General features: G+C 43.2%; 4 protein-coding genes across 7 annotated transcripts in view; all 4 read left to right on the top strand.

Annotated features, from left to right (window-relative positions):
- Positions 1–408: 408 nt before the first annotated feature.
- Positions 409–1302, top strand: LOC138208649 (myeloid-associated differentiation marker-like). Its single transcript, XM_069166712.1, has one exon. It carries the CDS (start codon positions 409–411, stop codon positions 1300–1302), a length of 894 nt encoding a protein of 297 aa, XP_069022813.1.
- On the top strand, positions 1298–37013 carry LOC138208785 (testis-expressed protein 2-like). 4 transcript variants are annotated; one of them, XM_069166901.1, is made up of 13 exons: positions 1298–3188; positions 3742–3832; positions 19753–21328; positions 23085–23285; positions 24089–24419; positions 24567–24805; positions 25006–25170; positions 26696–26795; positions 31419–31545; positions 33176–33289; positions 33404–33613; positions 34057–34177; positions 35086–37013. In XM_069166901.1, exons 3-13 carry the CDS (start codon positions 19778–19780, stop codon positions 35206–35208), a joined length of 3282 nt encoding a protein of 1093 aa, XP_069023002.1. In that variant the 5' UTR covers positions 1298–3188; positions 3742–3832; positions 19753–19777; the 3' UTR covers positions 35209–37013. The 4 variants fall into 4 exon arrangements, with proteins under 4 accessions (XP_069023002.1, XP_069023004.1, XP_069023001.1 ...); XM_069166903.1 differs by having other exon boundaries at positions 3739–3832; positions 33182–33289; XM_069166900.1 differs by having other exon boundaries at positions 3739–3832.
- An 843-nt stretch (positions 37014–37856) lies between these two features.
- ccdc40 (coiled-coil domain 40 molecular ruler complex subunit) lies at positions 37857–50150 on the top strand. Its single transcript, XM_069168306.1, has 18 exons — positions 37857–38126; positions 38251–38305; positions 39308–39405; positions 39717–39800; positions 40124–40343; positions 41059–41216; positions 41310–41432; positions 42177–42298; positions 43015–43258; positions 43374–43556; positions 45127–45372; positions 45469–45682; positions 45882–46051; positions 46139–46230; positions 46415–46535; positions 48031–48219; positions 48334–48492; positions 49727–50150. The coding sequence occupies exons 1-18, from the start codon at positions 38019–38021 to the stop codon at positions 49997–49999; spliced, it is 2859 nt and encodes a 952-aa protein (XP_069024407.1). The 5' UTR covers positions 37857–38018; the 3' UTR covers positions 50000–50150.
- A 2841-nt stretch (positions 50151–52991) lies between these two features.
- The window catches only part of card14 (caspase recruitment domain family, member 14), a 16889-nt gene continuing 8932 nt past the window's right edge, over positions 52992–60948 (top strand). Inside the window, exons 1-8 of the mRNA XM_069167418.1 lie at positions 52992–53310; positions 54048–54185; positions 54261–54586; positions 56472–56630; positions 57203–57322; positions 57875–58000; positions 60264–60407; positions 60501–60614. Coding sequence (XP_069023519.1) covers positions 53097–53310; positions 54048–54185; positions 54261–54586; positions 56472–56630; positions 57203–57322; positions 57875–58000; positions 60264–60407; positions 60501–60614 — 1341 coding nt within the window. The 5' untranslated portion in view covers positions 52992–53096. The remainder of the gene's footprint in view (positions 53311–54047; positions 54186–54260; positions 54587–56471; positions 56631–57202; positions 57323–57874; positions 58001–60263; positions 60408–60500; positions 60615–60948) is intronic.

Genomic DNA, 60948 nt, shown 5'->3' with positions numbered 1-60948 from the left:
CATTTTGCTTTTTTTTTTTTTTTTATTGTGGTCATTTGCACCTACCTAGCTCTGTGGAGACTGAAAGTGCACGGCTGCAACCTTTGAGAGGAAGTAGGCGAGGTCTGCAGCGCTTCACACATTCCAAGAGATGTTTTTTTTTTCACTTTGCATGTGAAATGATGAAGCGGTGCAGAGCGGACGGCAGAAAGAGGAGCTTATGTTTCAAGGAATTTAGGGGGATTTTCTTTTTTTAAGATTTGTTTTCTATGAACTCTGCTGGAGAAGACTCGGTGGATGTTTGGGGATTTCAACTTGTCGGTTGAGCTTTTAAAACCACAAGACTTTTAAAATAAATCTAGAGGAACTGAGACTGAGACATTGTTGGATACACCTATTTTGTCTCTTGGATCCCCTCAGACTGTGACGATGCCTGTGATTGTGCTAGAGGCCAGAGACTTCACCAGTCCCCTCTTTGTGTTGCGGACGTGGGAAGTCCTGTCGACCTGTACGGCTTTCAGTCTCGTGGCCTCTCTAGAAGACGAAGAGTTGAACCACTCTTCTGACCCCGGCACCTTCAAGATCTTCTGCATGTTCACCTGGTGCTTCTTCTTCGCCCTCACCCTCCTCATCCACATCCTCAGCATCATTCAGTTCCACAGCCTCATCCCGATATCCTGGAAGAACCTGACCGCGACTGCGGCGGTGCTGGGAGCTCTGATGAGCCTCAGCACCTCTGTGATTTTCCCCTGGATGGTTATGAATCAAGACAGTTTGTTCCCGCGCCCCGTGGCGGCCACGGTGGCCTCCTGTCTCACCGCCCTGGCCTACGCCTCCGAGTCCTACGTGCTCCGGACCCAGACCCACGAGCAGAGGGGCTACATGGGCAGCATGCCCGGCCTCCTCAAGACCCTCCAGCTGTGGGGAGGCTGTCAGATGGTCCCCCTGGTTGTGGAGGTGGTTCGTGAGCTGCCCAGTAGAGTACAGGGCTGGCAGCAATGGGTGTCCGGCGTGTCCTACGGTGTCTGTGTCCTCATGTCCCTAGTCACCCTGGTGGTGATTTTGGGAGACCTTTCTGGGCGATGCCTCATACCTTTTGACAGACTGTTGGCGGGCTTCAGTATGATCGGGGTGCTGCTCTTCATGGTGGCCACAGTGATCTGTTTTACTCAGATATTGCAGATGAAGGGCCAGCAGAGTGTCGTCAACAAAACTATGGAGCTAGTTATCATGGAAACTGTGATCGCCAGTATCACACTGTTAGCGTACACAGTGGACCTCGCCTTCTCCATCAAACTCTTGTGTGACAGGAGTCACATGTAAAGTTGTTTGAAAGTTTAGGATCTGAATGAAAGATTTTGTTGTGTAGTCAAATTCTCTTTCTAAAACAATGAGCTAAATTAAAAGACTTTTACAGATATCAAAAAATAATTACTACCACGATGACACTGTGGTGTTCTGTTGAGTTCTATGAATGTGTCTGGTTTTACTGACGTGAAAAAGTTGTGTGTCATTCATATAGCAGTTCACTGTGACACACAGAGGTGTAATGGTGGGGTGAAAAATGGTACCGCCAACACAGGGCCCAGCTACGGGGAAGGTGCTCTAAAAGCCTGAGATGGAGAGTGAAATGCCAAATCAAAGTGTGCAGAATTAAGCACATATAACAGGTTATCATTGCTTGTTTTAATGTGGTATGAACAGTTCCGCTGATACATATGACCCAGAATACGACTGTACAACCACTAAACCTGGGCGTGACAGGTGCAGTAAAGCACAACAGCATCTTTTATGGACATTATAACGTGTTGCATCATAGTTGCAGGCCAGTTGTCATTACTGATATATATCTTTAAAAGACTGTTGACTGTGTACGTAATTTAGAATATAGGAATTTAAAAAAAGAAAGAAAGAAAGAAAGAAAGAAAGAAAAACATTTACCCCAAAAGATTCAGACTGATAATAAAATCACTGGCTAAAAATTCATGAAAATTCCAAGTCTGATGTTTATTTATGTTTTTCAGATTATAAACTTGAATAGCTTCCATGTGACCCGTTGCCATTCACCAACACTAGATGGCAACACCACATTAACATGTGCCGCTGTTCAAATCACAGGGCTAAACTTTACCTTGAATGTTTTCCTCCAACCGAAATATATGTTTAAAGATAAGATAAGATCAGATCAGATAAGATGATACAGGTAGGAAAAAAAAAAGTAGCCTACAGAAAGAAATATAATACAAATACGCATGCAATTAAAAAAAAGAATAATCAAAACATTTTTTTAAGGAAAATGTAAAACAATAAATACCACAGTATAAAATAAATACACACACACACACACACACACACACACACAGAAAATACATTAAAAAAAAATACACCTTGACCTATACATTGAAACATAAAGAAAACAGATAATAATTGCATGTATATATAACAATATATTGTTAATTGTACATTTCCAGGATATATTGTATATTGCACAGTTATAGTTATATGCAGAGTTTAGTCTGAAGATTTTTAATCATATAAACCACACCAAGCTTTTGATGCAAATAGTTCGGAAAGACTGAAGAGTTGCTGTATTTATTCACACTGACAAGAATGACATTGATTAGCCTCATACGCTTTCTTTGTAAGAAAATGACTTGATAAAACCAGGTAATCACATTTTCTTTCTGGGTTTGTTTGGCCGGTTTTGTTGGGAAATGTTTAAATTGAAAATACACTCATGACGTTGTTTAATATTTAGGTCATTTAAACTTTGTAATATCACCTAACTCTTTTGTACTGTTCTTATTTCGTGGATCGATTAGTCCGAAACCCCCTGCGTAACATTAACAAAAACTTATTTACATTCTACACTGTTTACTTTCTCACATCTGCCTCATCTGCGTCAAGGCTTATAAAGCGGCTGTGTCGAAAAGTCGATCGGTTACCTCCGGCCGCATAGCGAGCCCGTTATCCAGCCGCTCGCGCTCGATTGCTCCGGCCTGGCGTGTTGTTTTTTTTTTTGTTCTTCAAGGAACTGAGCGCAGTTAGTCGATGTCAACAGGCTGCGCGAGGAAACCAGCCGTCGGAGGAGCTTGCTCGGCTCGAGGAGACGACAACAACAACACGTTGGAAACCTTCGTGCTCCTTTCTTTAAAGTTTAATTTTTGTTTCGGTGTTTTTCCGGAGAGAAATGACATCCCCCACACTCGGTAAGCTTATCTTTTGACTTCTCTTTTTTTTTTTTTTTTTTTTTTTTTTTTTCTGTCTGCGAGTTCGGGCCAGCAAAACGGACTTTAAAACAAATTCACTTCCTATCAGGCAAAGTTTTTCCCCTCTCTTGTTCGTCCTTCTGAATACGAAGCCATTTTTAAACGAATGGCCGCTTTTAAAAAATAATTTAAAAAAAAAAGAAAAAAAGAAAGAAAACAAAAGTGTGTCAGTTAACGTTGTTGTTGTTGTTGAGCTGGTTATCTCACCTGCATCAGTAGACGGGCTGGTTTCACTAGTCGCTGTTAAGGATTCCTGTTAAAGCTCCAGAAGTGTGTTTACACCGCGTTAGCACGGATATTAGCTCGTTTAATTCCTCCCAAATGCTAAATTGGTACGAGGAAGACATTGTGATTGTGCCATATCGTTTTGGTCACAGCCCTTAAACAAGTGTGTTCAAAGACCACACGCATATAAGTATTTGTATTTATGTTGTTTTTGTGCAATCGTGTTGATTTGGACCACTTCTCTTGCTGATGCTGTGTTTCCCAGAAGCCCCCCCGAGCACCACGGACATGTGAAACCTGACTCTGCAGCAGGCAGACGCAAGTCCCCAGGCTGGATTGAATGGCAATGAGGATACAAGGTAAGCACTTAGCCAGTAAATTTGAACTCGTTTATTGATCCGTTTCCTGAGCTGCAAATGACCTCAGCAAGGGGGCAAAGTCCAGAGAGATAGAGGAAGAAGAAGATAGGAAGGATAAACATAGCTCTGAATAGTGATCAGGAGTCTGAGGGGGAAAAAACCCCTCCTAAAGTAGGATATCGTAACTACAAAGAGGTTTAGCATCTTTGTCAGTCACCTGCGCTGATGCTGGTGCGTAAATGTGAAATTGTGATAGTGCCACGGACATCAAGTCCTTGGGCGAGAGGAGCGGCTTGTTTTTTTTTTATATACAAACACACAAATATTACAAATGCAGCTCGGGGCCTCTTTCTCTCAAGTGTGGGCGCACATTTTCACCTCAAGGATGAGGATGAGTTGCTTAAAGTCAACAGCGGCAAGGTGTTTTACAGGTTTCTTTGCACACAAGGTATATTTAAAATGGTAAGAAACTCACTTTGCATAAAGACTTTCTACCATTTAATCTCTCTTTACTCCTGACAGAGGTCTTTATAGTTTTGTATTTCATGTGGCTTCTTGCTACTCCCCCACCCCCCCAAAACAAATGCCTAGATTTTATATTTTGAGTCCTGAGTCATGTAATGATAACTAATTGATGGCGAAAGCTGTTGCTGTGTGAAAGGGATACACACAGTCGTAACCTGAGGCCATGCTAAAGGCAGCAAAACATTTTTTTTTTTTTTTTTTTTTTGTGCTATTTGGATAATAAATTTACTTTTGTCACTCTCCTTATTCTGTTTTATTCATCACATGATCTTTTTCAGTTCTCGAATATGATGCAACACCATTATGGTCCTGATCCTTGAACTTGTCTTTACAATCACAAAACCACAAAAATTGCTTTTCTGTGTCCTAAGATTGAACTTAAATGCTGTTTGTGAGTGTATAATTCACAATAAATGGAGTTTTGACCCTCAGATTTGCATAAACAGGAGTTAATCCATCTTGTGTAATGCGAGTAGATCACTACTTAGATTAATGTTTGTTTCTCAGTGGTTCCAACAAACTGTGATTATCAAGGTTCCTGACATTTAGGTCTCCAATCAATTGTTGATATTTGCATTTTTTTACGCATACACAACATACTGTATGCTTTAAATTCATGTTATGTATTGTAGTATGTTTTTGCATGTTTCTGTACAAATAATTGATCCTTTGCTTGGATATAAGAGTTGAATCAGATGTGAAAGTTATTGTTTTGCTCATATGAAGAGTTTGGCCTCATGCAGCGCGTAGAAATGAAAGAACGTGCCATATTTCGAATCACACAATTCAAACTCGTGATCTGAAATGTGTTTTTGGGAAAGTAAATCCATACAAATATTACAGAATATACATTATATATGTAGCTGACATGTGAAAGAAAACATCAAGAAATTGAATATGTGTGTGACAGAAACGGAAGTTTACATCCAGAAATTTGCCGCCTTTAATCTTTCGATGGTTCAAAACAGCACACAGGTCAGAAATTAATGTAATTTGTTTTAATAGTAAGTTTAAAGAAAAGACTGGAGTTTTTCACTGTAAATAAATCCCTTAAAAGAACCAAACCCAAGAATTACCGGCTGACTAATAAGGATTATGTTTACACCTAAAGTGTGATATTGCGTACACCCACAAACAAATCCAAAGCCATAAAGTACCACTAAAGCTGAGAAGCTCACGTTTTCTTGTCGAAAATAACGGATAGGATGAATATGAAAAGGATTGAGAGAGGAAGATGTCATTTTTCTAGTAAAGTAAAGGCAGAAACAGGATCCTGACACCTGTAAGAGACAGACGGAGGTTGAGTTGGGAGCAGCAGGTGCAGTGAAAGGAGAAGTCACACTTCTGCGTGTCTCGGCAGCCGAGCTGGCGGCGTACCTAAATGATTTGGAGAGGGTCGGTTCTTCATTTCCTGTTTCTGGAAGCGTGTTAAAAATAAATTGAGCGATAACCGTTCAGAATCAGAGTGCACATCACCTTTTGCTTCGGTTAAAACGCTCTTAAGCCCTCGGTTCGAACACCGAACAGGTTTGACTAGAGGTCGGCGGTAAAGCCGAACTTTTCTGCCTGCTCTTTCTGTAATGTGGTAAAACAGGTACTGTAGTAAAACAGGTAATGTAGTAAAACAGCGCTTTGTATCTTCTCACCACTGTTATTTATGTGGAGTGTCTTCGACTGAGACGAGGGACATGCTCCGTGTAGGAACTGGCCGACACCCCTGTTGACTGTACACCTGTTCACGGCTTTGACTCACTTTATGGCCGTCCAGGTTCTCAGCAGGTCTGACCTATTTTTACACAACTCTTTTTTTTTTTTTTATATTGGTTTGGTCAACATTCGGTCACAGCTCAGACCAGCTGAGAAGCAGCATCGTAATATTTTCTCTTCTACTAACAATTTAAAGGAAGCTAATAACGGTTTGCTTATTAATTTGAGCTGACTGCAATCACTTTGCAGAATCATTTGATTTGTTTACAATCGTCTTTATGAAAACAGCTGGGTGAAAACTAACACTTATATTTCCATCACTATATCCACATTTGGAGGTTTGACTAGCAATTTTAACGTCATCCTCTGTTGGTACTAAAGTGATTCTGATTGGAAACCTGAGGGCACAAAGCCCCGCCCACTTATAGTTTAAACTATAGGCCTGTCAATCAAACTGACCCACCCCACCTCCCAAAACACGGCTTTGTGAAGCTTATTTTCTAATTAATGACAGGATTATTTTTAGATGTACCGCCAGAAAACTAATAAGAAGGAGTTACTTTAGCTAACAACACCGAGATAACTTGTGGATACATTTTCTTGTGTTTGTATTTCATGAGAGAAGTTGAATGGGAGTTTATGGACCCGCAGGCTTTTTTGGAGCTGACTCCTAGTGGCACTCGGTGGTATTGCGATCTATTGCACTTCCACATCGGCCTCATTTTCAGACCCAGAAGCTACGTCCGCTTTTATAAACAGTCTGTAGTTGCACTTCCTTCTTCTGATATGTTTGAATGGCACAAGTTGGGAATTAGCAACTTCTAATATTCGACCGACTACATTTCGATGAGCATCTGTTGACATTAACGTCATGGATTTAGTTTCTGAGCCAAACATCACAACACCGCTGTGGGCAAATCTTTGTTTGAAGCCTGAAACTTTTGGAGGCGATTTGTTGAATTTACAGCAAAAACTTGTCGATCAATGGGACTATTTATATGTTCCAATGTTCAGTTCCAATAAATTGCTCTTATTCTGGCATTAAAAAGACGATTATGTCATTAATCGCATTTATTGATATGACAATTAATGGTCAACTAAAATGTAATGATCACAATGGCCCCACTTGTACTTGGTGACATTCAGCCCATTACCATACGTTATAAAGGCACATAAGATTTCAGTTTAATTGAAGTTCACCACAGGGGCCGCACTGTATGCATGATATGACAAAAGAAGGGTTGTAGATAATACTCCGAAAATATTTTTCTACTCTAATCTGTTTAAGATCGGAATCTTTATGGAAATTCCTCAGTTTGACTTTTGGTTCCTGAGGCTCCTGACTTAAAGTTTTATTGAAATTCAAAGTGATAAAAACCAAACCTCTTCTTACAGTATGTCTTTTTGATGTACTTAACAAGGGGAAGTTAGGTTAGGTTAGGTTAGGTAGTTACTTTATTAATCCCCAAGGGGAAATGTTTTCGCTACAGCAGTTAGTGCTTTGCTTCGACCGTCTCGTCACGGCCCCTAAAATGAGTTTATTACTCTTCATGTCTGCAGAACTTTTTACTAAAGTGATGAAAAAGTTAGACATATAAACATCTTTTATTGTTAACAGCAGCACCCTCTTGACACAGTTGGCAGTCTGGTAGCGCAGAGTCATTAAGCCCAGCATAGTGTCACATGAGTGTGCTCGTGGAGGCAACTTAATGTAGTTTTAATTGGAGCAATGTCCTCGGCTTTGTTGAACATGTGATCCTACTATAATTCCTGTGTCTGTGCTGGTTTCTATACAACTCTTTGTAGACCTTTATTGTGACGTTGGTGGTAGTAGTAATGCACAGGAGTGCACAGGGCAGTGCAAACGTATACAAATTTATTCTTGGATATTTTTACTTGTAAACAACTCTGGAACCAAATCTATTGGTGCGTTCATGAGCAACTGGAAAGCGGGAAAGTATCCTACCTTCCGAGAAATCACCTGAACGCCTGACGAACTGGGAATTTCACACTCGGAAAATCAGAGTTGGTTTTTTTTGAGAGAGAGATCGGAGAAGTCGGTCTGACGTCACTCGACATGGAAATGTTTGTGGTGAAAAGTCCTTTTATGGTTGATTTAGGTCCTACTAATTAGAGCAGGGTGTCGGTCCATTAAACAATACTAATTACTATGTTGACAGGCAACGACAAGTGGTAACAGCCTTTGTGCTAAAAGCAACACGTAGAACTGTAATGTACAAAAAAAAAAAAATAATGACCCCAATTTGTCCCTGTGATGGTCTTACATGGGTGATGACGAGGTTGTTTGTCACTCTTCTGTATTCTGGCAGCAAATAGAGCAGATTTTCTGGATGGCTGCCATGTTTGCCTTTTTGTTGTTGCCACGTGAACGCTCTCAACTGGGAAGTCGGCGGTTTCCAAGTCTGAACTTTTCCCCACTTCCCGGCATGCCTCAACGCACCATATGCTTACATTGAGTTTAACAGTCTGCCAGTAAGAAGGGACTGTTATTCAGAGTTTTATCACGCTGACGTTATGAAGCCGCCTCATCGTTCACGCAGGTGTGCCGGCGAGCATCGCCGCTCTCGCGCACAGGTGCGAGAGATATAATGACCATCACCGAGACATCGGGGGGAGAGGGGGAGTGTCAGTCTGACAGCGAGCGGTGACTTCAGGCCCGTCTCCTCCGCGCCCCACGCCGCTGTCAAAATAATCACTTGTTACAGGAGGGAAGAGACGGGGAGGAAAGGTAGCAGGAAGTGTGTAAATATAGCCCGGCTATAAATACTGCTTCAGAGTTTCTCACTTGAAACTGAGGCACAATTCACAAAGCGGCAGCGCGTGCGTTCACCGGCAGGCAGACTATTGCACGAGAGCCGGACACGAGGTGGACGTGTCTTTCATTTGCAGTTTTTAACTTTAGCCCCGGGCAATCAGCGCAGCTGTCCATCACGAAGATTAAAGCCCCTCTTTTAGAGTTTCAGTCAGTCGTTCACCATCTCGGGGCTGCTCCCGCCCCTGATAACAATGTTGTCTTTTGTCGTTACAGTTTTGGCCGAGAAATACTTCGCCTAATTCCTTTCACAGTGTCCCGCCCTGATAACAATAAACGCACGATTACAGCATTCCAGGCTTTTCGTTTCCGTTCGAGTTCTCGTTGGCAGGCCGTTGAACAACTAAATGAAAATGAGAGATAGATTTGAGAAATGCCTGATCGGACTGAAACTATTTCTTTTCGTTTACACTTTTAATATTTTTTTTTTTATGCAACATTTTACAATTTCATTAAATTACATCAGATATTGGAAATTAAATCTTTCATTCCTGTAAATCATTCACTGATTAAATGTGCAGCTCGGTAATCCGCAGATTTTGGTTTTGATCTTTTGTTCACTTGTTCACTTGTGAAGGAGCTCCTCGGTGTTTGATGTCGTGGAACTGCATTGAGTCGCACGAAATTTAATTACAGCGGACAGAAGAGGTTTTTTTTGTTTTTTTTTTACAGGTGTGGTGAACGTAATGAGGAAAAATCTACATCCCCAATCTACCAGAGAAGAACTCCTTTAATGTAATCCTGCTCTCAGACACTCATCAAACTGCTGTGGTTGATGTAATTGTCTGTTTTTCACTCTGTGTTTTGGGGTAAACTTAATGGTTGTAGCATGTTGACAGTCGCCGACGGGGCCAGGAAACTATTTGGGAGAAACAGGAGAGTCTTTGTGGAAGTAAAGCAGGAAGTTGTTCATCCTGAGTTCAACCAGATGTGGCTAGAAGTTTCCAGACTGCGGCCTGATGTTCTGCAGCGTTCCCATGTTCTCTAGTTAACGAGAAGGCGTCATTCGACTGTGGCTTGTTTTTGGATAAATCACTGTAGTCCTGAGGAGATTTACTTCTTCATTTCTCCTGTCAGGTTTCCCAGAAATATGATCCAAACGGTATGTGGAGGTCTTATGAAACGGGCGCCGCTCGGCCTTGACACCGTGTGCAAAACATGATTACATGGTTGACCTTTGGAATTTAATAATAGTCATCTTAACTCATCTTTCTGTGTTTAACCAGTGTCTTTTTTTTTTTTCTTTTTTTAATCTGAAGAAATGTTCATGTGACTTCCTGCTTTGGGGTTATTGATCTGAAGCAAGAGTTCAAATCATAGAGAAAGGAAGTTTAAATAAAAACTAAAACTCACAAAGTGAGCTTAAATCTCTGCTTTATAAAAATCAGTTTAAAGTACTGCCATCGGGTTTAAAGTTCTATAGAATGAAACGGAGCTGGCGTTCGGGCTGACTGAGTCCGTCTCTGTAACCGGAGCACGGAGGCTCATCTCTGATCTGTATCTCACTTCTGTCACCGTTGCAGCCAAGGAGGTCATTCAAAAGTAATGAGGGCTTGTTGATAAGCTTTAAGCAGTTAGGCATGAGTGCATTATTTAACACGAACAACGTCCGGGTCACTGAACTGTCCCGGTTCGAAAGAGGGCCGTAATCAAACGGTATTAAATCACATCCGGAGTGCTCGACTTTCAATGTTTGGTTTGTGTTGCTGTGGTTGTGTGAAAACCTATTGTCACAGTCTCTGTTTCTGAAAACCGGATTTTTTTTTTTTTTTTTTTTTACTTCCTAGTCTCGGTGGAGGCTCTGTCACATGCTCTTCATGAGGCAGCGTGTTCTCACTGTTGCGATCCATAATTGAGCAATCCAGCCATCTGGATGACCATTTTAAAAACAAAAGTTAACTCTTCAAAATCTGTCAAAATAGCTTGTTCACAAGAATGTGTGAATATTAGCAAGAAAAAAGAAACTTTAAGAGGTTACTTGAATTCAGTACTTCCGTTTACTAAATCATTGCATGTATCTGTAGTTTTAGCTTTTAGTTAGCTTGAAAGTTATCTAAAGCATCTTTAGTTTTCTCCACTTGAATAACTCGCAGACGTTTTGGATGCACCAATCAGCAATTTCCGTGTTGTTAAATACACAAATAGTGCAAGCGTACGAAGAAAGATATTAATACACTAGTATAATTTAGCCATCAGACATATGCCATTTCTGTCTCCTTATTCCAACATTAGAAATGAGCACACGCCACACTTTCAAATCATTTGCACGTCTCAGTAATGCTTAGAAACCTGAAGTATAAAGTAAAGCCTGACCGATAATGGATTTTTTTGGGATATTAGGAAGTAAAAATATTCAAAAATTGTGATACTGACTGAACTGCAGTTGTCAAATACTTTGGACAATGATATTTAAGAGGATAAAACGATAAACTTTAAATTGTCCAAAATAACATCAGTCCATTCAAACAGTAAATTACTAAAAACACAACTAAAACAATGGTTGAATTACCCCAAGCATCTTTTTCTGCATTATATTGTCTAAAACAAAAAAAGTTCAGTCAAGCTCTAGTATAAAAAAATGTCAAATATACAGTTGAGCTAAACTGTGATTTTGGCTGCTATTCTTTACGAATTTGAAATTTACAGGAAATACAATTAATTCAGTTCAATTTTATGTCTGTCCCACCAAAAATCACAGCGGGGCATTTTACACCGTAATGTCCTGACAACATTTATAAACAAATCAACGATTTCCACATCAGGAAAAACTCCGCTTTAACAGGTAGAAACCGCCGACAGAACCGGGCTCAGAGGAGGAGAACAATCTACCTCCGCTGGTTGGGGTGGAGGGAGAGCGGAGAAAGAAAAGAGCAGCATAGGACAGAAACGGTGTATTTAGAGTACGTATTTAAACAAAACCGTTCTGCTGTGACAACACGACCATGACCATCTCTGCAGCCACCATATCTGATTCATGCATGTCTTTCGGACCGTATCTCCTGCGTTCGAACAGCGTTGCCTTGTTAAATCCTCCCTCCTGTGTGTGGCCCCTCAGAGTTTATTATGTGGCATTGTTTGTTTTCCTGTCCATTGTCCCAGCACGAGACAGCGGATGCTCACTGATGAAGTCCTGCGACGGCACCGAAGCCTCGCACTTATTGTTTACGGAGGTCGTATTATTCAAAAGATACACTTGCACCTCGCCGGTTTCTCAGTTTTGACGAGTCCAAATGTCACGAGACTCATTTGTACATTTGCAACTGTAAAATTTCATTTCACGGAAGCGGCAGCACCAGAGGAGCCGTGAGTTGTTGTGTTTTTTTTGTAGCAGTGATAATGAGCAAGCGCCATAACAGCAATAATACAATTATATTTTGTTAGGACAATATGCCGTTTATGTTGTTGCAGTCGGCTGAGGAATGCTGGGAGACGGTCGACACCCGTAATGACCTCACCGCCTGCCTCTTCGATCCCCGCCTATCTCACCAGTTTGTCTGCATTCTTAGGAACAGTTTCGGTTCTGTCGGGCTGTTGTTGTTTATGTCGCTCCAGAACAAGAAAACGGCCGTTCACAAACCCGACGGGCGACGTCACTGCCGGTCGCCGCTTGACCTTGACAACGTTGACATAATCAGAGAGACGGATACATGGAGCCATTCTTTTTAAAAAAAATGTGTCGAGTCATTTTAATGGTGCATATAACTCCTGTGCAGCTATTACAGAGCTGGAAGTGTTTGCTACCATTCCTGCAATGTTGGATAATGTGAGCTCTGGGCTCTGAGAGGCTTTCGCTTGCATCTCTGCCCGTGTACACACAGGTAAAGCCATTACTGCTGAAAATAAACAGCAGGATTTAAAGTGGGACTTCCTCTAATCCGTTCCTCGGCAACAGGAGCGGTGTTCCGGGACTTCATTATGTCTTCTCTCCTCTCGGGGTGTTTTTCTCTCGGTAGTTTAAATCTCCCATCGCGCAGCGAGCATCCTCTCAACGCCACTGATATCATCTGAAACGGTGGCGTTTGACATTTGAGATCCTCCGACGGGGGGGCTGCCATGCGGTGTTGTATTGGCAGAGAGCCGCGCGCACGGTGACTTGCATAAAACGCTCTCACTGTGAGGTTACTGGGCTGCAAACACTGGAAACGCTGTCGGACGCTTCCACTCTTATTCAGCCTCACGCACACATTTAGGAGTTCAGGGCTCTAATCTGGGGAATTTTACTTGTTAATCCACACTTATATTTGTCTATGCAAATCTTTACACAGTGAAAAATCTTTATTTAGCGCCACTTTTGAGCTTCTGGAAAACAGACACAATATGCACCATCATTGTGTATTGTAATATGAAGGCAGTGTTTCTTTTCCCAAAGCCACGTAGCAGCAGTTTCCGTAACTGTTCTGCTTATTTTTGATTAAGGCCATCTCCTAAGTGACCTACAAAGAGCTGTTGGGTGATATTTGCTGCACGGCTCTTAAACAAACATGCTCACCAATCAGATTAGATTTAGCTGGAGAGGTGAGGAAAATTGGCCAATGGATTTTTTTGGGGGGGCAAAAGCAACTCCCGTCCCACTGGATTGTCGGATGTTGTGTCCTTCGCCAACAGCTGTAAGGAAGCTACAGCAAGTCATCCAACCACACTCATGGGTAGGTGGGAAAAACAGGGAGAGGTCAAGGGTATTTCCACAAAAGCATTCTGGTTGTTGGTCTCAGTGTACGTAGAAAAGTGAAGGATTAAGATTGATCTTAAGCCTTCACTGGGGCCCCGACAGCGTACGTGACCATTTGCAGCATGTTGCAATTGTTGTTGCACAACGATTGTTGACCCCCATGCAGTTCCCTCATGGGGAAGAAGTTTCATAAACTGTTGGAGGACCCAACAAGTCCTTTGTTTGGAGCACACTGACCCTTACTCCACTGACTGTCACATAACTCCTACTGTCAAAGACTTGAGGACATTTATCAGCCTGTTTTAGATACACGGTAATACTTGACTTTTTGTACACTTTTTAAAATGAGGCCAATGCGAAGTGCCATAAACTGCAATACCACCGGGGGCCACTAGTTCACTCCTTTAAGTGCTTACATGTACTGTAGCTGTGGCTGATGAGCGCCTTAAACTAGAGACCAACAGAGGTAATCCTCACCAACCTCCATGCAGGTTGTGTACTTGGCGTTGCCTCTGTGGCTGAGGTTTCTCCTGTATAATACTCTCCGTGGGACAGGTGATCTCCTGAATAAACCTTTCGACAATGCAGCACTTTGAATTTTCATATGTCAGACACAAAATAAATGCTGAGAAGTAATATAACCACAATGATCCCAGTAGCATGACTGAGTATCGCAACAGTCATGTGTTGCGGAAAAAGAGATGATGAAGTGCTTGGATGACACATGGCATGGTGGGAGTTTCCTTCCCTACAGTCACATTGGTGGCTCCAGACCGGCTGATGAAGTGTGATTTGGAGCTTCTGATGAGGTCATGGAGGAAGAGGCCTCGCAGTGAGACGCTGAGTCATGCCGCTCCGAGGACTGGGTTCATTAAGGAACCCAAAGTTTCTGAAATATTAACATTGATTTCAACAGCATATTTGATGTTGAAAGAAGTATTGAATTTCCAGTGAACATCAGTGACTGATGGTTGAAGTGTTTTTAATTCAACCAAGTAAAAGTCATCAATTCTTGTTTCCTCTTTTTGTTGATACACTTTTCCTCATCTGACTACATTTAGATACTTCTGCTTTAGTGAGGGAATTCCTGTATTTCATGTGATATTTTTGAATCCCTTTGAGAGCAGTTGTGAACTTTGAACTCAGTGGTTACTAGTAGAGAGAACAGCTGAGATACAGCTGCAAGCGTGACTTTCAGGGGAAAACTGTTTTTTTTGCATGGATGGCATATTCTTCATTATTGGGGTTTTTCTTATCACTTCATTTATATTTGCATATTTGTACCATGTGATTTAGATTTTTTTACAGCTCAGTTCGCTTGGAGCTTTGACGGAGGTGAAACCAAAACTACTACCGAGTACCAGGTACTATCCACAAGCTGTGCCAAATGGTGCACGAAGGAACTGGCCGTGGAAAAGGAGCTTAAAAGTTACTTGTTCAGCTGTCTTGATTTATCCAATCAACAGTCCAGAATCCAACACAATTCAATTTATTACCACAGAAGACAAAAAAAACCAGCGACTATTTCATTTTGAAAGGCTGGAATCAGTTTTTACAGCAATAATGGTTAAAAAAATAAAATAAAATATTTAATAGTTAATTGATTGTATTTTTCTGCTGATCGGCAATTATTGCAGTTTTAAACTCTAATACAAAATATGATGGCCTGTTTATATTTCCTTCCTGTATTTGTTTCTGTCATTTATTGTAGCATCGCATTCAAGAAGCCAAGTAGGACTACTGGTTACAGATCCTGACTTTAACTAAACTCCTAAACTACAGTCTATAATCTAACTGTACATTGATTGTCTGCATTAATGTTGGCTTTATTTGTTCCTACGTTTGCCAATATTCCTCTGGTAATATTAAAAATGTGTCTGGTATAAAAGCTGTGTAAAGTTGGCGAGCTAAACTCTTTTATATCTTAGGTGACAAATAAGACCTGAAGACACTTAAAAAGTTCACAACTATGTTGAATTAGTTTCCTACTGAGCTAAAATGCAGCACTGATTTGACTCCTGATTGCTGGAAATATTAAGTTTATAAATGTACCATGGCCCTTAAGACAGGATAAATCCATTTTAAATTTAGGCCACTACACATGTTGGTAAAAAGACACCGCTGTGAAAAATAAACATTTTATATCAAAGGTTTTTAATTACAACGACATCTTTCTCACATCCCCGGCTTATTATCATTTTTCTCAACAATACTCGGAATAAACAGGCCCAATCATGTTCAGCCTCTGAGTCCATGTAATCGCTCTCTGTGAGTCGCTTTTTTATTCCCTCTGCCTGCTGCTCTATAAAGAAGAAGTGAAGTGTGAACGGGTCCCTAATGAGAGCAAAACACGAGGGTTAATGAGGCCGGCTTGCTTCTTGTAATTAGCTTCATCAGCATCAATGGCAAAGATTGCGTTCTGCACTGTTGTCTAAGTCTGTTCATTGGCTCGGAGAGAGGCTCTGGGGACACGAGAAAAACAGGAGTCTTCATTGTTAGTGTGTGAAGATACACACTTGGATGGACGGCCAAATGCATAAATACGTATTTGTACATGCCCACTTTTTGATGTGTTTGTTTGTTCCACTTCCATAGTGCTTCTTTTGGAGATAGAACCAGCTCTCCAACCATACACGCCAATCATGTACCTACTCACCCATCTTACCACTAATCCTAAAGCGCTGCTGGCAAACACCGCCTGTTCCTCGGAGTCCTGTATGCTAAAGTGAAATCCACGTCCAACTGGCCGTCCACCAGAATGGCCTCATTGTGTTGCCGCGGGCCCGAAGGGCTGGATCGCCGGGGACAGAGGTGGCTGGCAGACTGCCTGGCTGAGTAACAAGCTCACTCGTGACCCATGTGACAATGAGTGGCGAAGTTTTGTCTGCAAGTGAGCGAGCCAGCGTGACCTCTTGTCACCTCCGCTGTCCGGACAAAACACGAGCCAAATGTCAACAAGGCACCGCCATTATTTCTGTTTTCACATCCCGAGGACGTCACGCAGAGACACACAAGAACCAACAGATCGATCGCGTTGTGTTGCCAGAAGAGTCTGGCGACGTCTTCGCAATGAAAATGGATGATAGCAGTTCTCATCATGAATTACTCTTAATCGTGAATGTGAAAGAGCTGTGTTGTGTCAAGTCTAATTTATTTGTATAGTACAAGCACAACGACCGAGGTTGACCGAGGCGCTGTGGTGTCAGAGGTGTCTGTGAGCTACATCAGACCCGAGGGTGTGCTTTAACTTCATTTATCGGCACGACAGTGATGCGGCCTGTAAGCATCGCTGAAGTCAGTAGCCTCTTATGTGATGTATGCAATGTTTGCTACTCCAGGAAGTAGTCCGACCCTTAGCAACGACCTAACAACCCAGACGATTTCTAGCCCGTTTTATTGCTTTCTTAAACTGAATAAATACAGCACACAGGACCACCAAACTTCTTGGCTCGCTCAGTCTGGTTGTAACCAAGATATCTGCTGAAAAAAAATATATCGATGGACTCGTGTATTTTTCAGATTTTAGCACCGCGTCACGTGTTAAAACCAAACCGGTCCAGCTAGCCGCCGCTAGGATTTTAAGTACGTGACTGTCCGTGGTGTTACGGTACGGGTGCTGAGAGCGACAAAAAAGGAGCAGGTGAGAACCGATTTCACCAAACGGGTCACAATTAACAGACCTATAACAAGTAAAAACAGCATTATATTGTATATTATATGAAAATCTATTCCGATTAAGGAGGTGGAGGGATGTTTCTAGTGATGAACAGGGTGTGATGTCATGCTGATTTTGCAAATGTACAGTTGACCAATCGGATCTCTGGGTCAGAAACTACTTGTTGTATAATTTGGCTTTTTCAACAAGCCACATACCAAGTATGAAGTGAAGGAAAAGTGCAGCTTAACAATGAATTCTTCCCTCATAAGCACATTGTTCTGCATTACACCGGGAAGTTTAGTACCACCCTAAAATCATAGTTACACGAGTCACATGCAGATGTGGAAGTCTGAACACCGATGTACAATCTCACATGTAAACTATCAAGTTTGGTTACTTGCAGTCGAACCATCACTCGCAGCTTCAGTCTTCACTGCGATGTTAGGAGGCGAGTTTCGGCGGTATTAGATGGTCAACGCTGATTGGTTGAGAGCTGCTCCAACAGTTTCAAAATCAAGCTGACCTCTGCACCGCTAAGATGCAACAACTGGAAACAGTCCTCAGTGGAGCTCGGCCAGATCAATGTATTAATGTTTGGTGGTACCAGCACACAATAATCGCCATCATTATTAAGTGTTACATCATTCAAGTTCGTTATCTGGACTGTGGCTGTAGTCTGTTGTCTCTGGAGTTGTGCCCTCCAGGTCTGTGTTGCAATATGTGTGTTTAACGGGTGCCTCACAGTGTAATTACGTAATAAAGACCTTTCAGGATGTTGGGAGTTTTACAGACGTTGTTAAGCAAGAAAGTCAAAGTCCAAAAGTCTGGTTTTTGTTTATGTTTGCAACCTAAAATGAAAAAAAACATTCATTATTCTCGAAACCGTTGTAAAGTTTCGTCCAATTGTCAAATATAGAGTTTTGCTGCAGCGTTCACGCGCTTTGTCGGTCTTCCTTCTCATTGTTGCCTTCTTTGGTCTCGATTGCACCTGATGAGGCTCTTTGATTGTGCTGAATATTTAAACGGGGTTTGTGGCAGGTATTTGTGAGAGTGTCAGCAGGTGGTGAGTGGGATTTGGCGCTCTAATCACCGAGCGTTTCGCTGATGAACCGAAGTCTGACACAATCAAACACTACCTTTGTGAGCACCCACACAGTCGCACATGCAAATACACATAATTTCCTTGAAACGGGAAGCTAAATTAACATGATATACACCAGTTGTAGTTCCTTAATAGATGGCTGGGGATTCAGTAATGTATTGACATTAGCATCCTGTCCAATGAGAATATGATGTTTCATATCTCCCCCAGACAGTAATGGGAAATTCTCTGTAGAGAAGTCTTTTTGAGGGATGGTGTACACATTTGCTTCTTCTAATATACGTTGTTTTTAAACGCCCTTTTTTTTTTTTTTTTTTTTGTAACCTGTTGGCTAGAAGCTTCACCAGGACTGTCTGTTTTGCACTATGAAGGATTGAGAGATGGTCTTTTTTTTATTTTTTTATATAAAGAACGCGAGTCTATCATCATAAATAATCGACCAGAGCGGCCCAATTTGGGGTTTGGCCCTCACCTTCTTTGTCTTGGCCCACCGTGGGACGTCTTTTTCGCCTGATTCTCAAGTGCTCTAAAATCCAAACTGTAGGTTTTGTGCAGCTAATAAACATGATTTAAGCGTCTTTATTAAATTCAATCAGCCTCCGTCTTGCATACGAAGAGTGATGGTGTTCTCTCTATCTCTCCTGTTACTGTGTCCTACGTCACTGACTCGAGATTAAAGAGTAGTTTGTACGATTTTTCTGACATTTTATTTTTGATTTAGAAGGTTATTTTTCTGTAAAATATTTTAATTTTAAGTGAAATGTATTTTCACACAATATAAACATTTATTTTTGACCCGCAGCCTCCCATCCAGATTAATGTGTTACTCTTCATAGGAAAGAACTATTGACTGTATATAGAAGCGTCGTAGCTTCCGGCTCTGAAAAATGAGGCCTATGGAGAAGTGCCTAAAGCTGCAATACCACTGAGAGCCACTAGAGGTCGGCTCCAAAAAGCCTCCAGCTCCACAGACTCCCATTCAACTTCTCTCATTAAATTCCAAGTCAATCAAATTTCTCCACCAGTTATCTCGGTGTTGTTAGCTAAAGTCACTCCTTCTTATTAGTTTTCTGGAGGTCCATCTGATAATAATCCCGTCATTAATTAGGAAATAAGCTTAAAAAAAAACGTGTTTTTGGGGGCATGTCTGTTTGATTGACAGGCCTGTGGTGCAGTCAGGTTACAGCTATCGGGGGGCAGGACGTAGTATGGACAGGTTTCCAATCAGATCAGTCAAATCCACCGCTCGCTCCTCCCCATCTCGCCCAAATATGGTCACTTCCTGCTCCAAACTGCTCCGAACTAGCAAAGATGTAATAAAAAAAATTAAGAAATGAAATAATGAAAACATTTTCAGTTATCAAAATACCTGATTATATTTCTGTTATTTTATTAATGTGGCGTGATCTCTGTTCTGTCCTTGCAGACTGCGTCTCAGTGGGAGTACTGAAATGACCAGCCGGTATCCTCGCCATGCAAAGAGTACTCACTCCACAGATAAACAGCCACAAGCTGTGGTCCCCAAGCTCCATGTCCAGCGATCGCTGTCAAAGGACTCCATCACCATCCACTTCTCAGCTCTTGGGAAGGAGGAAGAGGAGGAGGAAGAAGATCTTTACAGAGCAACTGTCTCCGCTACCTCAGCCGCTCCGGATGACTCACAAGTTCTGACAGCCTTAGAAGCTAGTGAGGAGTTGTTTGAAGACGTGCCGTCGGACTCCGCAGCCGGTGTCGCTCCCGAATCATCCAGACTTTCACCTGTTTCGAGACATCACACTAACAGTTCCCCCACGCAACCTCGGTCTTCAGTCATGTCTGAGCAAAAAGCCGCGGCGTCCAACTCCTCTCCGACGAAGTCTCTGAGCTTCCCCTCCAGTGACAAACCTTTCCTGAGCCTGGTGAAGTCTCTCTCCTCCGACGCCGAGTCTCGTGATGGAGCCTCCTCTGTTCCCGCTCCGTCAGTGAGGCACCGGCATCTCATGAAGGCTCTCGTCAAATCTCTATCCTCGGATACATCCCAGGACTCCTCCTCCTCTTCCTCCTCCACCACACCGTACCGTCCTCCAGAATCCCGCCTCAACCTGCAACTCTTCAAGCAGTTCACGCAGTCCCGGTCTGCCGCCATGTCATCGTCGGCGGCGGCGAGCGATTCGAAAACCGCCCCCACCTCACCGCTGACCTCGCAGGACACCCGCAGCTTCTTCAATGTCTCGGAGGTGGAGGCGCGGATCGAGGACACCAAGCGCCGTCTCTCCGAGGTGATGTCCGAACCGCTCCAACTGCTGAGTAAGATCATGGACGAAAAGAGCAGCAGCTTGGTCGGCAGCAGCATCTACCGGCCCAAGGCGCTCTCCGCCAGCGCCTCCGAACTCTCCACCATCACCTCTTTCAACGGGCAGCTGGAGAGCAACAACAACAACTACTGCATCAAGGAGGAGGAAGGAGGTGACTGGGAGGTCGAAAGCCCCAACAGCGAGGCCTCTGGTCCGGATGAATCGCCCGTCAACCTTTCTGTTGACACGAAGAGCCCCAACAAATCATCTCTGCTTTCCATGTCGTTGGACAAGTGCTCCATGTCTGCTCTCGCCAAACAGGAGGACGAGGACTACTGCATCCTGTACAGCGAGGACTTTGAGACAGGTACCGACACGGAGGGCGACGCCGTCGATCGATCTGATAATACTGGAAGCCACACTAAAGTGCCACAGAGTGGAAGTACTGAATCCTGCAGCGAAGATGAATCTGAGAGCATCGAACCGCCGAGCGTGCCGCACTATACTCTCCTCATCCTCACTTTACTGCTCTACGGGTGTTTTGTATTACCTCTGCCGAGCTACGTCGGAGCCGTGCTGCTTGGGATCGGACTGGGATTTCTTTTAGCCATCGGTGTTGTGTGGCTGACGGGACCAAAACCTTCTGGAAGAGACTTCAGACATTCCAGACACCACGGGAAGTCGTGGAATCTCACCAAGTTGGACATCAAGGAGCCAGAAATCTACAAGGTCGGTTCATATTCGCCTCTCTTCTTTTTTTAGTCAATTAATAAACTTTTGGATTTCATTCTGTCGGGGCTGCAAAAAATGTCATGACAGTGAAGGTTTTCCCTCAGACGCCTCAGAAGGTCATAATATAACTGTGTTGACAGTCTGACAACCAGCTAACATTGCTAAAAAACAGCTCAATTCAAGTTAACATAATGCTAACAACCTGCTAACCGCTAATTTTGCTTAAAACCATCTTAACTCAAGTTAGCAAACAGCTAACGATGCTAACAAACACCTATCGACGCTAACAAACAGCTAACAACCCTCAGACGCCTCAGAAGGTTCCAGTAGAACTTGTCGACAGTCTGACTCTGGGGGACGAATTCACGGTGACACAACCACCGCCAACGTCAAAGAAAACCCACCTGGTGTCTCCTGACCTGAAGCGTCTTCTTCGGTCTCGGACAGTGAAGCTCCGCCCCCTCTCGAAACGTGAACGTCACTCAAGTCTACTTCGTCGCCGTAGACTTTCTGAAGCATTTCCAGGGTCTCTGTTGACCGTTTCCAGAGTTTGACCCAAAATCTGATGTTTCTCTGCTCCAGTTTCAGCTCCGCAGTGAAATCACAAATGTTCACGTACCAGTTGTCCCAAAAACGTGTTGAACTCGGGTGCTGATGTTGATCACGCGCCGAATACTTGCTCATGAAGGTTATTGGCTCCCTCTGCTCCGTGCACGTTATGCTGCTGCGCTCCGTTCGTTTGCAACACCGATCCGTCTCTGAACTTATTTGACCACTCTCGTATTCAACAAATTTCCGTTTTGTTTTGTTGTTACTTGCATTTGAACAAATGGATTAGGACATTCCTGACATTAACAAAAGGGGACGCGTCTGCCTGCACTTCAATATGCAACAGTTTGGCTGAAATATGATTCGACACAAATTCAGGATGAGTACATTGGTACGGAGTTCATTTGGTTACACGGCATCTTCTGTGGATTATAGTTGTGACAGATATTATACCTATGAAAAGATGTGCCTATCAAATGACGTCGCCAATGATCATCGAGCGTAGTAATGCAGCTGATCAGAATTTTCTCCTTTGGTTTGTTTCATGGATAAGATGGACGCTCCGGTCAGAGTTAATACTGTTCATTACATCCAAAGAAACATTCAGAAAGATATTTATAGACCTAAAGCAAAAATCATTCAGAGTCATTCATGTAATATTGACGAATCATTTTTTTAACATTCATTTTTCTATTCCGAAAACAATATGAGATACTTTATCATGACACTCCGTTCGGCTGCGTCCGTGAATAAAGTCAAACCTGCCTCTTTTTAAGAGGCATTTTTCCACGGCGGTTTTCACACCGAAGTGACAAAGCAGCAACTGAACTGCTGACAGATGCCGGCTGAATATAGCCGGATGAATTTCAAAGGCTTCCTCGCCGAGCAAGTGACAACAAACTCGTTTGTGGCTGCGCTTGAAAAGACGGTAGTTCTGAGACGCCGTGTGTGAACTTCAGCTCACCTTTTCTATCACCGTGGAAATATGTTACGCAGGCGACAACGCGGATATTTACAGTGTCCTCATTTCCCCGGCAACGCGTCAGATCGCTGTCTTCTGTGTGTCTCGGAAAGGAAATGCAATACGGAGTGTATTTAAAAAAAAAAAAGGGAAAAATTGATCCGAATGGCAATACTCGTCTACTTTTCTAGTTCGACGTGATTTTTGCAGCTCGGTCCTCGAATCTGTGCGTCTTTCTCGCAGGGCTGGATGAACGAGATCCTGAACTACGACCCGGAGACGTACCACGCCACCCTGACGCACTCGGTGTACGTCCGCCTGGAGGGCTCCATCATCCGTCTGTCCAAACCCAACCACAACGTCGCCCGCCGCACCTCACACAACGAACCCAAACCAGACGTCAGCTACGTCAGTCAGAAGATCTACGACCTCACCAACAGCAGAGTACGTGGTTACACTGCTGTCGTCACACACACACACGTGCAAATTAGAAATGTATATATCTGTACAGTTTTTATCATAACCTGCATATTCCACCGAAATCATGTTTTCGGGTCTTTTATTGGATGTAAACGTCGTTAAATGGCTTCTTCTTTTTTTTTTCTTCCCGTTTTGTGGTCATTGTTGTCATTTCCTTCTCTGTGCTGCAGCCTACTGACAAACTTAATACAGCCTGCTGAGTTTGAGTCATTAAAAACACGAATCCTCCTATTTATTGTGTAACTATTTCACGTACCGTGTGTGTGTGTGTATGTGGCAGTAGGAGAATGCAGTAGATGGTGATATAGTGATGTGTTTTTACGATCTGGAGTTTGCACGTTTTGGTTTATTTTTTTATTTACCGGATTTTCTCCCAACACACTTCCTGCTCGCTCGCGGTGGTCTCCGAGCGGCTTCCATCAAAAAAATAAACTCACCGCCTACCTTCAGGCGAGCAGCGCAGCGATTCGCTTCTGGGACGCTACTGATGTGAAGCATTAACTTTAATGACGGGGATTCACTCCAGCAGCCGTGTCGGAGACGGAAACAGTGGAAAATAGCCTTAAATCGTTCCTTATCTTTGATCAGTGGAAAATGTCACCTTAAGCTGATAAATCTTTGAACAACAACACATTTTTCTGGTATTTAAGTCCATTAAGTAGATGGTAGAAAGTTGGCCGTCATGTCTTGGAATTATTGAAAAAAGGTTTGGAAATTTAGAAGATCAAACTTTACGAGACATTGATTTCTCCTGAATCCTCCCTCAGGTCTATCTGGTGCCTCAGAGCCTGGCCAGGAAGCGAATCTGGAACAAAAAATACCCCATCTGCATCGAACTGGCCAAACAAGACGACTTCATGTCGAAGGCAGAAGGTGACAGGTGGGAGGCCAGCGAGGGCGTGAGCGCCAGAGACCGAGGAGAGGGGTCGGGAGGAGCACAGGAGCGAGGACCGCCGTCCTCCTCCGGCAGAGACCTGTCCCTCTACCTGTTCGGGAGGACTGGGCGGGAGAAGGAGGAATGGTTCCAGAGATTTCTGTCTGCCTCTAAACTCAAGGCGGAGATGAAGAAAGGCTCCGGTGTTGTCGGGAGTAAGAAAGGCGAGTAGAAAATTTGTGTTGAGATTTTTTTTTTTTTTTTTTTTTTTCCAGGGTTTACACCACCTCGATCCATTCGTAAACAACAGAAAGAGCACAAACTGTAACATGAGTGTCTTTAATTTCTGATGTTTGCCGTGGTCCCCTCAGCTCTGAGCCCTCACAGTCGCAGCAGCAGCCGCGGCAGTCTGGACGAGGTGCTGGCCTCTCAGCCCAGGTCCAAGGACTCGCCCGTCTCCTCGACGACGGCGGGAAGTGCCAAAGCCAAGCCTCTGCTGGACTACGGTGTCTACATGGGCTCTTTACTGCCAAAGCAGATGGCAGTCAGCCCTGCAGCTGCCAGCCCCGATCTCCAGAGTCCACACAGCAGCCCCGGGGCTGATAAGAAGGTAGCACGGTTTACACTATTGACACATCTTCCTCTCCCCGGTGACAAACTCAGCATCTCACTTGCAGTTACAAACAAGCTAATTACGAGGACGTAGAATCGAAGTGGTATCAGTCAGGGATTAAATGTTTTATAATTCTGTACGGAGATTTGGGATTGATGTCCGCCTCTCCTGGTGTTTATCATCTGCTCTGTGTGCAGCTCCAGGGCGCCTCTGCAGCTCAGATGCAGCCCCGAGGAGACGAGGAGGATACCGTCGCCTGGGTGAACGCCGTTCTCGGCCGGGTCTTCTGGGACTTCCTGTGCGAGCCCTACTGGGCCGATCTGGTCTCCAAGAAGATTCAGATGAAGCTCAGCAAGATACGGGTGAGTGGAATTACACCCGTAGCAACCTTTACCTCTGGAGTGGAAACGAACAGGCCGACAAGTGGAAAAGTGTAAAAAAAAAAAAAGAAAAAAAGATTGTGCGCGACTTCCTGCCGGCAGCATGAGTCCGATTCCCGCGTACGGATAAGCTCTCCAACTGTCAGCGGGCTTTTTTGGTACAGCTCTGGAAATGCCTGAGCAGCTCCATACCGGGGTTACAAGCAGAGAGACGGTCGCTCTGTATCAATCACCTCCTTCTCTTCATCCTGCAGCTTCTCTCTGATCCCGCGTCCCGCCTGACTACCTCGTCGTATAAAGAGTTTCAGTCTGCGTTACTGTCCACGACATCCAGTAAAAAAATAATGAAGTCAAACACTTGTGTGACTGACACAGAAACGGCTGATTCTAGAGTTTACTTTATTCGATTTATTTACAACAGGGACCATGTACAAAATACATTATGCTACACATTATAAGAGAGAGATGATTTTTTTTTTTTTACCTTGTTTGAAAATAACCGTGTGTGTCTGCCCATTCGTCTATTTTATTTTATGCATTTTGCAAGTTTTTTATTCTTTACAACCGAATCATTCCCTCCAAATTAAGGCTGGACAATATATCGATTTTGTGATGTGAGCTGAGATATCGTTTTAGATTTCATGACTTGGCATTAATTCAGACTTTTCATGCTTTTAAAAGACTTTATTTCAGTAAAGGGAAGATATTTTCTGAACCGAGCAGACTAATCTATTATTTGCCTTTCTGCACTTAGTCTTTATATCCACTTTACTGATGATTATTTATTAACAATCTCATTGAGGAAATACGTTGTGAAAGCACTGATAGTCGTCTCTACAATACTGTGATAATATTGATATCGAGGTATTTGGTGAAATGTATTGTGTTATTTGATTTTTGCTGCGTTCAAATGACACTCGTGAGCTCGTGGCTACAACAGGGGAAGTCGTGTACAGCGCATGTTAAATCATAAAAACATGGAGGGCGTCTAGAAGCCACAGCGGCTAACAGTTTATCAAGCTAACAGGGGAGGTAACGTCATGCAGGAAACACAGACACGGAAAAGATGAGGCCGTCGGGAAAATCAACATTATCCTCAGACTTAGGCTATTATCTAAGTTATGAGGACAAACTCTACGTGACTAAAATTACAATTTATTAGCTGAACATCCAACCAAACATGAACTTCCACGACCTCTGACCTTTCTGTAAACGTCAGCGAACACGTCACAACTCCTGAACTAAAGGCTTGTAAAAAAAGAAATCTAAATTCTCACGTCGTGAATGCCACAAGAGGGCGCCGTTCATACGGACTCTTCTTATGTACACTGTAAACATGACAACATTTGAACTCAGAATTTGTCCACATCACACAGCCCGACTCAAAATTACACCGAATGATAGTTTTAATATTAAGCTGACCTCTAAATCTGCTTTAATTAAAGAAGGGTTTATTTTTTGTTGTTGTTGTTGTTTATGTTTATTCGTGTGCTCGTGTCTCTTTCAGTTGCCTTACTTCATGAACGAGCTGACGCTGACAGAACTGGACATGGGCTCGGCCACGCCCAGAATCCTCAGGGCATCCAAACCCTGCGTCGACTATCGAGGCAAGACAGAAATAAATGACAAACCATCACACACACACACACACACACACACACACACACACACACACACACACACACACACACACACACACACAGAGGATGTCATTGTTTTCTTCATTGTGCAGGATTTACTAAATGTTTCTCATTGTTGACATGAAGCGATAACAAAGATAAAAGTGCAGCAATGTAAACCAATAATCTATCAGGAAACATTCTGTGGGATTTCTCGTGATCCCGTCAGTTTCAGGTTTTCGGTTTCTAGGGAGTTACTCTCTGCACGGCTTTAATGTGCTGGTTAGAAATCTGATATTCCTCCTCTTCTTAACATTCTTTCATCCCACTGACTTCATGGATTTTATATTTTGTGTAGAAATGCCTCAGTAATCCAAACTACCACTCAAACTGTCCTTTTTAAGCCCTCTCGGACAAGAAGTGTCAAATCTGACACACTTTTTTTTTCTTTTTTTTTTTAATAAATCCGCTTCATGTAAACACACATGGAGGAAAGTGACACTATGTCTCATGACTATCTGCTGCCCCCATTCTTTCTCTGGTCGTCTCACTGTGACTAATAAGATCACAATACTGAGGCTGTGCTCTGCACCCAAACAACAGCAGCAGCAGCGGCGGCGGCGCTGGTGTGATAGCTGTCCCCAACCCTTCAGTGAAAGCAACTCTGTCCACACTGAGACGCCCACCACAGCCGCTCCGAACGAGCATTTAAAGCCGTGGCGGAAACGACAAATGCTGAATAACGCAAAAAATCCGAATCAAAACAACGGCAACATCTCCGTTTATTCATTCTGTACTTGCAGTAAGAAATGCTGACACTAAATCTGATTTTTTTTTTTTTTTTTTTTTTTTTTTTTTTGAATGCAACAATGTTGACACGTTTTGTGTTTTTCACTTTTAATAAACGAGGTTATAGTTGAAACCGCTGACAGCTGCTCTGCTCGGCAGGAAGAGATCGACTGTGGGCTACGGTCCGCAACGTGCACTTCTACCCACTCAAGCAGGTCAGGCAGCGGCAGGATGTTGATGTTTTCAGTTCAATGCTCTGAATGTGAAGAAATTGCCTTCACCAGAGGTGTTGCAAGGAGGCTGTTTCCACCTCGCGTCAGCAAGCGTCCCTGGCGTCATCGGATCACGGGCGTCCAGATTTAAACCGTCCCGTGTGACCGCTTGGGATCGGGTCTCACTTCCTGTATGTAAATGAGCGCTCTCTACACCACGGAAAGCACACAAGTAAATAAGCGCGAGAACAAACACGGAAACATGAGGAGTTTATGCAACAAAAAATGGACATCTTCGCTCACTTGAACCTCATTGAAATGCTCCACCGTTCAGAAATATGTCAGAATTTCAGAAATTAAATGTCCGAACGCTCGAGTTTGTAAACCTGATTCACAGCCTGAAACGAGACGGCCTGATCGGCTCGTTGGATGAATTCCTTTTTCCGGAGCGTCTCCGCTAACTGCGGCTCAATAAACCGTGCGAATGGGCGGGGCTCTCTCACAGCTGAGGTTCTGATGCCTGTCGCAAATAACACGATATACACTCGAATAAAAAAAATAAAAAAAAAAATTCAAAAAAACGATAAACACAGAGGAGGCTTTGGTGAAACGAGCGTAACGTACAGCCTCTAAACAGTCATTGTCTAGCTATTAGTTAGCAGTAAATGTTGTTTATTGTTGTTTGATATTCGGATGACGTCAGCGGAGTAGGCGGTCCTTCACTGTGGCCCAGAATGCATTGCGTGTCTGCGTGCGTCCCACCACCACCTCTGATTGCGGCCCGAGCAAATCAGATCTCGGGCGCGTCTCTTTTACCGACCACTTGTGATCCGATCACACCGGGACATTTTGATGAAGTGGAAACGGGGTAATAGTGTAAAATCCTGACCTCACGAAAGCCTTGTTTACAGCGGTTCTGATGGAATCTGATTGGTCGGTGGACTCTTAGCCGAGCACAATGCAGGCCGGCCCTAAGCACTTTAGCAGGTCTTATGGTTATCTTGGATGAATTGAAGCTTAGCTATGCCAGGTCTTAGCTCCGCACGAGCATGCGGGCTGCAGTGCTGCTCAAATATCAGCTAACTGTGCTCCAGTTTTGGATCACACGCAGCTCTTCGTGCCATTTTTATTTGAGAGGAATTCTCCTGTGATCATTGAGACGTGCATCAGCATGGAGCTTTCCATCGCTCCGTTCCTTTTGTCTTCCCTCCTTACAGTCTCCGACAGATCTGTGCTTTCATTTGTCTCCCGTTCTCTTCCTCGTCTTCTCTTCCCCTCGCGTTCCCTTTCATTTCGTCTTCCTCTTTCTTCTCAGTATCTCTCTTCCTCCTTCCTGTGCTCCGATTCGCTGCCTCATTTTTTTTCTTTTTTTTTTTTTTTTTATCACCGCAGCTCTCGCATAACCCCCGTAATGAGAGCAAGAATTGATTTCATCTCCAGCTGGATCGGTTCCAGGCAAAGCACACCTCAAAAGCCATTTCAAACCCGATCGGCGTGCGCGGATCCGCATTCCAGTGATGGCGCTGGAAGTTTGTCGGCTTTAATTGCATTTTTTAAAAACAGCGATATGTTGCCAAATTTTTTGATTTCTTTGAATAGACCCATCAGCCGCAGTCAGTCTTAAACACTAAAGTGATTCATTTTTAGAGATGTTTCTCGGAGGTGAGAGGAAGCAGGAAGGAGACGCATGCTTCAAACAGAAGACTTTATTATATTTAGCTTTACTCAGCGCTGTGCATCTTTTTGTTCAGAGGCTCTCCAGCTGCACAGAAACATGTTTAATTCCATTTTTCCACTGTGTATTTCCATGATCACTGAAGCGAGTGTTGGAAAACATTGGTGGAAGCGGTCAGTTTCTCTTTTGAAATGTCCAGTGGTCTTACAGTGTTCTTAGTGGCCTTACAGTGGTCTTACAGTAGTGTTACGGTAGTGTTACAGTGGTCTCACATGGCTCTTACATTGGTCTTACAGTGGTGTTACAATGGTCTTACAGTGGCCTTACAGTGGCCTTACAGTGGTCTTACAGTGGTGTTACAGTAGCGTTACAGTGGTATTACAGTGGTCTTACAGTGGTGTTACAGTGGTGTTACAGTGGCATTACAGTTGTCTTACAGTAGCGTTACAGTGGTCTTACAGTGGTGTTACATTGGCGTTACAGTGGTGTTACAGTGCCCGTATCCTCCAGCCTTCTCCCGTTCTGCCTCACCCCGCTCCTTCCTGGAACAAGCATGCTGAGTGCACCGGATCGATGAACCTCTCCAGCTGTGTGCGCACGCATGTCTTCGAAAGCAGCAGCTTTCTCAGCAGGCCGATACATTTGTATTTATTTTACATATAATCTGCCAACATGCTCATGACTTTCTCTAGTGTCCATTTCTGGAAGCATGCACCCTTCATATGCGAAGGCATTTCTTTCTGTGACACACACGACTCACTCCTCACCATGTGGCTTCACCCCAATTAAGGAAGCTCTGCCCTGCTCCGGAGGCTCCTCTCTCTGCAGACTAACAAAGCCCAGTGCCCTGCATGAACCCCCCGACTCAGACTCGCCTCTCAACACCGGCGGGTCAAACAGGACCCAGGGAGCTCAGCAGATCCAGCGTGTCCACTCTGCCTCGCTCCCCAGCTGACTGTTTTTTCTGTCTCAAAACTTCCTCACCTTCTTTTCTTTCTTTAGTTTCCTCTCAACTTTCTGTTTCTTTTCCACAGGCTCTTACACTCATATCGATTTTCTCTCGAGCACAGCAGACTCATTGCATTATCTCATTTAGAGCGAGGCAGCCGGTAACAGAGCAGTGAAGAGAGGTGCTGCTTGTCTCTGCATTCCCACATTACATCTCCTGGTCATATCTTTGCTTTTATCACTTTTTACATTCGTATAATGATAATAACGACAATGCAATGCATTTTAAAATGCTTTAAAAAAAAAAAAAAAGGCAAAGAAAGTGACAAAATAAAATCAGATGGTAAGAACAAGTAATCAAAGCTGAAATACCAACACGTTCGTGCACACTTCTGCCAGATTAAAAGCCTCTCTAGGTGCTTGAAAGCTCTTCAAATCCTATTTATATGAATTTCTTTCAACTGTCCAGCCAGTGTCACAATCTGTACAAGATTGTTTTGGCGTTTTGCACTGCATACGTGCACCTGTGTGTTTCGGTCTTTCCTTCTCACTTCAGCTCTTCTTTCCTGCGTCATCCGTCGACCTCTGCTGCCCTCGGGTGGTGTAAAGAGAAACCATTGTACACAAGAAACATGTGATCCTGTGTTGTGAACTAGAAGGGTGGGAGAATTTTTTTTTTTTTTTTTTTAAAAGAGCACACACACAGCCAGCCCCATGCAAGACAGACTTTTGATGAAGGCTTTAATCCAGATTACAGCAGATTTTGTAGTGCAGAGGTAAAAGGAATAGAGGGAGATAGAGGGAGAGTTTCTACAGCCCCCCTCTCTCCCCCCCTCCCCTCCTGCTGATATCAAACAGGGATGGGGAAGAGTGGGGGGGGGGGGTTGCTCTGACTGTTTCTCCTCCGTTTAAAGGACCTTGTGATCTCTCCCTCTTTCTTTCCCCATCTTCTGTAACATCTATAATAATCATCAAGCATGTCCTCAGGTCTGTGGTTCGACCTGGAGGTCTCCTACAGCAGCTCTTTCCTGATGACCCTGGAAACCAAGATGAACCTCATCCGTCTGGGGAAGGAGGGAGAAGGCCCCCGCGTGGGGGAGTTGGGGAAGGACGGGTGAGAACACTTTTAGAAGAGCCTTGGTTGGATGTGAAGCCAATCCCCCGCCCTCGCCCACCTCTGGTTAATAAAACAGTGCTTGTCTCTGGTGTCTGCCATGTTGCCTGACACCTCCCCTGTTTCACTCAGTGTTCTGTATCTTTTATACCCCCCCTCCCCCTATCTCTCTCTCTCTCCCTCCCCCCACCACCTCTCTTTTCCCGGCCTTTGCCCCTTTGGATTCTACCTTTTATGCGGCTGTTAATCGGATGTCTTTCTGGTGAGTTCCTGCTTGACTTTCAACAGTGATCTCTACTGTTTTGCTTTCCAGTTCCGATATCTTTAGTTTAAAGGGGTCGTCTCATTCCCTAACACCGTCCATTTTCTTCATCTCATTAACTATTAATCTCTCGGCATGTTCGGTGCTTTCATCAGTTTATTTTCATTTCCCTAAAGTCTCAGCAACAAATAAGTGCATAATATGTTCACATGTTTGCATGAATACAGCACAGATACGATGCTGCGGCACTGAAACTAAGTGAACGATCTGTTGTGACTGATACGGAAACGCTGTGTTGAATGTTAAAAAAAAACCAGAATGTGATGATTCGCAATTAATGTAAACCCATATTTATTTTAAAATAGAACAAACACAACGTGTCAAATGTTGAAACTGAGAAATATTTTTGTTTTATGAAAAATATATGCTTATTTTGAATTTTATAGCAGCAACATGTTTTAAATAAGTTGGGACAGAGGCATTCGTTTTAGAAGTTTAACCTTCATTTGTGGATGCAGCGATGAACTGTGTTGACAGACGATCGTTTTTCAGAAGTGTTCCTGAGCCCATGCAGTGATTTCCACTCCAGAGCTTTGTCTGTTTTTAATGTAGTGCCGCCTGAGGGCCCAGTCAATATTGGTTTTCGGCCTTGTCCCTTGTTTTATACGCAATCATGTTACTGATCTGTTGCCAGGTATCCTAATTAGTTGCCAGATGTTCCACCAAGTGTTGTTTTTTTGGCGTTACACAACTTCTCCAGTCTTTTGTTGACCCTGTCACAACCTTTTTGAAACGAGTTACTGCCATCAAATTTAAAATGAGCTAATGTTTTTCCTTAAAACAATACAAATTTCTCAGTTTTAACATTTGATGTGTTCTCTTTGGTCTATTTTCAATTAAATGAGTCAAACTTCTCATTCTGTTTTTATTGTCATTTTACAGTGTGTTTATTTGTAAAGGGTTTGAATGAATAAACTGTATTAATTGGTATCAGTGGTACCAAACATGCATTCTGAATTGGTGCACCTTTGAAACAGTGTGTTACAGTATCTACCTCTAGTCAGTGGATTTTTGCCAAACGAGTTTAGATTGAGTTTCACATGAAAATTCCATCTGAAAGGATGAAACTCTGTGAACACCTTCTGATCTACAGATTTTTTTTTTTTAATACTAACTCCCATAATTCTTTGTTTCCAGAAGTTTATCATTTGTGCATGTGAGTAGTCTCACTTAATGAGCACAATGAAACGCCATCTGCATGTGTTAGTGCATGCGTACAGTGTGTGTGTGTGTGAGTGTGAGAGAGAGTAAGTAAGTGTGTGCTCATCCTAATACATTTTACATTGGGGTTTTTTCATGCGTTTTCAGATACAGGCCTCGAACGTATTGCCTGGCCGATAGCGATGAAGAGTCGTCGAGCGCCGGTTCATCAGACGAGGAAGATTCCTCAGAGCTGGCGAATGATTCTGCAGGAGCAGAGGGGTGAGAGCTTTTCAAAATGTATAGACTATTTACATATATCGGATACCTGAAGAGGTTTTATTGAAGTTTTGAATTGGGTTTAAATCCTAATTCTCCTTTTTTGTTTGAATCCAGTTTTGTCGGAGGACATAAAGCGAGCAAGATCATGCGCTTTGTGGACAAGATAACGAAGTCCAAGTACTTCCAGAAGGCCACAGAGACGGAGTTCATCAAAAAGAAGATGGAGGAAGTGTCCAACACGCCGCTCCTGCTCACGGTGGAGGTGCAGCAGCTCCAGGGAACGCTGGCTGTCAACATCCCTCCTCCTCCCACCGACAGGATCTGGTACGTAATGTGCTGTTCTCTCTTGCTGCAGTAACGTGAGGAATGCTGTGCAGAGTGAGTGACAAATAATCACATTTCCCTCTTGCCACTTTACCACAGACAGGAAAACACAGTCCGGTCTGTTGCAAACAAAGCTCTTTAAGATGACCCATGATTAGTTTAATTTCCTCTTTTCTATCAGCAGATACTCGTGTACGAGTCACGTATCTTTATTTCTAAATGATGGCTCTTTCACTACAAACTTACACAGTTAAAAATATCTCAACTCAGCACAAGTAAAAATCTATTCTAATGTGCAACTGTAGCTTTGAAAACAAATAAATGTAGCTTTTAATGTCTTTTTACAGTCCATCGCTGCCCTCTGCTGGTGGTCACTGCACCTGTTCGTTGTGTCAGCTGCTGGCAGTGTGAGTTGTGGTTGAGGGTGTTACTTCCTGTTGCAGGTATGGCTTCAGGACTCCGCCTCACCTGGAGCTGAAGGCCCGACCTAAACTGGGAGAAAGAGAAGTCACTCTGGCTCACGTCACAGACTGGATCGAGAAGAAACTGGAGCAGGAGTTCCAGGTAAACACTACATTTGGGTCTCTTGTTTCTGTAATTCAGCCCAGCAGAGTTTATTTTTCAGGTGATTGCAAAATAAGTGGAGCTGCGAGTGAACTGCAGAGGCTGCGAGTGGTTTGTTCCCAAATGGATCCTGTAATGGAAATCAACATTGCAATTTTATACCTTTTTGTTTTTACTGTTACTGCACAGTCAGAGTTTACTAAAACCAAAGAAAATCTAGTCCAGTCCTTACGGGCCATTTTGTTTGTAGCTTATTGAAACAGAATGTAGTTGTATGAAAAGAAGATAAACTGTATATAAAATGTTCGTAGTTTCCGGGTCTGAATAATGAGGCTGATGCGGAAGTACCTGAAGCTGCAATACCACCAGGTGCCACTAGAGGTTGGCTCCATAAGGCATCCGGCTCCATAGACTCCCATTCAACTTCTCTCATTAAATTCTAAGTCAATAAAATGTTTTCCAGGAGTTATCTTGGTGTTTTTAGCTAAAGTCGCTCCTTCTTATTAGTTTTCTGACGGTCCATCTGAAAATAATCCCGTCATTAATTAGAAAATAAGCTTCAAAAAGATGTGTTTTTGGGGGCGTGTCCGTTTGATTGACAGGCCTGTAGTGCAGTCAGGTTACAGCTATCGGTGGGCGGGATGTAGTATCGTCAAGTTTCCAATCAAATGGGTCAGATCCACCCCTCGCTCCTCCCCCAGCTCGTCCAAATGTGGTCACTTCACTTATTCCTTTATTGGCAAACTGCACAAGACGTCCAACATCTTATAGGAAACAGTTTCACACTCACTGTTATGTGCTCGCTACTTTTGGTTCATTAAAGACAGGACGTGTTCAAAAATGTGTCAAGAATACCAGAAAGTGACGGACCACTCACCGTCTATCCGTTACTCCTTCTCCTCTTCCAGAAAATCCTTGTGATGCCAAACATGGATGACATATGGCTGACCATCATGCACTCTGCCATGGACCCCCGCACAGCCACCGGACCCTCCGTCGACCCGGAGAGGGACGGCACCAGCCCGCCATGAAGATTGTTTACAGTATTTTCCTAAAAGCTTCTAATAAGCCTCGTAACGGGAGGCGGAGCCAAAGTCGCCAGGTCCTACGCTACTGTAGTACAAACACATTCCCACCTGGAGGCGCTCTCTCTCACTCGCAGTAGAGGAGACAACAGGAACGACGTCGAGTCGACCAAGTAAACACTAAACACAAAGTGCTGCTCCGTCAGGTAGTATTTGTCAGGAAGGGTTTAGACTGAGATGTTGAAGGTGAGCCACTTTAGGCTCCTAACTTGGAGGTGGGTTGAGTTAATAAGCAGGAATATGTTGTTATATATGAGATGGAAGCATTCACCAGAAACCTTACACGCTGCGCATGAAGAGAGTCACATGGGGCGATGCAGCAGGGTGGACTCACCGTGTGACCATATGTTGAAGTTAGAAGCGTTTTATAGCGAATGATTCGCATGTGAAGGAGAGTTTCTGTTGTCGAGCAGGTAAAAAATAAAAAACCAGTACGTTGGGGATACCTGATGTTATTTTTATTCACCATTTAAAAATAATTAAAAAAAAAAAAAAAAAAAAACCTTAAAGTGGCTTTACGTCAGCGATTGTTGGATCAGGTGTTAACCGACAGTATTCACCTTGAACACCTCGTTCGATCGTGAAACCCCTCGTTTTTTTGTTTGTTTTTTACGCCACCGATGCCGTTATCCACATCTGCATGGAAATAAAGCTCAACAGCAAACATGCGTTATGTAGGAAAAGTGTCATTCGCCATATATATCCCTTATTAATGACAAACCCACAACGAGTGCAATGTTAGAAACGCTGCACAGGCTTTATTCTGACCGTGTACGGAGAAGGATTCTCGGCGTACGTCTGACGAGGCCTCCAACACGTCTGTTTGAATGTATGTTGTTGTTCTTGTTGGTTTTTTTTGCTTCCAGTTGTTATTGAATGAGAGCAGTTTCCACCCGGTCACCTTTGGACTGGGGTGTATGCAAATTATTGCACAAATGCAAGTGAAAGTTTCCTTCTCGGTTTTTTTTTTTTTCCTTTCTTACGACAGATAAACACTATCTCATCTCAGAGAACAGATCTTTCTCGATCACTACGGAGGCCCGGGGGTGGTGTGTTTATCCGCGCATCGCTTCGTACTTTATGGTGTTTAATATGGATGATGACGTCGGAGGTGAAATTTAAAACTCTTGATATGTGACGGCTCTTTAAGAAGACTCTACTCCGCCAATACTGTCTGCAGGAAGGTACGCACTGAATCGGAACGCGTCTGTTGCCAAGAATGTAAAACACACAGTTTCTGAAAACACTTTTACAACCATGTTTCTGATCTCCAACCAAAGTTCCTTCCGATCAGGCCCGTAGTACCGGATCGCTCCCTCCGCTTCGAGGTACACATCTCGTATTGATAAAAGCATTATGAGGCAATGTGAAAGAAAAAAAAAAAATGTTACGACAATACTTGTTGTTTACAGGAGTTCTTGCCTTGTTTTCATCGCTCGCTCTCTCTCTGCATACTTAAAGCACTGTAGCACCGAACGGACCTGTGTTCTGTGTGATCGCCTTTTCCTTTCTGCCTCGGCTCCTCTTTTTTTTTCGGAGAAGTATTTTTGAATGAGTACATGAAGTGTGGTCTGCTTTCAGTTTTTGTCTACTTCTTTTGGTGTAAACTGAATGACTTTTTTGAGGCTAAATGAAGACTATGATTTGTATCTGTGAATTAATGACTTTATTGACATGTAATTTTAAGGCCAAATTAAGTGATTGTGTATCTGCCTTATTTATAGAGCTAAATAAATCTGTCCGTGACAGCCGCTTTGGGTTTGTGCTTCATTTTGTGTTTTGAATTGCTGATGGAAATCTTCTTTGCCTTGTATTTATTTGCTCAAAGTGAAATGTTGTTTTTTTTAAGGCCTTTTAAAGATAAAAAGTACATTTATTTTAAGTTAAAGTACAGAAGTACTAGCAGTAACATGAAAAGTGTAGTGTTGTATCGGTGTTACGTCATGTATTACCGGATAATATTTCTAATTCTTGTTAGTTTAATCTAACTCATTATAGGATTTTCTGCAAAGTAACTACTACTACTACTACTACCCTCCAGCTCTGTTTAAAAAGCTTTATTAGGACTTTTACACACTAAATAAATCCAAAACTAATTGGTCCAGCTGACTTGGCAGGAAATAAGATGTGACCAAAGCATTAGGCAATTAGTTAGATATATGTCTCATATCAATAACTACCAGTAATGATTTTATTATTGACTTAAAGGTCGAAGATAAGCACCTCCAGTCGTATCAACGCACATAAACTTCGACAAGATCACCTTTATTGACCCTGAGATGATGAGCACTGCGCATGCTCCGCCCAAGGAAGTTTGCGGTTGCCTAGTAACGCCAGTAGGAGAAACGGTGGTAAGTACAACTTAAACGTTGAATTGTGTCAAAATTACGGTATTATTAAGATGTTCCTCAAAAATATGCCGTGTTTCTTTTCATTTTTTTTTTTTTTTTTAACAGTTCAAGATAATGTCCGCTACTGTAACTGTAGAGGTCATGTTTTTTTTTCCTCAACCTCTCCCTGAGCTCCATTCAACCGTTGTTACCGGGCTAACGTGCTACTAAGCTGGCGAGAGGAGAGCCAGTCGTTAAGTGAAGGTTTCTGTCTTTTGCACCAGCCAGACAAAAACAAAACAACAACAAAAAAAAACATACAACGAGACAAATAGAAGGGCGGCGAGTTTATAAAGTTGTTACGCAAACTCCCGTGTGGAAGTGTGACAATATAACCCAGTTTAACGGCACTTCCTGTCAGGTTCAATGCAGAGCTCAGTGGACGAGGAGGGAGGAGACGAAACCTCCAGCCGCGACGGAAGAGACACCAACCCGCAGGAGGACAGCGGAGGAACCGAGCCAGCTGTTCCGGAGGTGTGATAGTCTGAGGGGGGTCACTTTGTTCCTCCTTTTATCATTTTGATCCTGGAGACACGTTGGGTGTTTAACGATGTGTAAAACGCACTTGCCTTCGTCTGTTTGTGTCCTCGTCACCCAGCCTCAGCCTGACCTCGGTGTGATGGATGAATACCACCCTGCATCCACGGATTCGGGTACGTCCTGCTACAGCACAGCGGTGTTCAGTACATCATAATTTATTATCCTCAGGGAAATTAACCTGGGCAAAATGTAACGCAGAAATAAGTGCATATTAAGTAGGTAAAGTGGCTTAATTAGGTCGGTTGGCTGGAATATCCCGGAATTATAAAAAAAAAAGTCATCACGGAGTTCAGTTTAAATTTGATCAAACTAATATTTTCCCTGCAGTATTTTTCTATCTTTTATTGAAGTAAAGTTTGTAAAACTACTATGGATGTATTATAAATGCTGGAGAGGGAGCCCTTCGTTACCATGCCAAGAGTAAGAAGCATGCTGCTCTGCTGTAGCCCACTGGAGGAGAAGCTTTAGGACGTTCCCTCATTGCGGTCCATTTTAAGAAGAAATATTTTTGATCTGAAAAAAAAAAAAGAAGTTTGGTCCTGAAAACCTGTGAACTAATAAATAAAGCTCACAAACTGCTGGGAGTGAAATCACGTGACTGGATTTAGTCTGATCAGCACAAAGGAGACTGTTTTACTTCATTGGAGGTCATTCACATCACATTTTTATGATTGAAAGTGAGAGAATTTAACATTTGACTTGGAGTGTGTGTTGTTATATGGAGGAAAAAAAAAAACATACTGATGTTGAAGACATTCAGAGAGACAAGAAATACTTCTCAATCAATCAATCAAATACTATTAACTGTCCAAATTCACCATGGAACCTACCAATACATTTTACAGTTAATACATTGATGGACAACAACATTAAAATATGAATGTTGGTGAAATGTTAATACAACATGCAGTAGTAGCATAGAAATGCATGGAGAACAAAGAGAAAGCATTACTGAGTTTTATTAGAAATGAAAAGTTTTAAGATCATTTTAAAAGTCAAGAGACTCTGAGTCCATATCTGCAGGTTCCCCTTCACGCGGCAGTTTTCACATTTGTTTATATCTTACTTTGTATCCCTGGAGCCCTTGATACCTCATCTTTTAAATCTGACTACAGTGGAGGACGCGGAGGACATGGAGGACCAGCAGGACCAGGGCCCGCTGCCGGCCGACCAGGAGGAAGAGGAGGAGTTCATTTTTCTGGATCCTGAACATGTCTGTAGCTTCTCCTTCAATAATACCTTCAATATATTCATCGTAGGCACTCAGTACTTTGTTCCATGCATAGATTTGGTCTCACTGGTCTTCAAACAGGTCAAAAAAATTTAAGTTTATCAACGTTTTCATCTGTGTGTTTAGTATCAGAAACATCAGTAGCACTGAAACATTAAGCTTGTGCAAAAGCCCTCCGAAAAACGATGTTTATCCAGATGAATGTGCTCCCACTCGCAGACATTTGTTTTACAGTGAGTTTATCATCTTCACACCACGTATCTTGAACTCTCCTCTCCTCTCGTTGATGGCAGCCGCTGGTCCAAAGACAACAAGCTGCTCTGAGTAAACAGCTGAGCAGGCAGCTGGAGAGGATCAACCAGGAGCTGAAGGAAAAGGTCGGCTAAGTCTCTCTCAATAACAAAACATATTTTTCTTCCCTTCTTTTTTTTTTTTTTTGTACATTTTAGCTCAAAGACACACACAGGAAACATGTGCTGATATATGTCCACTAGATGGTGCTGTTGACCTGTTTTGGATTGAACCTGGACTTCTTTTTAATTTTTTTATTTTAACCTTTTATCTTAAATCTAGTAAATACATTTTAATACCGCGCATGGAATGATGAAACACACGAGCGAAACCAGAGTCAAACAAAGCGTGTCTGACAGAATGACGGACTCCGTGCTTTGTTCCCTGACGTCTCTCCTGCTGCCCTCAGCTGGCCACAGAGAAGGCTGAGTCCAAACTCGATCAGGAAATCGGTGTGGAGATGTTCAGGGTTCAGGAGCAGCTGGCCAGGCTGCAGAACCAGCTGGACGACCGTCATCAGACCAAGGGCCAGGCCGAGGCCGAGCATCGGCAGGCTCAGGACCAGCTGGAGGTGACCAAGAGCCGCCACTCCAGTACGAACAGCCAGGACAACGAGGCCAAGGTCAAAGGTGAGACTCACCATGTGTCTGACCTGATCCAGGATTATATTTCAATAAAAACTGTGTTTCTCCTTAACTATAATTAACAGATGTATTACATGATGGTTTTCATGTCTGACTAGAAAGAAATATGTGAAAAATATGGGTCAGAAAAGTAAAAATCATCATATTTAGAATTAGATTTAGAGTTTATTAATCCCACAGTGGGGAAATTTAGTCGTCACAGCAGCATAGACACACAAAAAGCTGCAGACAATAAGAAAAAAAATATTTTCAAATATTCAGAAAGTTACAGTAAATTTTCGACCAAGTTTGGAGTTGAATTGTTTTTTTTACTTTGAAGTTTCGATCCTCTAAAAAGCCACAGCTGCATATATTCACTGTTTCTGCTGAAGTAATGTGGATTGAAACACATTTCAGTGCGTTGTAGTTTAAATTGATCTGAACTGTAATGTACAGTAAAACACAATAACGTTGAATCACATCTTAGATTAAATGGAATCAGATTAAGATTTTAGGTTTAAAGGTTTATGAAAAAAAATTCAGTTGTTAAAACTAAATTCGAAACTGGTTTAAACTCCTTGTTACTGCTCAGTGGGCTTTTTTATTTAAAGTCGTTCGGTCCATTATGTATTCAGTACAATACCGCAGCAGCATCGGTTCATTTTTAAACGACATATTTGGTGCGTTGCGTTCATTCTGCAACTCTCATATCTTCTCTTAGTGTCTAAGCTGCAGGCGGAGTTGGACGGTCTGATGCTGCACCTCATCTTCACTCAGGGAGTCAGTGAAGATCTGAGATCTCAAGTCAAAACCTTGAACAATACCAGAAGCAAAGCGGGAGCCGAGAAGACTCAGGCAGAGGAGCAGAAACTGAAGCAGGTGGAGACGGACACGTTAAAAAAAACAAAAAAACATCCCATGATCATCACAGTCGATTACTGTTATTGATCACGTGTACTCTGACGTCCTCAGGATTTGTACGTGCAGCGTCTGATGGAGGAAGTGGACCGGCTGACGCAGCAGGTGGAGATGTACGACGCCCAGACCAGCGCTCAAACGGAGGAGACGCAGACCGCCAGAGAGGCTCTCTCTGAGGTACCGGTCGTACGACATCGAGACGAAGTGTCTTCAATCAGTAAACAGTTACTTTAAATCAGTGCAACGATTAATACCACAAACATTTGTTATTAATTGACAGGAATTTGTAAAGATCGAAGCGGCGGTGATATATGCATTGGCCACTTGGGGGCACCAGTGGTCGTCGTAAAGAAAATAAAGTTGCTATGGCTAACGTGTTAGCAGTAGAGTTTTATTTCTGGCCACATGATAAATGTGTCCAAAACTCACCGCACCTTTTAGCTCTGCTTTTAACTTCATAAATATCTGACTACTTTTAATCCTTCACTTTTTCACTAGCTCGTCACTCGTTTTGCTGTTTGATGACAATTTTTTTTTCTCAACAAATATAAAAAAGAAAATAGAAACAAAAAAAATTCTATTGTTAATGTAATAGTAGTTATTTAGTGTACCTTTAATACTTCAGAAAGTGAACTTATCACTTTTTCATCCAGTAACTAATTGAAGATTGGTCTAAAAACGGACATTAAAGCATCCGTGATTTTATGACGGTATTTGTTTGATTTGATTTAACGGACCCCAACCAGCCTCGGCCTCTTTTAAACCAGAAACATGTCGTTGTCCTCATTCATTGAGTCTTTTCAGAACTGATGAACCAATTAGAAGCGTTCATGTCCGTTCTCCTGCCGAACAAACTAATGACAGTTGAAGTATTTGAACGCGAGTCTCGTCTCCTGTCCGTTCTCCTGTTTCTTCGTGCAGGCTGAGATGGAGATGGAGTCGATGCTGGTGGTGCGTAAGCAGCTGCTGCAGCAGTGGAACAGCAGCCTGACGGGGATGAGGAAACGGGACGAGGCCTTCGGCGCCATGCAGGAGGCCATACGGTGAGGAGGAGCAATGTGCTCGATGCGTTCCTGATGTTCACGTTGTCACGTGACGTTGCTGCTGCAGACGTGGTTTACAAACGGCATCTTTGGGATGATGTTCAAAGGTTGTTCGGTTCGCGCCTTTTTTTTTTTTTTTTCCAGGCCGGAAGTATAAATGGAACGAAGTACATTAGAATCAGGATGATGGATTGTGATTGTTGTGTCAACTTCTTTTAACATTTAATGCAGATTCGTGTCAAAATCTATTGAAAAATGTCTAAAATATGTCTAAAACCCAATGCAGTATTTTGAGCACATGCAATATTGTTAATCAATTGAGATTTTAATAGAAATGAACACAAATCTCAATGTAAAGCATTCATTCATTCATCCTTTCATTCATTCAATCATCCATTCATTCATCCTTTCATTTATTCATTCACTTACTCATTTATTCATCCTTTCATTCATTCATTCACTCACTCATTCATTCATTCATTCATTCATTCTCTCATTCATTCATTCATTCTCTCATTTATTCATTCACTTACTCATTTATTCATCCTTTCATTCATTCACTCACTCATTCATCCTTTCTTTCTTTCATTTATTCATCCATTCATCCACTCACTCACTCATTCATTCATCCTCTCTTTCTTTCTTTCTTTCTTTTAATTATTCATTCATTCTTTCATTCACTCATTCATCCATTCTTTCTCTCCCGTGTCCCTCAGTGACGTGGAGCACCACGGGATCCTCCTGTACAGAGAGATCGCGGGCTGCAGGAAGTCCACCGCCGCAGAGCAGGAGCTCAACGAGACTCTGACCCTGCAGCTGAACTGCTCTCAGGGCAACGGCGTCACCTTAAGGAAGCTGATAAGTCAGAAGCAGGCCCAGCAGGAGGCTCTGCAGAACCACTACAGCACCTGCCTCCGAACCCTGCGAGAGACCGAGCGCACCATCGCCTCGCTCACAAAGGTAGGACAGAGGACGAGGACGTCTGTCCGTCCGCAGAGTCGTCCCGTCACGGCGTCTGCTTCCCGTCCTCTGGATCTCCGCTCCACTCACTTGTTCTTCTTTCTTTCACTTCCAGGAGAGCAGTTCACACCAGACCAACATCAACGCTCAGTGGAGGGACCTGGCGAAGAGGAGTGCTGCACGTCTGGAGCTGGAGAACGAGATCATGACCTACATCCAGCAGAAACTCAACCACAACAAGGCCGCCAAGTACTCCCAGCAGCTCACCGGAAAGATAACCAATCTGAAGAACGAGAAGGTAACGGTGGAAACGGCTCTGAGAACGTTCGGGAAAGTGTAGCCGGATTATCGTTTGACATCCGTCTCCGCAGAGATCTTCATACACGCTTAACAACATCCTGTAGTTGTCATTATTTCCATATTATTTAATGTATACAGAACGCAGCAGTGACTCAGCTGGTTTTGCGTCAGGACCTTTTTTTTCCCTCCGTCATTTTAAGACATTTAAATGTTTTTCACAGAAACATGGTGCAGTAACACACAATGCTCCTCATGCACTGTAAAAAAAAAAACATGAAATACACAAAACAAAGTGCAGCAAAAGTGAAATTAAGTCAAAAAACCCAATGAAATAAAAATGGAGACTTAAATTAAAGGCGTATAAAAAGTTTAAATTGATGATGTTCATGTCTCTCGAATATGATATGAAAAGACAAATTTATTTTCAATTAAATAAAAAGTCAGACTTATCTCATCCTGAATTTGTTAACCCATCCTCGAACGAGGGATAACTACCGATCTGAAGATGTAAGCTTAACTGTTGTGACAATGGCTAGGCGGGTCACGAAAAATGGTTGTCCTTCAAAATAAAAGTTTCAGTTCTTTCATTTCGTTCCCTCAACCCTTATTTTTTAGTTTTTATGTACACATCTATTCAAACTTTCCCCCAGCAGCTGAGAAGCACTGATACACACTATTTTCACACCTTCGGTTTTCTACTTGGTCTGTTTAAGTTGAATGGATCTCCGCTAATTTACTACTCCTGAATTTGAGTATTCTTGAATAAATTTGGGGAACTCACAAGACACAAAAAAAAGGCAAACTTTTTAAATCAAAGCAGCAGCGGGTGACTTTTACTTAAAAAAATAGATGCACAGCTCAAAATTAAGACACAACACTATTTGGACACCCAATAGTGGCTTCACTAAAGATCTCATTAATAATGTTTTAGCAGTTTTGTTTGTCACTTTTTAGCTTCATAACATCTGGAAGAAGGATCGACCAGTTTCTGTCACAGCTGTAGGGAAAGTTTCCTCATTGTTTCTGTAACCACATGTGGCGTTCATCACATGACGATCAGAACTTATCCATATTGGGGATGTTCATGCTTTCTCATGTAATAAATGGATTCATTTAGTGTATAGAACATATTTATTTACGGCCTTTTATGGATTTAATACCTTTTATTGTACCTGTATTTTATAGAAAAAACAAAACAACGTATAAATCTCGTGGAGGATTGCTGATAAAACACTTTTTGGAGCCACCGTACGTTTCCCATAATGCAACTCGGTAGCGTGTTTTCATCAGACCGGCCCGCTCCTTTAATTACTCAAACATCAGTTATTTTGTTTTTAAACTGTGGATGGTTTTTATGCATACGGTGCTCCTTTAATGCACCGCTATGAAACACACTATCAAAGGCAGAAGAAATTGAACAACCTGAAAGTAAAAAAAAAAAGGTGCATGTGTTGAAGTTAGAACAATTACAAAAACACAACAGTAACACAAACAGCAGATGGACAATATGCTAAGGGTAAAAAAAGTGTCATTGTTTCAGTTGCCCTCGGTCTCTTCCCTTCCTTCAGATGTGCCAGCTGCAGCAGCAGGAGAACATGGTGCTGACCGTCGGTCTGGAGTGTCAGCAGGTCAGCCAGCAGGTGGACAGTTTGTCCCTCACCCAGGAGGCCCTCGACGAGGAGATCGCCCACTACAACAAGCTGCTGACTTTCAACCAGAACAATATCTCCTCATTCGCCACGCTCATGGAGCAGAAGCAGATAATCATCACCAACTACTGCGACAAGATCGGCCAGATCATGTCCAAGACTGGGGTGAGACGTCACGGAGATCGAGGCGCTACGGGTACTTTCCACGTCGGATGTAAAGATTACAGGCTGACTTTTTGTGTTTTTGTTGTTTTCTCCCAGCAAGAGGAACTGGGTCCTCTGCAGATGAAGACCCAGGCGCTCGCGGCTCAGACGGAGGACCTGGCGGCGGACATCAGGAGCGACCGGCAGCTGTGGATGAGACGGCAGAGGACGCTGATGGGACTCACACAGGACACCGAGGCCAACAGCAAGGACACGCTCAAACTGCAGATGGAGTTCACCGCATTGCAGCAGAGGAAAATACGCTTCGAGAGTACGCAACGCGCGCACACACACACACACACACACACACACACACACACACACACACACACGCACACACAGAGATCACCAAGAAAATTTAACTATTTGTGAAGTTTTAAACATCAGAGTCTAATAAAAAACAAAAAAAAAACATTTTTTTTATCACCATATACTACCCGCTCTGACTCCAACTCCTCCTTCTCCGATAGGTCAGATTGAGTTGGAGCACCGAGAGGGGGCGGAGCTGGAGAGGAGCCTGAAGGTGCTGAGGAGAGACCTGGTGAAGCTCGACACGCTGCTGAGCAGGAACGGACAGCTGAAGGAGGCGATGGAGGAGGAGAACGCCATGACGGAGACCGACTTCATCCACAGGCTGAAGGCACGACCGACGCCTCCGATTCATCTCCGTTTTTTTAATACAGGTTTTATAGGAAATCATTTTTAAAGATTAAAATAATGTGTCCAGGAGGCGGAGCGGGAGTCCATCGAGATGCAGATGAGACACGAGAAGACGCAGGAGGAGAAGGAGAGGCTCCTCAACAGTCTGGTGGAGGCAGAGTCAGTCACATCTTCATTGATTTATTTTTTTATATCGCCGTGTTAATCAACTTCAAAATGATATTCTCTGATGAGATATCCCCAAAAAATATACAATGGTGTATTCTAAATAGTCATATGTATTTTCCTCCATGTATCCTATGTTGTTGTTTTTGTTGTTGTTGTTGTTGTTGTTGACCTGCAGGCGTCAGATCATGCTGTGGGAGAAGAAGACGCAGCTGCTCAAAGAGACGAGGGCGGTTGTGGACTCTGAGGCGGCACACGGAGACATCCAGGCGATGAAGACGGAAATCCACCGTATGGAGGTGAACACGCTGAACACTGTGGGATCGAATGGGGAGACAACAAACAGTAAACGCAGAGTCGTCGTCCCGCTGTTTACTTTTCATTGTACATACAGGTGCTCTATGAGGGTTGTACAAACTCTCGGGACTGGGACATTTAATAATCTGAGAGGTATACAACCGTCAGAACTGTGTCAACAATGAAGGAACTATTTATTACTAAAAACACAATGCACTTCTTTTTTCTTTTTTTTTTTAGCATCTGCGCTGTAGAGAAATTATATTTCGAAGTACAATAGATCCTGATGTTACAGCATCAGTGAAAAAAGCTGGATCTCTTCATTGTATACGAGGGGTTCTCAACCTCCTGTTTTTAGACTCGAGATCAGACATTTAGATGTCGTCACCTCTTTTATTTCCCCTTCCTTCTTTCTAAAAATATATATCAAGCATGGTCAGATTGTACGTTTTTTACCCTGTTTGTCTTTTCTAAATAGTTTTCGTCAGAAGCAGAAACATGGCACACACATATCAGGTAGCTGATCGATCCACCCGGATACTGACGATGAAAAATAAACTGCAGGAAGAAAGAAGCATTGTGAAGTTCAATCCCCAGCTTTATATGATGTAATGTTTGAGGAATGTTTTCATTAGGACGGGTTTCTGTTTTTCCTCAAGTTTGAATATCGTTTTCTAGAAAAAAATGCATCATAAAAACATTTAAAGAATGTTTCCTCAAAACATTGGTGTAGTGTTTTTAAAGCACGTTATCCTGCTCCAGCCAGGGTGAGTGTGTGTGTGTGTGTGTGTGTGTGTGTGTGTGTGTGTGTGTGTGTGTGTGTGTGTGTGTGTGTGTGTGTGTGTGTGTGTGTGTGTTGAGTATCAGTTTGTTATTGTTCAAAAGAAGCTGATTCAGCTGGTTTGGATGGAGCTCAGCTCTGTGAATAAATGTTGCTCAACATCAGTAAAAAGTTTGGAGACCCCCTGTCCTGCTCTAAAATAAGAAAATCATGGGACCTGCGACTGAAAATATTTTAATAATCAGGAAATGATGTTCTGACAATGTGACGGAAAACATTTTAAGAATGTAAGACAAAATATTTTTTGTGAACTTTCTCCTCCTTTTAAGAAGAACTTTCTGGGAGCAAACAAAATCCTCCCACTGAGTACGTTCCTAAAACATTTCAGAATATTTTTAGAACAAAAGAATTAGGGCCGTGATGTCACTGCTGCAAAAAAATATATCCTAGAAAGTTATTATTATTCCCCTTTTTATGGGAATCAGATGTCGTCATTGCAGCCTTGATTGGGAACCTTTGATCTGTACTACACATCTAAAAAAATTATGTAAAGCACAGCGAGCATAAATGGATTACTGGGTCTAATATATAATTTATATAATATATAAACATAAGTAAGCATTTTATTGGCTTTAATTCACAGTTTGTATATCTGCATTCATGTTTCACTGTGTGTGTGTGTGTGTGTGTGTGTGTGTGTGTGTGTGTGTGTTCAGGTGCGTCTGAACCAGCTGATGAAGCAGCAGGAGCGTCTGCTGAGGGAGAGCGAAGCGACGGTGTCGAGGAGGGAGACCATCGTCCTGCGGCGGGACGCCATCACCCACAGTTCGCACAAACAGAGCACGCAGGGCGAGCTGAGCCGCGTCACGCGCAGCCGCCAGCGCATAATCCAGGAGACGCACAAGGTCGGTGAGACGGCCGCGGCCTTTCGCCGTGACCTTCGCGTGAGGTCGTACCCTTTCGGCAGGTTTTTGTACAATAACGTGTGCGTGTGCGTGTGCGTGTGCGTGTGTGCGCAGCGCGCGGCGGAGTGCGAGTTGCAGGTCGAGGAGCTCCAGCGGAACCGGGCGAGTCTGAGCGACAGACTCAGGCAGCAGAAGCAGCAGCTGATCGACCTGTGCAGCACCGACTGCATCCTGGAGTCGGAGTCGGTGCACCTGCGGGACACCAAGGACGCGGTGAGGAGGACACGCGGGGGAATCTGATCTAACATGCAGCGCTTGAACCACACTGGTCCATACTCACTCTTTAACTGACGTGATATTCAATAGAACACATCCTGTTCCTTCTTCAAGTAATGATATAGGAACGGCATGCGTCGACGAAGTCTCTACTGATTTGGTTTTGATTTATGTTGCACAAATTTAAAAACACAGAATTTGACAAGATTAAGAAAATAAATGACTAAATCTGTGCAGTGCAGGGAGAGGCTAAAAAAACAACAACCAGAGGGCCTATTTGGCGCCTAAATAAAATGTTAGAAGTTTACGGTTATAGAAAACACAAAGTTTACATGCAGTAATAAATAATAGAAACAAAAGAAACAACAACAAAATGTGTATGACGACAACGGCGGAAACAATAATGTCAACATAAAAGCAGCAAGATATGAGTGTCATGATGATTGAGAGTGTGTGTGCGCATGTTGCCGTTACAAAACAGCAGTTCATTGTTTTTTAAGCACCTTTTAAAGCATTTTATAGAAGAACAGCTTTTTGTCAGATGGGAAAAGCCATCCCATAATTTGGTACCCTTACGTCGTATCGAGATACTTGAGAATTTGAGAAATTTAGGAGGATGAAGATCTCAAAAAAATTGATGGGTAGAGGAAGAATGAACCTGTGAATTTACTTTGAAGTAAGTCTTGAACTGTTCAGGAATATTTCCCTCTTTTAACTGTATCTTATAAACATAAACACATATTTAAAAACGTCTGGATATCATGAATAGTAAGGATGTGGAGTTTCTGAAATAGAGGGAGAGATGAACTGTGTGAATCTCAACAAACTGTTTCAGGAGGATCAAGATTTTATTGAGAATAGTAGGACACTATATTACAACATGAAAGATAAATTAGACGAGAATATAGAGGGAGGAGACCGTGTGTGGTGACTAACCTTCCTTATCATACCAATAGATTTATTTGTATTTATCCAACTCAAACTCTCATCACCAAGAACTCCCAGAAATCTCGTAAGAGGCATTCCTCATTGTATTCATATCCTGAAGTGTTGATCGGCTCCTGTGAGGGTTTGGGTGAGACTCTTCTTTGGAGCATCACAGCCCGGTTCTCGTGGAAACCTCCCACTGACCAACGATACCAGACGGAACTGCTAATTGTGCCGTGATCATTGCTGCAGCAGGTACAACTTCCTGTATTCCTGTCTCCCCCCCCCCACGCCCCTCCTGCAGAACCTGGCCCGCCTGGTGGCTCTGCAGAGTCGCACCAAGAAGCTGCGGTCGGTGTGTGACGGCAGCTACCGGGCCTCGTCCACCGGCGAGTCGGTGGGCCCCGCGCTGCAGGTCCAGACGGAGCGCATCCACGCCACCAGAGCCATCCTGCACCGCCTGTGCGAGGAGTTCCCCGAGCAGCAGGGGGCGCTGCGCAGGCTGTCGCTGACTCTGGCGGCGGGGCAGCAGAACCTGGAGCAGAAGACGAAGGAAGTGCAAGAAGAAGAGACGTGAAGATCAGAGAGGCGATTAACTAAGCGGAACAGGAGGTCATTTATCTTCATGTTTCATCATCTCTTTAATGTTTTGGAAGCAAATTCTGATTAGTGTGTTAAAATACAATAAAGACCAATGAAACGATAACACAAATTCTCATTTCAGTCGGGTCGCGGTCTGTTGGAAGTGTTGTTCAGTGTTTGAGGTTGTTGAAGACGTTCCGCCTCGGAAGTGAAGAACACGTGACACACGCACTCCTTCAAAGAATTTTTTTTTTTTTTTTAATGTTTTATGTCAATGTTCCGCAGAAATACAACATTTGCACATAAATGGTGGGTACTGATTCAGCATGGGACATGAATTTTCAAATAGTCGTTATAATATATATATTTTTTAAATCGATTCGTAAATAATTGTCGGTTAAAGATTGAATAGGTCACTTTAAACAAGTTTTTAGAAATTCAGTTATCCAGTAGCTCACATATGAAGCAAAGGTTAAAGACAGGACAATAAAACTCAATAACCAGTAACAGCAAGTGGTGATAAACAGAAGAAGAAAAAGTGATTTTTGTTCTTGCACAAAGTAAACAGAGTCCCAACAGAGCGTGGAGAGAGAGAGAGAGAGAGAGAGAGAGAGAGAGAGAAAGCGCACAGACAGGTTTTTTCATGTAGGTTTTTTTATTATGTGACAAAGCCCTTTTTTTTGTTTAATTCAAATGAATACTCCCACTGAAAGGACAGTTGCATCATTCATCTCATGTAAACTAGTTTCTGTTGACGTAAAGGGAGCAGAAAATATATTTATAGCCTTCTCCCAGGTTAACAGCACCCTAAGAACATTAAACCTTTAAAATAGTTTTCATTAAATGGCATGTATTATAGATAGCAGGCACTTTCTTCATGCTAATTATTATTTATTTTTTTTATTTAAAATTTAAAGGTACATTTTATGAATGCAAATGTTGTTTCTGGTTGTTTTGAAGTGCAGGATGATCTTTAAACTTCTCTGTCGTCTTTTCAGAGTCTTTCCCTTCGGGTCAGGTCAGACAGCAGGGTTCAGGTTTGTGAGAAGGGATTATTACCATCATAACATGTACAAACTTCGACATACAGAAACATACAGTACCTTTCTTTCCCTAGAAATTCAAATCTGAGTTTAAAAGCAATTCAAAAAACACACTTTCTCAATTAAGTACCATTTAGTTTCCTTCTGCAGTTTGTTTTGGTTTGACTTGTAGTTCATGGCCTGAACTTGTCATACGTTCCCTGCATGTGAAACATGCGGCTGCCGTTCAGTAAAAAGTTGCAAGAAAACCTTTTTTTACGGTAACAAACTGCAGCTGTCATTAATAGTTAGCCTCCTCCACACTGGTAAAACAAACCTGTGGTCACTGTGTCATCACGCTGTTAAACACTGAACTGGGAAGAATCCCTCAGCAGCCATGTTCTCCCTTCATCCCTCCCTGTCTCACTCACAGGGTCAAAGTCTAATTAACCACAGTGTGTGTAGTATATTTCCTCCAGAAAGTCTCGTGATCGGTTGATGGACTTCAAAATCCTTAAAGTGTAATTCTCTCTTTCCTGGAATGGAAACCTTTTTTTCTTTTCTTTAGTTTTTTCTCCAGGGTTTAAAGTGTCGTTCCTTCTTTTACGATCCCCGTTCTGCTTTTTCTTCTGTATTATCCAGCATGTTCACCGGGGGAAATTCCTGGTCGTATTCAGCCGTCCTGCTTGGTGTGTGAAGCAATATGAGGGGAGATAAGGCGTCCTCGTATTGTTGACAGAAGACGGTCAGGTTACAGAGGACTTTTATGATGTTTTGTAATGTCTCATTTGTTTTTTTTGAATGAGCGCTGAGGTTGTGCATCAGACGCACCGACACTCACTCACAGTCACAAACTCATACAACATGATACACAGGAAAGAAAACATTTGAATATCACATGCATACAAAAATGAGTAAAGACAAGTTGTCGAATTTAAAATCCGTGCTGACAAGTCTTGTTATTTCAAATACATGTTTTAACTTGGCAGGAGAAGATCTGGCCAGGTTTTTTTTTTTCTTGGATTAACAGAGAAGTTCATTCCGTTCATTAATAGTTTCAGTCCGCTCAAGTTCTCCACAAAGTTTACAGTTAATAATCTCGTTGATTTTTCCAGTTAAAACATATTCCCACACACATTATTTCTTTAAATTTGAATATTTCCTGGAGCTGATGAGTCTTTTTGTTTCCCTCCGAAGTCTCTCTTGCCTGCACATCATTCACAGCGGTTTCCACTTGTTTGCATAAACCTTTTACAATATCCAGTAAACAGTGAGTTCAGACGGAGACACTGGGAGTCAGCTAACAGTGAGAGAAACTCTCTGACCCCCGGCTTTACCCCAAGCCTCATTTCCTTCTCTACGGGGAGGACTTTGCCCCTCGCTGCTCAGTGTTTGCTCCTGTCTCTCTCTCTCTGTGTGTGTGTGTGTGTGTGTGTGTGTGTGTGTGTGTGTGTGTGTGTGAGGTGAATATCTAATGTCTCTGAATTGCTCATTCGGGCTGTGACTCTTCAAATAAATCTGCGTTCACTCATTAATGCAGCGAGGCAGAGCTTTGTGATGCAATCAGACATTAGATCAGCTGCTCTGAGGAAACAGAAGGTGTGAATGAAAGACACACACACACACACACACACACACACACACACACAAAGAGGCAGTGTTGGTGCAATGCTTTCTGACTAAGTGCATTTACACCCTTGAACTCTTGTCATACAAGTTTTCCAACATACCCACACCCACATATTTACGCACACACACACACACACACACACACACACACACACACACACACACACAGACACACACAGACACAGATGCGTGCTTGGACACAATCAGCCGTGGGGGGGCGTGGAACGAGATAGACCGGCCCATTTACACTTCTCCTCCTCCGCCTTCTGCTTCCAGTCAGTCTGCAGCTCTGTCTTGTGATTCAGTCCTTCTGCTCCTCCAGCTCCGTCCAACATCCCAGCACCAGGTGGGACACCGTTCCCTCCACACACACACACACACACACACACACACACACACACACACACACACACACACACACACTCTCAGCGGACTCGGGTGATGGCCGGGGAGTGTGTTCCCGAGGGCCCGGACCTGAAGGAGATGGGCGAAGAGGAGCTGTGGGAGCTGATCAACGACAACCGCCACCGGATCTCTTTGGGCGTGCGGCCGTGCATCCTGATCCCGTACCTGAGGCAGGCCCGGGTCCTCACCGAGATGGACGAGGACGAGATCCTGTCCTGCCACAACCTCACCAACCGCTGCATGAGGACAAGTGAGACTCTTTGTTGTTGTTTAACCCTCGTGTTGTCCTTGGGTCAAAATGACCCACAGCTGCGTTCAACCAAGTTCTATTTTATTTTCATATTTTTTGGGATCATTGGCGACAAGGAGGCTGTGAGGGTTTCTTTAAAGAATGATGACCGATGATCCCAAAAAAATATAAAAATATAGAAATAAAATAGGACTTGGTTGAACACAGGTGTGGGTCATTTTGACCCAAGGACAACACGAGGGTTAATGGAGTTTAATGACGGAGTCTGAATCAGATTGGAGGTGATAACTGCACCCGTTTGTTTACACCGACTGCTGAGGGCATCAGGGGGAAACAAGGCAACACCTGAAGGAGCAAAGATTTATCATTAAACCCAACAGCACAGTTTCAGAGTGTATTTTGTAATAACTAAACTCAGATTTTCTGCTATTAGCTTGTTTTCTTGCTTTTATTCATGAGCTAATTTTTTTTTAACAGTAAACAAAATCTTTTGAAAAAGACTTTTGTGCTTTGATGAATAATAATAAAAACTTTGTTTGTATAGCAACTCAGTGATTTACAGCAAGAAAGTTACATGCAGTGTTTCGCATATAAAGGAACATTTACAAATATAGAAAATGCATCAAATTAAACACAAATAGAGTTCAAATATTAAAAGAAATTAAGGAATATGAAGTTGATTTAAATGTTAGAATTGGAGTTAGTGATCATTTTAAATCATGCTGTGCTGTTTCCAGGCTACATGCTGGACCTGCTGAGGACCCAGAGCAGGAACGGTGCCGTGGCCCTGCTGGAGAGCCTAATGATCCACTACCCGGCCCTCTACACCCAGGTCACCGGACGCAAGCCCAGCACCGAGCCCTCCATGTTCAGCGGTCAGTGGCTTCCCGCATCTGTCGGTAATATTTCCCCGTTTTTGTTTTTGTGTCTGACCGCTTCTCTCCTCGCAGGCCTGATAAAGTACTCGGAGCTGACGGAGTACCTGGTCCGAGCCGTGACGGGGATGCAGAAGGAGCTCCAGGAGGCCCGCTGCGAGGCCGGCAGGATGACCGCCCGCTGCGCCTCCATGGAGTCGGAGATGGGGCAGATCATGGACCAGGAGGAGAAGTCCCGCTGCCTGCGGTCCGAGAACCAGCGGGTGCAGAAGCACCTGTGCTCTCTGCAGCGGGAAGTCACCAAGCTGAAGGACGAGAAGTGGGACCTCTACATCCGCTACACGTCAGCCATCGAGGAGAAGGCGGCGATGAACGAGAGGCTGCACGCCCTCAACCTGCAGGTCAGTGATGGACAGGAAATAATCAAGCGCACAGAGGGAACACAAAGCTGTCATCCCCGGGGGAAAGTCCTCCGAAGGTCAGCTGAAACCTGAGCAGAGCTTCATGTGAATACCGATTATACATTAGAAAACAGGTGGAGGAGGTCTTTTGTGGAGCTGCTGGACTCAAATGACATCACTCTGATCTGAAAAGCACACAAGAAGAGTGTTATCAGATTTATTCTGAAGCCACAGCAAGGCTTCATACAGCTTCTTTAACATGTGTAGCAGCGGACCTGTAAACTAATTCACAAAATTTCCCTCTTTTAAGCAGCCTACAAGTCCCCTAACTTTATGGAAGTGCAATACTAGATTTCTGATGGACTTTTTAATCATGTGGCTCAGGCTGAGGAGGAGTTCATACAGTAACAGAGCAGTGCAATCATTAGTGACTTAAAGAGGGTTTTTTTAAGAGCTAAATATCCATGACTGAAAGAGCAAATATTAAAAGTAAAAAAAACAAAAAACAATCTTAGCATTTTTTTTTTTTTAAGAGTTTAACAAAAGAAAACCACCTGATACCTGGTACTTGGCTTTCTTCAGCTGGTGAGCGATAGCTAGCCGGTCCTCCCAGGGAACTGTGAGTTCGGCTACTAAGATGTTTTTTGTGCTCCTGGATAGGAGAACCATGTCTGGTCGGAGTGAGGTTGTCGCCACCTCCTCTGGAAAGACAAACTTCCTCTTTAGGTCCACTCGCATCTCCCAGTCGGAAGCTTGCTGCAAAATGGAGGGCACGTTCTTGGAAGTTGTTCTTGCTCTTGGAGTCTCATCTCCTTCCTTTTGTAAACTGACAAATTCAGGTGGTGGTGCCTGGTTGGCTTGGTTGCCTGGTTGGCTTTGACCCTCTGCTGCTCCACCCGAATTGGCAGTCTCTATGAGGACCGTGTCGTGTCCCCACCTGTATCACCCTTGTCCCAGTGCTTTGGGACATCCGGTCAAGATGTGATTCAGCGTGCAAACGGTGGCTCTGCACTGCTTGCAGGATGCATCTTCTTCCTTGCCCCGTTGCTTTGGAGTTCCTTCCAGGACAGCGATCGCTCAAGTCCCTGGTCCCACTGCGTCCACTGTCCCTGGCAGGTAAGCTCTACCGCTTTCACGCGGCGGTTTTCTTCTGCTGCCTCTCGGACCCTCTGCACCACAAGTCCCCTCTTGCCTTTCGCATTGGCCTCGCTCCACCTCTTGGCGTTGTAATTTCCAAGTCGTAGCCGTCCTTGTCCGACCACCCCGACAATCTCCTGATGTTTCCAGTGCGCTTCCAGCCGCACTCGATGGTCTTGTCGGCGTGTCGCACTTCCTCATTCTCGGACAGGAGCAGTTTGCTGACGACATGGAGGTCTTGCTCTACAGGTTGACTGAGCTGAAAGCCGGGGGAATGCCCAGCCATTTACGAAGAAGTTTATGGCACAGTCTCCATCGCGTCCACTTGAGTCACGGGAAAAGTCATACAGCAGGAATGGACATTGCAGTCTGGGTATGATGCCGTACTTGAATCACCACACCTTCCACCTTCCAAGAAGCTACCTGATGCCTTGAGTCAGATGTTTGGTTAACCTTTTGTGTCTTTGAGGTTAGCACCATCCTTCAGGGTGCGGTCATAATGTCTACCGAGGCGTCGGATCTCTTGAATCGTCGGAACCTTGGAACCTTGAATGCTGAAGATGTTTCGTGTCAGCTTTCCTTTCACGATACTTCAGCTCCTAGATTTGCCTACTTTGAATTGCATCCGTGCCCACGTAGCCATCTTCGCCAGTGAGCTTAGGATCCATCATGGTCCTTGGATTGATGGCGTCATCACCTGATATCACCAGCTGCAGACTGATTGTTTTTGTTTGTCCTGTGTTGGCAGGTGTACCAGCTGCAGACTGAGCTGAAAACGGTCCAAACAGAGAACGAGTTCACGAAGCGTCGCTCACTCAGGTGTGTTTCTTCTGCTGAGTCACCTCACCTGCAGGAGGAAGTGAAGAATCTGCGCTGCCAGCTGGCCATAGCTGAAAAACTGGATCCGGTGAGGATCAATCAGTCACTCGCTCTCTGCTGATAGCTGAGTTACTGTTAATACTATTTACACTGTTTACGCTCATCGTCTTTACAAAGAGAAAGACGATTAAGTGGCTGTTTGTGTCTTCGTGCATTATCACACACACACACACACACACACACACACACACACACAAACACACACACAGGCCCATGAAGATGCAGATTTATACACACAAATCCAATGCTAAAGACAGTTAGATGGCTATTTTCCGTGACTGAGATGACAGTCATGACATGAGAAACAGAACCATGAAAAGTGTAATCCTTGACTTTAATAGTTTTAGATAAATGTTATTTTAACTAGAAGGCTAAAAATAAAAATGCAATAAATAAAAAGTAAAATAAAGTGAGATATTTACATTTATCAAAGTACCAGTCAGTTGGTAAACTGTGTGTGTCTTCATGTGTCCCCTTTTGTCTCCATGTGTCTTCATGTGTTTACATGTGTCTCCGTGTGTCTCGGTGTGTCTCCATGTGTCTCCATGTGTCTCCATGTGTCTCCGTGTGTCTTCATGTGTCTCCATGTGTCTTCTCCAGGCCCGGCAGGACATCCTGGCTCAGGATCTGGCCGAGGCCATCAGCAATCAGGTGGAGCTGGCGGAGCAGCTCAGATGTTACAGAGATGAGAACGAGCAGCTGCTGCGAGACAAGCAGGGGGTACGTGTGTGTGTGTGTGTGTGTGTGTGTGTGTGTGTGTGTGTGTGTGTGTGTGGATCAGGAAATGTCATGTAAATGTATTTTAGGAATATGACCTTTCGAGAACAACGTTGTTACTCAGCACCATGATATGCAAATAAATAATGATAATAATAATAATAATGAAAATATAATAATAAATAATCATAATAATAGAAAAATTAAATAACTACAGTACATAATCCAGTAAAATACTCGATATTTATTATCAGATGTTTTTATGATCCCTTAAATTGTGTTTTTCTTTAAAAAAAAAAAATAATAATAATTCCTTGTTTATGTTCCTGTGTTGCTGATTGTGTTCCTGTGAATATTTCTCTCTTGGCAAAAATATCTTAATCTCAATAATACTGCCTGATTAAATGAGGATTCAATAAATACTTCGTTTTCAGCCAGAGGAAAACGTCTAATTACAGCATTTCATGATTTGACTCAGAAATATTTAGTAATTATATAAAACAGCAGAGAACATCTTAAAGGACTCACGTGTGTTACATGTGTGTGTTTTATCAGCTCCTGGATCAGAAGGAGTGTCTGAGCCTTCAGGTGCAGCAGCTGACACTCGACTGCAAGATGCACCAGCAGAAGAGCACCGTGATCCAGAACCAGATGAGGGAGCTGCAGGCAGAGAGAGACCAGGTAACTCCATATTGTCTGTGTAGATGTGGAGTTATTTACGTGTCTGCATATAAAAGAGTTCGTAGCTTCCGTCTCTGAAAAATGAGGCCGATGCAGAAGTGCCTTAAGCTGCAATACCACCGAGTGCCACTAGAGGTCGGCTCCAGAAAGCCTCCGGCTCCATAGACTTCCATTCAACTTCTCTCATGAAATACAAAGTCAATAAAATTTCTCCACCAGTTATCTCGGTGTTGTTGGCTAAAGTCGCTCCTTCTTATGAGTTTTCTGGCGGTCCATCTGAAGATAATCCTTTCATTGATTAGAAAATAACACGTGCTTTTGGGGGCGTGTCTGTTTGATTGACAGGCCCGTGGTGCCGTCAGGTGACAGCTATCAGTGGGCGGGACGTAGTATCGTCAGGTTTCCAATCAGATCAGTCAGATCCCCCGCTCACTCCCCCCCCCCCCCAGCTTGTCCAAATATGGTCACTTCCTGCTCCAAACTGGCAAGATGGCGACGGGCAAAATCTGAACTGGAGGCTTCATAACTAAAGTTCACAAACCAACGGGTGACGTCACTGCTGGTTGCCACTTGACCTTTGATTGGTGGCCCTGGAGAAACCGGAGATAATATTGTTTTTGTCATTCAGCAGTGTCCTTTCAGTAAAAGGACACCACACTGCCATGAACATTACTCGTCGACTCTCCTTCAATTGTTATTCAAAACATTAAAACATAATCGAGCCTTTTTTCTGTCACGAAGAATAAAATTTAAAAAAATCCACCCACACCCTGAAAGCTGTTAGCCGGCTTTGAACTGCCAGCGGCTCCACTGGAGCTGTGCAGAAAACAGCCTCACAGGAATGTGATTTATTTACTCGCTCCAGGGTGTAATTTATGATTCATACCTGCAATGTGATGTGTGACACTCACAGGATCTGCATGAAGGCTGTCGGTAAATTCTCTCAAAGACATTCTAGTGCTTGAGGACGACACCGTTTTCAAAAGAGTTAGGACACACTGTAAAATATACATGTGATGATTTATAATTCATGTAAAACCATATTTAATGGAATGTTGGCCGAAGACAACATATCAAATGTTTAAACTGAGAAATGTTTTGTTTTATGAAAAATAAATGCGCATTTTGAATTGAACTGCAGCAACACGTCTCTAAAAAGTTGTGACAGGCGGTTTCTTCTTTGAATGTTCGAGTTTTAACCTGCATTTGTTGCTGCAGCAATGGACTGTGTTCACAGACGATGATTTTCAGAAATGTTCCTGAGCCCGTGCAGTGATTTCCACTTACAGACTTGTGTCTGTTTTTAATGCAGTGCTGCCTGAGGACCCGAAGATCACCACCATCCAATAATTGTTTTCAGCCTTGCCCCTTGTGTTCAGAGATTTCTCCAGATTCTCTGAATCTTTTAATGATATTATGAACCGTTGATGATTAAATCCACAAATTCTTTGTCATTTTATGTTAAGGAACAAATTATCTCCCCATCTTCACTGCTGACAGACTCTGCCTCTCTGAAATACAATTTTTATACCCAATGATATTACTGATCTGTTGCCAGGTAACCTGATTAGGTGTTTATTTTAGCGTTACACAACTTTTCCAGCCGTTTGTTGACTATGTCCCAAGTTTTCAAAAACGTGTTGCTGCCATCAAATTGAAAACAAGCACATATTTTTCATAAAACAAAAAGTTTCTCAGTTTCAACATTTGATATGTTGTCTTTGGTCTATTTTCAATTAAATATGGGTTCACGTGATTTGTAAATGATTGCGTTCACGTTTTCATTTACATTTTCCCAACTTTTTTGGAAACCTTTTTGTAATTTATATTCAGATACTGGTCGTGTTTGAAAGTCCGATCCCATTATTCAATTTGCGTTGTCATGTTTTATGGTCTTCCTGTCGTACATTGTAGACAATGAGCGATACATGACTCCAAATCATTTCAGGACACTTATCGTCGATTGTTATCTTCGCGAGAATGCGTGAAAAAAACAGAAATCTGTCGGCGCTTCATTAAACATCCTGCATACCACGCGGCTGGATGGCAGCTCACGGTCACGCGGATAATACACAACGGCGCCGTTGCAGGTGTAAAGTTACAGGGGAAGCTCGACGACTGTCACCGCAGTGACATTGTGTTTTCTCCACGAGGCATTAACTCGGCTCGATTGTGTCTCTCTGCATGAAGAAGAAATCGAGTGGGTTTATGTGCACGTGTCAGTTACGTGTTAATTAAATCTGCCTGGTTCCTGTGCCTCCAGGCGTACCAGTCGAGAGACGAGGCCCAGGCCATGATCGCCCGCGTCCTGGCTGAGAAGGACACCCTGAGGTGTCAGCTGGTGGAGCAGCAGCAGAAGGTGTTCAACCTACAGACGACGTGCATGGAGCAGCAGCAGAGCGCCGATGTAACTCCTCGCACGCACGCACACGTCGGCACACGCATAAACACCGTGAAGAAGTCCTGATTTTTCTTTTCTTTTCTAATGTTTGTGTGAAAGGAGAGGGAGGTGGACTGGGAGAGCCCCGGGTCCTGCTGTGAAGAATTCACCTTCCGGGCCAGACGCAGACTTTGCCGCATGGATGCAGTTAATCCGATGTCTCTGTGCTCAAAGGTGTGTGTGTGCGCGTGTGTGTGTGAGAGAGTGTGAGAGAGATCAGCCAAAGTTATGACGGGTATCGATCAATACTTTCACACATTTCCAGATCCAAATCATAACGTTTATTTAATTTTTTTCAATTCAAAAGTATTGTACACCCGACCATGAAGGCTGGAGATGTTGTTAATATTGTCAACAAATACCATGACTCAAGAAGGTTGTTTTTTTTCTTTCTCCGGGCCATGAGAACTCTTAATTCCACTAACATACAGATATAATATGATGAATATCATCTGCAGAGACATTTTATATCATTCTTTAGTGCAATATTCACTTTTGACTTTTAATT

This window comes from Embiotoca jacksoni, unplaced genomic scaffold, assembly GCF_022577435.1.
Source record: "Embiotoca jacksoni isolate LCO1_2020_lvr unplaced genomic scaffold, fEmbJac1.0.p SCAF_4, whole genome shotgun sequence".
NCBI lineage: Eukaryota > Metazoa > Chordata > Actinopteri > Embiotocidae > Embiotoca > Embiotoca jacksoni.
Note: the sequence above shows the minus strand (reverse complement) of the source record. Positions and strands in the feature narration are given on the sequence as shown.

Bases quoted from the DNA above. Each gene is read 5' to 3' on its own strand.
- ccdc40 (XM_069168306.1), top strand. From the start codon at position 38,019: ATGCAGAGCTCAGTGGACGAGGAGGGAGGAGACGAAACCTCCAGCCGC. The intron at 43,557-45,126 runs GTAACGGTGGAA...CCCTTCCTTCAG, and splicing joins CCAATCTGAAGAACGAGAAG to ATGTGCCAGCTGCAGCAGCA. The intron at 48,220-48,333 runs GTCGGTGAGACG...GTGTGTGCGCAG, and splicing joins TAATCCAGGAGACGCACAAG to CGCGCGGCGGAGTGCGAGTT.
- LOC138208785 (XM_069166901.1), top strand. From the start codon at position 19,778: ATGACCAGCCGGTATCCTCGCCATGCAAAGAGTACTCACTCCACAGAT. The intron at 21,329-23,084 runs GTCGGTTCATAT...TCTTTCTCGCAG, and splicing joins AGGAGCCAGAAATCTACAAG to GGCTGGATGAACGAGATCCT. The intron at 33,614-34,056 runs GTACGTAATGTG...TTCCTGTTGCAG, and splicing joins CCTCCCACCGACAGGATCTG to GTATGGCTTCAGGACTCCGC.
- LOC138208649 (XM_069166712.1), top strand. From the start codon at position 409: ATGCCTGTGATTGTGCTAGAGGCCAGAGACTTCACCAGTCCCCTCTTT.